At 43.6% G+C, this 72,089-nt stretch overlaps 1 pseudogene; it reads left to right on the forward strand.

Moving 5' to 3' along the window:
* Positions 1-3,002: 3,002 nt before the first annotated feature.
* Positions 3,003-11,512, forward strand: LOC122106108 (annotated as a pseudogene).
* The last annotated feature ends 60,577 nt before the right edge of the window (positions 11,513-72,089 follow it).

The raw sequence follows: 72,089 nt of genomic DNA on the forward strand, positions 1-72,089 counted from the left end.
TGCCATTTTATCCGCCTTCTTGGGGGCTGCCTCAACTTGGTTCTTCCTATGGTTTTTGGATTCTCAGTTTGGGTGCCATTTCTTTGTCTTTATTGTGATCTTGTCCGTTCTGTCTGTGTAGGACATCTTTAAGTATCTTTTGTAGGACCGGTTTGGTGGAGATATATTTTTTCTCAGTTTTTCTTTTCTATGGAAGATTTTTATTTCACCTTCGGTTATGAAGGAGAATTTAGTTGTTTACAGTATTCTTGGTTCATACTTTGTCTTTAGGTCATGGCATGCATCATTCCAGGCTCTTCTTGCTTTAATTTACTCTGATGAAAAAAATGAAGTTATTCTAATTGTTTTCCCTTCATAGATGATTGATCTTTTCTCATTGACAGCTTTAAGGATCTTTTCCTTGGTCTGAATTGATCTTGTGCATATTATAATGTGATGGTGGGATGTCCTGCTCTCGTCTGGTCTATTTGGGGCTCTAAACGTTTCTTGTATCTGAATAGGCCTATCCTTTTGCATGTTTGGGAATTTCTCTGCTAGGATCCTGTTAAACAAATTTCCCAGACCATTATCTTCTGTTTCTAGGTGCTACTCCACACCCATTATTCTCAGATTAGGCCTTCTGATGGTGTCTTCCAATTGCTGAATATATCTATCATATTTCTGGATTTGTCATGGATAGTTGTACATTGTTTCTGTATAATATCTAGACTGTCTTCATTTACCGAGATTCGATCTTCTGCATGGTCTAACCTACTGTCAAGACTTTCTTCTTTGTTTTTTATTCATTTTCCTTCTAATTGTTTGGTTTTGATTACTTCAAATTCTTTGTTGGAGCTTTGTTTTAGATCTTGAATGGACTTCTTTACTTCCTTAATTTGGTGTTCAGTTCTTATTCTCAAATCACTTAGTTGTTTGGTTATGGTTTCCTTATACTCCCATTCCTTCTGTTGGGTTCCATTCAGCATTCCCTTTGTGGTCTTCCTGAATTCTTTCAACTGTCTGTTTATGGATTCCATGAATGCCTCTATTGAACTTTGTTTATTCTTGTCCCTCCCTTGCAATTCCAGTGTTACTCTTTGATTAGCTTCCTCATTTTCATGCAATTCCTGTAGTTCTCTTTGACTGTTCTCAGCTTGTTCACGCAATTCCTGACATTCTCTTTGTCTGTTTTCAGCCTGCTCATGCAATTCCTATAATTCTATGATGGTTCTCAGCCTGCTCACACAATTCCTTTATTTCTCTTTGAGTGTTCTCAACCTATTCATGCATTTCTGTATCAATCTTTGAGTAGCTTCCTCATGCTCATGAGATTACTGTATTGATCTTTGGTTTGCTTCCTCTCTCTCCCTATCATGTTTACACTGAGTCCTTTGCAGGTTTTCTATCTGTTCATTCACCATGTTTCCAAGTAATATTTATTGAGCTTTTGGGGAACTCTCCTCTGGAATACTGGTTATCATGAGTGGGAGTTGAGATACCAGGACTTTCATTTTTCTTGTGTTTTTCTGACTTGTTCTGCCCATTTGATATGAAAGTTTTCTGCTAGAATACTTTTTGAAGGCATGCATCAACCAAAGTCCTGCAGTTGCACAGGCAAAAGGACACAGATATAATCTAGTTCAACAGATACAATCTATTCAACATCAAACAACTATGGATTAATGGGTTAACAACAGCAAGGACGAATTTGGCAAACCAGAAATTATTATATTTAGGGACAAATGTGAGGAAAAATAGGATTAGAAGAATGTAGAGAGGTAAAAGGAGAGTGAATTTAACCAAGTTCTAATCTCAAAGAGGGAAATGGATTGGACAGAATAGTAGGAGAGAGAAAAAAGGACAAGAAAAAATGGGAAAAACAAATATTTAAGTTTAATAAATGAATCTTAAAAATTATCTAAGTTTAAGGTGATATTGAGAGAAGAAAAAGATACGATGAGAAGAGGGGAGGGATAGAAAGGAGACATGAAAAACTAAAAAATAAAAATTCTCAAAAATTATATAGGCCTAAAGAGATAATACTGCTATTACAGAATTTAAGGCTAAGACGTTTTGCTTTGAGTAATAAAATTCTTGATTAATGTGTATACAATGGGGGTAAGGTCTAATATTTGACAATGGGCATATATCTGAAGATGAGCAGAACATCAAATAAGTCACACACAAAAACAAGGAAACAAGAAAAATGAAAAGAATGAAAAAGAAAAAAAAAGATAAAAGGACCAAAAGGTCAGTAGAGATTTAAACAAAGCACACTCACACACACATACACCTAAAATAAAAATTAGGAGGGGAAAAAAAATTAATAGAAAACAATTTTTTTAAAAAACTAAAAATTAAAAAAGGTACCAAAAAGAGTTCTTTTTTTTTGCGGGGGGGGGGGGGAGGGGAAAGTAGATGTGAAGATCCTGTATCTCCCTGTGTCTGTAACCAGTCTCTTGGTGGAGTCTTTAGTCTGCTTGTGGTGTTTGGTTTGCCTGGTGCTTGATTGGTTTCTTAAGTCAATTTGTTGGAGCAGGCAGAAAAATGATCAGGATTTTCTGATCCTCCTCCCAGTATAGTTCAATGAGAGGGAGATCTGCTTTGAGTTTCACAAAAGAGGAAGATGGCTGTTTCCTCTAATTTGAAGATGCTGTGATGAGGCTATGTTCTGGGTAGAATTGAGGCCTTTCAGCAAATTGCAGCTTTTTCCTGAGGGGTAACTTCTGAGACACTCACAGAGCCCAGCCTAGAGCCATTCTCAGGGTTTATGTTTACTGAATTTCACTTGATTGTCTAGGCTGCTGTAGGGAGGGGCAGCCTCTGGCTCTGTTTACCCAGTGAAGAAAGTCACTCCCCTCAGGGCAGAGCTTTGTCTACCTGGGCTGGGTGACTTTTCCCAGGGAGGAGCTGAGCCTGGCAGGTCAGGTCAGGTGCCTGAGACCTCCTAAATGACTCTTTTGATTTTTTTCCAAGGCCTGAGTTGGAGCTTGCTGCTCAGCTGGGCCTTTTCAATATCAAATATGGAGGTCTCCGGGGGTGAGGATGGTAAGGGTGGCCTTCCCTCCTCTGTTCCCTAAGAAGGAGTGAGTATGTCAGGATTCTACTCACGCTGGAGTCTTGGTTCCTGGGTTGTCTCTGGTCTGTGATAAGCAGGATGAAGTATCTGCTACTTATCAGTTCTTTCTGGTTTTAAGTAGAATCCGGTCACCTGCTGTGTCTGGCACCATTGTCCCAGACTCTGTGTTGTTCTTTTGGCGGCTAGGCTGCTGCCGTTGCCGCCACCACCACAGCTGCAGCTAATGGCAAGTGCTCAGATCTGTCTCCTTGCCTGGATTTTCCCTCTCTGGCCAAACTGTACTGTGATGGCACACTTGGTCATTCTCTGACCTAGGACTCTTCAGTGGAACACTACAACTATTTTCTATGTGAGAGCTTGTTTAGCCTCTAGCTTCTCCTCCTCCATCCTCCCCTAAAGTAATCTGTTGTTGCTTTTTAAAAAACTGGTGACAGTTTCTCATGCCTGTAATCATAACAACTCAGGTGGCTGAGATCTGATAATCGAGGATTAATAACAGCCTGGGTAAGAAGGTCTGTGAGACTATTATCTCATTAACTGGTTACCAAGAAACTAAAAGGGCCCTGTGGGCCAAACTAGTAGAGTGATAGCCTTGAGCACAAGAGAATAGGGATTTCAATCTGGCCCTCAGTTCAAGCTTCTCATATTAAAAATTGTTAAAAACAATTTGCCATCATTTGTAATTTCAGCATCCTCAACTAGTGGTTTATTTAAAGCCAATTTGCATCTCATTTTGCACGTATTTGGGTGGGGGAACTAAACTTATATAACATTTAAAAGAAAATAAATGAGCACAAGGGTACAGGTGGCTCACGCCTGTAATCCTACCTTCTCAGGAAGCTGAGAAATGAGGATGTTGGTTCAAAGCCAGTCTTGGGCAGAAAAGTTCCCATGAGACTCCTATTTCCAATTAACCACTAAAAAACAAGAAATGGCACTATGGTTTAATCTTGTATGGCAGAGTGCTAAACTTCAGCAAAGAAGCTCTGGGACAGCACCCATGCCCTGTATTCAAGCCTATGTCTGAAGGAAAAAATAAAGATTTCAGGGCTGGAAAGGTGGCTAAGTGGTAGAGTACTTGCCTTGCATGTATGAACCTTTGGGTTCGATTTCTCAGTACCACATAAGCAGAAAAGCCAGAAGTGGCACTGTGGTTCAAATGGTAAAGTGATATCCTTGAGGTGAAGAGCTGAGGGACAGTGCCCAGGCCCAGAGTTCAGGACTCATCATGGACAAAAAACAAACAAACAAAAGAGTTCAAACAAACGATGTGCACAATAGACTATACACTAAAGATGAAAGGTTAAATTAATACATTAATAATTAAAATGATGAACATTGTTCCAATTTTGTAGGTGGTGAATGTAGCAGAAAAAGTGATAAGATATAATGATTCATTTCTAACAACTCCTCCATTTTTCAAACTCATTTACTACTTTTAAACTAAAGAGGCACGTAAGTATCACTTTACAGAAAAACAAAACTGTACATGTATTTTAGCCTGAATTCCACATTTTATAATTTGCCTTTTAGTGAACAATCTATCTTTTCATATAAAATACTTGTGATACCTTTAATACTTCACATCCTTCCAGTATTTGGTAATATCAAAATTCCTCCCTTCCTTCTTTTCTTCCATCCATTCCTTCATATTCTTTCCTCCTTTCAATCTTAGCAATTAAACTCAGGGCTTCATGAATTTTAGGTAGGTGCTCTACAAAGTGAGCCATACACCTGCTCTTTTCGCTTTAGTCACTTTTGTTTTTGTTGGTCATGTGGTTTGAACTCTGCACCTGTACACTGTCCCTGCACTCTTGAGCTCAAGGCGAGTGCTCTACTGTTTCAGCCACAGTGCCACTTCTAGTTTTCTAGTGGATTATTGAGATAGGAGTCTCACACACTTTCCTGCCTAGAGTTGCTTTGAACTGGGATCTTCAGATCTCAGCCTCCTGAGTAGCTAAGATTACAGGCATGAGCCACCTGTGCTCAGCGCTGCTGTAGCCATTTTTATTACAGGGTTTTCTGTTTATGACCAGGCCAGCATGGATCAAAATCCCTCGATGACAGGGAGGGTTGTGTGTAGCAAGTCAGATACAGTGGGGAAACAACTTTCTCTGCCCATCACAGGGAGAATTTTGGAGGGTTGCATTAGAAATTTCCAGAAGTGGGTTGTGAGGAGAATTCTGCTTCCAGGAGTCTCTTCCCACTTCCCAGCATTCTAGTCCTGCCACAAAGGGTCTATGGCAGAAGGCTCAGGATGGAGAGGGCAGACTCTCATTTTCCTTGTCACCAATCTGCCCACAGCATCAATTGTTCCATCTTAACTATTTCGAAGGACTTCTACCTTGATGATTTTTATGAGCACAAGAAACTTGACATCCTGAAAAAACTTACACAGTATGACAAGCTCAACATGCCCTCTTCAGACTTGCTGTTCTGCTTACATATTCTTCTGGACCAGCTGGAGCAATGCATGACCCGTGAGACCAAGGAAAAGAGTAAATAGTCCTTGTTTAGATGCCTTAGAGCTTTTGAGTAGGGATGGAACCTTGGTCTCAAGGGATGGGCCTGCTTTGCCAAGAGCCCTTTGTACTACCTAGCTTGGCAAAATGTTCTTTTATGGATGTTCTATGCTGGGTAATGTCTGTTCCCTTTTTAAAAGAACTTGGACATAACCACTCATTAGAAACACCCTACCTTCTCATCAGTGTTCAGCCCAAACTCAAGTTCTACAGCTTCTCCTACTAAATCCTCATAGAAGTTTAGTCACACTTTAACTTCTAGAGTCTACTCTAAGACTCCTGTACCTATTTACATTCATATGTTTGTGTCACTGTAGAGAACTTCCTGCTGAACTCCAGATAAAGAACCCATCAGTGATGTCGCCTATGGTGACTGATGGAGATTGGAAGCCAAAACTGGACTCCAGAAAGCATGTGAACATAGAGGCTTTTTTCAATGTGTAGAAAGGCCCAACTAGGTTTTGAGTCCTGTGGATATCCCCCTGGTTCTGAACTCCACATGTGATATAGGTGTACCTGCACATACCACCAAGGAAGAAGATGATCCAGAATGTCTTCCATTGATGTTCACAATTCACCTAGATCACATCCAAACCAGTAAAAAATGTTTTGGTCCTGGAGTGCAGGGTAAATATGTGCTAATGGAAAATGACCCCAGTCTATGTTCAAGAAAACCAATAAGTTAGGTTCAAAGTCTAGATTCAGTTGAGGAAAGGGAATCTGTCCTCACAGAATATCCAGACCAATCTGTCCTTCTGCTGGGGATCCAATTTCCAATTGAGAAATAAGATCTGTCCCTCCCTAGACTCGGGAAGAAAATACTGCCTTTAATGAGGAAGTAGATCCTTTTGAGGACTCTGAGGCAGAATTTGTGTCTGAAGCCAACTTAGAAGACAATCCAGATTTAGAGATTGCTTTCCCCCTTCTTTAGAAAATCGTTATATTTCTTTTTGGTCCTGATTGTTGTAAAATGATCATGCTAGTTATTTTTCTAACGTTATTAAAATGTCAGTATTTATGTTATATTATACAATTCATGAGCCTTAAATGTGTTTTTTTTTCAACCTACAATGTAAAGCACCATGCACGTGTGTTCTGTGTGTGGGAAAACAGAGTGACAGTGGGATGATCAAGAGAGCCTACTGGATATAAAGGGAATGGTTAAATGCACAGGGAGTTGCAAGGAAGCCAGGCAATGCCTGCATGGGGTGATAAGGTGGCTACAAAAGATCTAGGACATACCAGATCAGATGACCTAGAAAGCTGTTCTGTCAATTGGGACAAATGCTACAATACTTATAATGGTATGTGGGACTTTCTTCCAACAGTGAGTTCAATTCTATATACATATTCATTGTGCTTTGGGAAATATTGAAGAAAAATTTGGCTCCATTAACATAAAAATTCTACTTAGGGCTGAATATATTTGACAAAATACATAAAAAATATCGACACTGGAAAGTATAAGCCATCATCAATAGAAGAAAGAAGGCTTATATAGATCGACAAACACAAAATCAAGAAGCAATTAAATCAGTTATATGGAAATACATGTTATATTCATTACATTTTATACAGTATATTATATGATATATAAGATCAAATATGATTTTTCATACTACAAGGGCTTTTAACTTTTTCAATCTTAAGTATTTTTTCACATAATATTAGTGCAAAATATTATTGGGGAAAGTGGTAATATAACTTTGATTATAATTATATGAATATATATTCTTGTGTTTCTAGATATAACACTGATTATAAATAGATGGATAAATATAAACATATATTTGTATATCTGTCTATGAGGTGAATATAATGAAACAGGCTACACGATGTATAAAAAGGCAGTTATGAGTTAGTATATGAGACTCAGGCCTGTAATCCTAGTGATGTGGGAAGCTGGGTTCTGAGTTTTAGTTTCTCTTACCCCCATGCCACTAGATTTTCAGAGAAGACCTGGTCCCTCGAGTGTAGCCAAGCGACACGTATGCAGTAGGATCACACTCTGTGACCCCAGAGGAAAGTCAGTAGAAATCAGGACAAGCCTCTTATGGTATGACAGTCTACTCAGTTCCTGTGACAAGATGGCCATCTGTAGAACATCAGATGGAAAGTTGGCATTCCCTCCCAAAATGTTTTTGACTATCCTGAATTAAACCTTATTTCCCTTCCCAAGCTGCAAACACATAGAAATATGCCAAGGGCTCAAGAGAGATGGACAAAGACTTACAAATACATAAAATTATATACTTTTTTTGGGGTCCGGTTGTCAGCTTGAACTCTGGGCCTGGGTGCTATCCATCAGCTCTTCAGCTCAAGGCTAGCGCTCTACCACTTGAGCCACAGGGCCACTTCCAGCTTATTTTCTTTTTGCTTATGTGGTTCTGAGGAATTGAACTCAGAGCCTCATGCATGCAAGGCAAGCACTCTACCACTAAGCCACCTTCCTAGCCCCAAAATTATATACTTTGTTTCAGTAATTCAATGACAAATCATCAAAGGCATATCTTGAATTTTCTTTTTTTAATGGAAATGGGAATATACACTGAGTGCATTAGGGAGTAGGTGATAGTTAGGATGCTGAGTTGTGGAATGGACTCCTGGGCATGGGAGACACTTGCCTTGGAGAACTTGTGTGGAGATGCGTCTCTGCACACAGTTTCACAAAACAATGCCCATAACTTGTATGATGTCATAGCCATCTTTCCATAGCAGCAAATAGGTGTCAGGCACTGATCTTGCTCTGAGGTGGACTCAGCAACACAGAAAGGCACAAAGAATGAGAGGGAATGACTGCTAGCCACCAGACATCAGCTTCAAGTGCTGTCTTGACCAGAAGCTAAGATAAATTGAGCTGGAGAAGGCTGATCCCTATGCAAGGCTCCTGAGCACTAAGGACCAGGCACTATTATAGGTGTTGGAGAAACAAGTGAATGTGGCTCTCTCCTCATCAATTTCATGCTGAAAAGAAAACCAGAAATCATAATGATAATTTTTATAAATCAGAGACATGACATTGGTAGTTTTGTGGCAACAACTTCACAGCGGTTATGTGAGGAGATATTCCTGAGGAGGAGATAGTTAACCTGAGAGCCATCATCCATGCAATTAACTAGAAGCAGGTACTCCAGGCAGTAAGAGCAGCAAGTACATCCCTCATTGATGGGAAAGGATGTAACTTGCTTCAGAAAAGGAAAACATCACTGATGTGCTTGCTTGTGAAGTAAGAATAAAAAGGTACAATGAAGAAAAGAAGATCAGACCTGAATATCTGAATAAATTATATAGATATTGGATGCTGCGAGTTACAAGAAGAAAAATTCTGATGTTATTCTAAATCTGACATAACCCACTGGAACCAAAATGCTCACATAGTACCTAGACACATCTGATTCACCTAGAGAACACTTTTAAAATGTGATTCTAGCCAGGTTCTGGTGGCTCACAACTGGAATGCGAGCTACTCGGGAGGCTGATACCTGAGGATCACGTTTGAAGCAAGCCCAAAGAGGAAATTTGGAAAGACTCATCTCCAATTAACCACCAAAATTATGGACTTGAAGCTGTGGTTCAACTGGTAGAGCACTAGCCTTGAGAAAAAATTAAAGGACAGCACCCAGGCTCTAGGTTCAAATCCCTGGACTTCACAAAACAAAAAGTCAACAAATAAAATTTGGTGCTCAGTCGATCATCACTTAGCATTCTACTTCAATGTATTTAGTATGAGCCTAGGAAGTTACATCTTTAGCAAATGCTCTCCCCTCATATTCTGCTTCATTACCAGTATTCAAACCCCTGGCATTACCAAAGTCTCCTCCCAGTTAGCATAGCAGTCTACCACTGGGAATTAATAGATATATTTTTATTAATCATAATCTATCCATACACATCAAATGAGTAGTAGCCACATTCCACTATTCTGAATGTTTTTTCTCCCCTTTTGAGTTAATAAACCTTACCATTAAAAACTATAGAATACTTATTAAATTAAGTCAACAGTCATCATTCTTCCACCCAATCTTGTAACCTAATTTATGTGTTTTTTTTTTTCTTTGATGTTGGTGCCCTGTATCTTGTATGTACATTTCTCTAGCTTTGGGAGGTGAAGGGAAAAAACCAAATGCTTAACTAGGGATACAGTTTGACCCATTTTAACAATGAGATCAAGACACTATGTTCAAAAACGAACTTTACAATTTAGGCAGGGAGTGGGAAGGAGGGATGGAAAGTAGTTGTGGAGGTGGAAGGGTAGGGATGGTAGGGGAAAAACAAAGGAGGAAGTATCAATGCTTGAGAGGAAATGAACTCATTACCTACCTTATGTAACTGCAATCCCTTTGTACATTATTTTTACAAAAAAAAACGTATTAAAAAAGATGAAAAGACCCAGAAATAAAACTACATACTTACAATCATCTGATATTCGACAAAAGAGTGAAAGATGTAATGTGGAAAAAACATAGCCTTGCCGGGTGACTGTGGCTCATGCCTTTAATCTAGCTAATCAGAAGGCTGAGATCTGAGAATGGTTGTTGAAAGCCAGCAGGGCCAGGGAAGTTGATGAGACTCTTAGCTCCAATAAACCACAAGGAAATGGGAAGTGGAACTGTGGTTCAAGTACTAGCCTGGAGATGAAATGCTGAAGGGTAGCTCCGAGGCCGAGAGTTCAAGCCCCACGACCGACACACACAGACACAGACACAGACACACAGACACACAGACACACACACACACACACACACACACACACACACACACCACACATACACAGACATCATAGCCTCTTCAACTATTGGTGTTGGGAAAACTGGACATCAATAGGCAGAAAACTGGAAGTGGATCTCTGCTTGCACTAATATCAACTCAAAATGGATTAACTACATTAAAATCAGCCAAACTACTATAAGACAGAAAAAGGATGACATTAGAACTTATAGGTACTGAGGTGGAAGCTGGGCAGCTGCACGCCGAGCACCGGTAGTTGCGCTCCAGATCCTGCAATCTCACACTGCGTGCCTTGACCCAGTATCTGCTTACTCCAGTTGGTCCCTGCAATGGGCGCCATGCTTCCGGCGGCGCCCGGCGCTCAGGGCAGCTCTACTCACCGCCCTGGCCCTGCTCCTCAGGCCACCGGTGACGAGGGTCCCATCTTGCAATGCGAGCACTGTGATGGGATCGCGCTGGCCCAGTGCGAGCCTCTGCCTGCAGTGCCTGCGTGTGCCGAGCTGGTGCGCGAGCCAGGCTGTGGCAGCTGCCTGACATGTGCTCTGCGGGAGGGCCAGCCGTGAGGTGTCTACACAGAACTCTGCAGCTAGGGGCTCAGCTGCCAGCTGCCACCAACCGAGCCACGCCCACTGCAGGCGCTGCTGGATGGCCGCGTGTTCTGCGCCAATGCCAGCATCCTGGCCGGCTGAGCGCCTACCTGCTGCTGGCGCCCTCTGCCTCAGGAAATGCTAGTGAGTCAGAGGAGGACCTAGGCACGGGGAGCTTGGAGAGCCATGCCCCTCCCAGCACACATAGGGTGCCTGACTCCAAGTTCCATTCCATTCACGCGAAGCTGAACACCATCACGAAAGGTCACGCAAAGGACAGCCAGCAATACAAAGTCGACTATGAGTCCCAGAGCACGGACACCCAGACCTTCTCCTCGGAGTCCAAACTGGAGATAGAATATGGTCCCTTCCTTAGAGAGATGCAAGACACCCTGAATCACCTGAAGTTCCCCAATGTGCTGAGTCCCAGGGGTGTGCACATCCCCAACTGCGACAAGAAAGGATTTTATAAGAAGAAGCAGTGTCGCCCCTCCAAAGGCAGAAAGCGGGGCTTCTGTTGGTGCGTGGACAAGTATGGTCAGCCCCTCCCAGGCTTCGACAGCAAGGGCACGGACGACTTGCACTGCCTCGGCATGCATAGCCAGTAAACCCCACTGCATCAGTAAAATTGGAGCTCCAATACGCCTTACTTTACACAAAAGACTGCCACGGACAGAACAGTACCTGCCTACAGCCTCCACTTACATTACTTTTTGTGATGACTTGGCTTTTTGTGTGTTTTTTTAAGAAAACCAAAGTTTAGACAGAGATTTTAGAAATGTCTATTGTTCCTTTAAATGGTAAACTTGAGCATCTTTCCACTTTTCAGTAGTCAGAAAAGAAAATTAATTTCTCTGTTGCTTTCTGTAAAAATAACTGATACTCCTGCCCAAAGCAGAGGACTTTATCCCCTTCTAGAAACCTCTCCACATCTGCCCATTGGAACAGCTGACCTTCTGCCTCCCTCACTTCAGTGGCTATTGTAGAAGACACCTCCTCGTTGCCCTCCGCACTGCTCAGGCCTCATGGAGAACAGGAAGGTCAGAAACTCAAATCACCTGGACATCTCTACCATACACGAGACCCCTGGGCCTCCTGATACTATCTTTGATTCCAAGCCATGGACCCCTGGGCCGCAAAGCTTCTTCATTATCTGCAAGTGACTTGATCTGCTTGGAAAATACTGGAGAGATTGAGGTGGAATATAACTGACCAAGAAAGTTCTATAAAACTGACCCAAAAAAGTTCTAGCACATTCTGGGAAACTTGTAAATGCAGATCTTCCTGACCTCCCTCCATTAGGCAGCTTTTTAAGGATGGAGCCCAGTGGAAGGCCCAGGGTGGCCTTGGCTGTGGTCCAGCAGGGCATGGGGGAGGCTGGGAGTGTACCCCACACCTCACAGGCCTCACCAGTAATGGAGTAATCGCTCTGGAGACAACAACAACAACAACAAAATGTTTTCTAATTTAACTCCTAGTTTGGGGTTGAGGATAATAAACTGTTTAAAGGCAAAAGTTTATTTTCACCCCTCATCTTTATTCTTGACCTAACAAAACAATGGTGTTTAATGTTATCTAAACAGGAAAGATGAACAGCTTGTTGAGAGAGCCTCATAGGGCACTGGGAACATGTAGAGAATACCTTGTGTTTGTTGAACTTGAAGTCCAACTCATACTTTATAATTCACACATATATGCAGAGAGAGAGAGATATGTTCTCAATGGTTAACATTGTATACAGCATAGCCCAACTATAATAGGATTCATACTAGATAATCCTAGATAGTGTTAATTACTAGAAGGTATAACTATGGCTGTGATCAGGAGAGGACACTCAGTCCAGGCTGGGCTTTTCTCTCCCCAAGGCCAAACCCATGGCAGTGTTGGGTGTGTGGCGATTGTCCTGCCCTACACAGCAGAGAGCTCTCCTTAAGAACAAAAAGAGGTCTCAAGACAGTCTGCCTACCTATTACGAGCTTTCCTTTATTTTTTAAATTTTTGGGGGGGGAAAGTATTTTTGAAAAATTTTGTCTTGCGATGTATTTATAAAAGTAAATAAAGTTTTACCATCAAAATAATAATTAAAAAAATACTTATAGGTACTGGCAGGAACTTCCTGAATAGAATCCCAGGGGCATAACAGATAGGAAAGAAACCCAACAAATGGGACTACATCAAAGGAAAAAACCTACACAGGCTAGAGACATAGCCACTAAACTAAAAAGACAGCCAACAAATTGGGAAAAGATATTTACCTGCAATACATCAGACAAAGGGCTAATTTTCAATGTATACATGGATCTCAAGAAACTACCCCTCCCAAAACTAATAAACGAATCACCAAATGGGCAGAGGAGCTAAGGAGAGACTTCTCATAAGAAGAGGTAAGAATGGCAAAGAAACATATCAGGAAAGGTTCATCATCCCTGGCCATAAAGAAAATATAAATCAAAGTAATTCTGAGATACCATCTTATCCAAATATCTTGAATTAGACAACAAATGTTGGTGGGGAAGTGGAGAAATTAGAAAATGGCAAGGACATTTGCACAACCATGTTCCTTGCTGCTCAATTCACAGTGACAAGAAATGTACACAACCCAGATGCCCCACAATAAATGAATGGAACCAATAATTATGCCATCTATATACAATGAAATTTTACAGAGCCATTAGAAAGGATAAAATAATGTCATTTGCAGGGAAATGGATGACACTAGAATAAATCATGTTAAGAAAGTTTAGCCAACATCAAATTGACAAATGGTACCTGTTCCCCTGATATATGGAAGAGAGGTTTAAAACACCATGGGATATGATATACTGTACAGGATTCTAGACATCATTTACAGTAAGAACAGAAGAGGAAGCATTTGGCGAAAATCACAAAGTTATAATACCCAAGCACCTTTTCTACATAATACTATATATATATATATATATATATATATATATATATATATATATATATATATTGAATTGCAATGATAAGGAAACAAAGGAACTTTTCTTAATTTGTCTTTTCATTTTCTAATGAGTCTGTATTCTTCACCTAATATACAGGGAAGATGGGGGAAGGGCACAAAATTAGTGGGAAGTGGGTGAAAAAATGCAGCAGCAGAGCCCTCTGGCTCTACTGGACATTGTTGAAAGTGAACCATGCAAGTTGAGGGTCAAGATGGGAGGGAGGGTATGGAAGAGAATGTGGGAACAGATGAGATTATGTAAAAGGAAGGAAATGTACTAGTTACCTGACATACAGAAAGGTAACCCAGGTCTATATAGCCGCTAAAACATTTTTTTTTGAAGAAGAAGAGTGTTCCCAAATGAGAACATATGAGAATAAGAAAATACAGAGCAGATAATTCTTTTTTATGTCCTTGGTACCTGATAGTTTCATTCAATAGCTATTGTCCTATCAACTGAGTCATACCTCTAAACCCAAAAGTCCTTACAATATTCAAATTTTTCATTGATTTCTTCATATTTTCTATTTACTTTTTCGTGTGTGTGTGTGTGTGTGTGTGTGTGTGTGTGTGTGTGTAAGAAATGGAGTGTGATCACAGGATCTAGGTGCTATCCCTGAGCTTCTTTTTTGCTCAAGAGTACACTCTACCACTTGAGACAAAGCTTCACTTCTGGATTTTCTTGAACAGTTTATGGGAGATAAAAGATTCACAGGGACGTTTTTGCACCACTAGATTCAAATCATCATCTTCAGGTCTCAGCCGCTGGAGTAGGTAGTATTATAGGCATGAGTCAAGGCTTCTGGCTTATGAATTGTTGTCCCTTTTTTAAAAAGATGGTGCCAGTGGCTCATGCCTGTAATCGTAGCACCACAGGAAGCTGAGATCTGATAATTGAGGTTTAAAGACAACCTGGGTAAGAAAGTCTATGAGACTATTATCTCATAAACTGGTTAGCAAGAAACCAGAAGGGGCACTGGCTCAAACTGGTAGAGTGATAGCCTTGAGCACAAAAAAACAAGGACTGCCCCCAGGCCCTGAGTTCAAGCCCCACATATAAAAATATGTAAAAAAAATTGCAATCACTTGTAATCTCAACATCTTCAATTGGTGGTGTATTTAAAGTTAATTTGCATCTCACTTCGTATGTATTTGAGGGGGAACTAAACATATAACATTTTTTTTTTAAAAAATGAGCAGCTGGGTTCAGGTGGCTCATGCCTGTAATCCTACCTTTTCAGGAGGCTGAGAAATGAATATGGTGGTTTAAAGACAACCTGGGCAGAAAAGTTCCCATGAGACTGCTATTTCCAATTAACCACTAAGTGGTTTAAACTGGTATGGTAGAGTACTAGCATTGAGCAAAGGAGTTCTGGGACAATATCCATGCCCTGTGTTCAAGTCCCATGTCTGAAGGACAAATAGAAATCAGGTCTGGGAAGTTGGCTCAGTGCTAGAGTGTTTGCCTTGCATGTGGAACCTTTGGGTTCAATTCCTCTGTACCACATAAGCAGAAAAATCCAGAAGTGGCACTGTTGCTCAAGTGGTAGAGTGCAAGCCTTGAGGTGAAGAGCTACGGGACAGTGTCCAGGCCAGAGTTTAAGATCCATGATGGATAAAAAGCAAACAAAAATAATTCAAACATTTAAATGATGTGCACAATAGACTATACACTAAAGATGAAAGATTAAATTAATGAATTAATAATTAAAGTGACCAACATTGTTTCGATTTTGTAAGTGGTGAATATAGCAGAAAAAGTGATAAGAAATAATGATTCATTTCTAACCACTCATATTGTTTTAAACTCATTTACTACTTTTAAACTAAAGGGGCACATAAGTATCATTTTACAAAAAAAAAACAAAAATTTGTACATGTATTTCAGCCTGAATTCCACATTTTATAATTTTCCTTTTAGTAAATAATCAGTATCTTTTCATATAAAATACCTGTAATCCCTTTATTTAATACTTATCATTCTAGTATTTGATTATATCATAATTCCTCCCTTACTTCTTTTCTTCACATCCTTTCCTCCTTTCTATACTAGCAGTTAAATTAAGGGCTTCATGCACTTAAGGTAGGTCCTCTAAAAGGTGAGTCACATGCCTGCTCTTTTTGCTTTAGTCACTTTTTTTTTTTTTTTTGGTCATGTGGCTTGAACTCTGGGCCTGGAGACCGTCCTTGCACTCTTCAGCTCAAGGCAAGTGCTCTACTGTTTGAGCCACAGTGCCACTTCTGATTTTCTGGTGGTTTAATGGAAATAATAGTCTCACAGATTTTCCTGCCTAGACTGGCTTTGAACTGTGATCTTCAGATCTCACGTCCTGAGCAGCTAAGATTACAGGCATGAGCCCCCGGCACCCAGCTCTGCTTTATACTTATTTTTTTGGGGGGGGAGCTGAACTCTGGGCCTGGCCACTGTCCCTCAGCTCTTCAGCTCAAGGCTAGCATTCTACCACTTGAGCCACAGTTCCACTTCCGGCTTTTTTTTATTCTGCTTATGTGGTGCTGAGGAATGGAACACAGGGCCTCATGCATGCAAGGCAAGCGCTCTACCACTGAGCCACCTTCCCAGCCCTGTTTTATCCATTTTTATGGCAGGGTTTTCTGTTTATGACCAGGCCAGCATGGTCCACAATCCTTCTTTCTACCTTTTCTGAGTAGATGAAATATAAAGCACAATGCATTGTGTTCAGATATTGATTGAGATCCAATATTGTGAATGTTTCCCTGGGCTAGCCTCAAATCATAATCCTCTCTGTATCAGTCAAGACTTAATAGCTGGCATTACAACTATGAGCTACCATGTGTGGCTCAAATTTCTGACAACTAGAACATATGAACAAAGTTTTAATAATTTTAAATGTTGAATTTGAGGAAAATGAGTGCTTTTATTTGCCTAGTTTCAAATTTCACCAAAAAACACAAATATTAACTTTTGATTTCCTAGATTAAATAAGCAGATAAACTTTAAAAAGCAATTAACTATTTAAAGAAAATAGCTAGGACTGGAAAGGTGGCTCAGTGGTAGAGCGCTTGCCTTGCATGCCTGAGGCCCTGGGTTCAATTCTTCAGCACCACATAAGCAAAAAGAAAAAAGCCAGAAGTGGCACTGTGGCTCAAGTGGCAGAGGGCTAGCCTTGAGCTGAAGGACTGAGGGACAGCGCCCAGGCCCAGAGTTCAGGCCTTACTATTGGACACACCCCCCCCCCCCCCCAAAAAAAAAAAAGCTAAATAGTAATCATCCTTACCACTGTAACTTTGGACTTAACACCTTGTCAAACATTGTTTACATCATAGTTGGTTTTTATGGGCAGTATATTCCATAAACAGATCATGCCACCCCCAATGTCGATGGTCAAACAGCCTATATGCACAGGAGTGAAAGCCAGTCTGTAGGCCATCACACGATCCATGCTCTTATATCTGACTTGCTTTGGAAACAGGATTATTCTTCTATTCTACTTTCTACAAAGTTGCATGATTAGCAAGCATGATTTAGAATGAGAATGGCCTCATACTCCATGTTCCACGTAGGAGTCTTGCTTTCTGTATATCACTCCCATAAATCTACATACTGGACTTGGCTTTATTGTTTCAATGTTGTCTTATTTGTAGTCTTCTATATTGTATTGAACCCTTATACTTAAACTCAGAACTTCTTTCTTCTATTATTGCTATTGTTTCCCTTACTGTTAGCAGATGTAAACTTGGGAAATAATGAACAGCACGTACACTCACAAAACGAATGTTCTGAGAACTTTATTCCCATTTAAAATTTGCCTTAATTTACAGAGAACTTACAAAGTTTGAACTCAATGTACTCATGTATAATGTATTTATAAGCAATATAAATTTCATATTTTCTCTTTAATAAGTTGTCTCTGAAACACGTGTTACCTCAGGTCCAAAGGTGTCCTAGTGTTATTTCAGTAAAGCCCGAAAACATTCATTATACCTCAAGCAGCACCATCGATTGTTACTGGAAGTAACTGTTACTGGATGAGGAAACTGACCCCAGGAGAGCAGTGGAACATAGAGGAATAACAAAGTTCAAATTACCTTGTGCTTTCCTTTTTACTGTACAAGAAAAGTATCCCAAGCCTTGAAGGAAACTCTATCCCTGGCTTTTCCGAGTGTGTTCTTTACTCATATAAAATTTTTCTGTAAACTTCTAGTTTTCAGAGTATTACAAAAGGAAATAATGTACCATTTGAAGGCCAGCATAGAACAAAATGAAATAACATTGTTTTAAAAGTGTTCTCCTGCAAAGGAACAAAGACATGAAGGTTTTAAAGTGTCTTATGGATGGATATTTCACCCTTGAGATGATTCTCTTGATGCAGGAGTCAGTTACCAATTCCTTTGGTCTGGTCCTGAGTTCTTCAGAGCATTAAGGATTCCAAAAAAGCAGGATCCAGTCAATATGACCAGCAAAAGAAGCCTCTTCTCTGATCAGTACAACTTTAAGGAGGGTCCCAAAGAAATATCTGGGCTTTTTGTTTGCTTGTTTGTTTAGTTTCTGCTGGTTCTGGGTCTTGAACCCAGAGGCTGGATCCTGTCCCTGAACAGTTGTCTTTCCTGCCCACCTGCCCCCAAAGCTAGTACTCTACTGCTTGAGCCAAAACTCCACTTCTGGTTTTTTGGTGTTCAATTTGTGATAAGAGTTTGACACACTCTCCTGCCTGGTTTGGTTTGAATTAAGATAGTAAGAAAGCTAAGTGACATCAACTGTGTGGACTTCTCTTTTGAAACAAAAAATATTAGATGAAGTTTATTGTAAAGCTAGTATTTGACAATTTATAAAGGAAGAGAATACGTCTAGCAAAGAAGCCATAATTTAAATAACTCAGCAAAAGGAGGTGCACTGAATCATTTTGAAATTATTTTTTCTGCTTGGGAAGATTATTGATCTTGTCTTTCCTTTTGGGGAAACTTAAGGTAATATTTACACTTTTTTTTGGTTGTGGGACTTGAACTCTGATCCTGGGCGCACTACCTCAGCTTTCCAGCTCAAGTCGAGAGCTCTACCGCTTAAGTTATATCACCACTTCTGGGTTTCTGGCAGTTAATTGAAGATAAGGGTCTCATGGACATTCCTGACCAGGCTGGCTTTCAACCACAATCCTCTGGTCTTCTGAATAGCTAGGATTCCAGGCGTGATCCACCAGCACCCAACACATATTTGCGTTTATGTGCACTGAATGACACTATATAATGGAACACAATATATATATGGACACAATATATATTGGACAATATATAATGGACACAAATAATGGAAATTTGAATCGAATGATGGCATTGCAGCTTTTCAGGAAATTTGAGGTAACAATAAATATGTCCTCCTTTCCATGTTGTTTCATTAATCATTAACGACTCATGAGCTATGGGACCCTTACATTAGCATTCTCTGCCATCTGTGTAGGTGTATTTAGTATCAGGAAATGTTTATAGAGAAATATAGAAAGACAATTTTTAGAAAGCAAAGAAGATAAGGTATGAAAGAACAGCACAGGAGGAGATACATCTTTTACACAGAAATTAAGAAGTAGCCTAAGAGATTTAGAATGCTAATGGTAATGAGAAATAAGACTAGTTGATAACTATTTGTTCAATAACCAAAAACGGTTCTCTAAAACAAATTCTGGTATATCTTAGTTACTGTCATTTATTCATTAACTCTGGAATTATACCTTCTCTTCTGTCACAACTGTTAATTTGCCTCTGCTGTTTTGGTGCCATAAATGACCCAAAATATTTCCAAATCTCATTTAGATTACCCTTCTCATTGTGATTAGCAGTGACCATTCACAAACCTGGAATCTTTGAATTTCGAGAATTAATCTTCACCTGACATCTAAGCACGTTCAAGCCATTAATTGCTGTGACCTAATGAACAAAACTTTTTTTTTTCAACACAATATACTAATATAAGTAACGTACATGAATTAGGGAATACTACTGTCAGGTGTCAGTATGGCAGGAGCAATTATATATTCCAAGTATGGGTTCCTTATTTTGTATTTACTAACTGATTTTTTTTTCCTAGTCATGGGGCTTAAACTCAGCGCTAGGGAATAATTCCTGAATTTATTTATTATTTTTGCTCAATTCAATCACTCTACCACTTGAGGCACAGCACCACTTCCAGTGTTTTTCTGTTTAAGTGGTACTGAGGAATTGAACTCAGGGTTTCATGCATGCTAGGCAATCACCGTATCACAAAGCCACATTCCCAGAGCCCTAAATGACTTTCTTAAGTTGATATTATATTTTTATTCCATAACTATGTACCATAATATTGGCCTGGTGTTAGAAAATGATGTAGAATAGAATACAATAAAATAAATCCAGTAAGGCTAGATGGACAATGAATAACCCTCACAGTGTAGCAAGGGCACAGAGGGCTTACCTCATGGAGATGTATCAACACGATGAGTGAGACCACTCCAGACCCCCAGCCCACTGAGACCACTCCAGACCCCCAGCCCACCTCCGGAACCAGAATGAGTAGGCCATCTTGTGTTCCAGCCACCTGGGGACATTGGGCCACCTCCTACAGCACCCATTCTACCAGTTCCAGTCCCAGAGAGAGAGAGAGAGAGAGAGAGAGAGAGAGAGAGAGAGAGAGAGAGAGAGAGAGAGAACCAGAATTACAGTTAAATCCAGTGCCAGTGGCTTAGAACTCTAAGCCTAACTAAACAGGAGGCTGAGATATGAGGATCATGGTTCATAGACAGCCCAGGCAGGAACATCTGTGAGAATCTTATCTCCAAAGAACCACCAGAAAAGTGGAAGGGGCACTGTGGGCTCAAGTGATAGAGTGCTAGCCTTGAGCTGAGGAGCTCGAGAACAGTGCCCAATCCTAGAGTTCAAGACCCACGACTGAAAAGAAGTGGACTTCCCACCACAAGAAGTGGACTGAATAACACCCATTGTCCTAGGAAGCATGGTAGAGAAGTCAGGCTGAGCTTCCTGTGAACTTGAGGTCATAAGTAGGTCACCTGGCTTCTCTGTGCCTCAGTTTCCCCAGCTGCAAAACTGAACAAAGTGAAGGATCTCCTTCCACATTGGGATAGGGTAATAATGAAAGAGAGCCATGTTTCAGTTCATAATTCCACACCTGTGGCACGATTAATAACAGGCCCCGCTGAGCCCTTACTGGTATCTTCCGGTCATATGCTCACAGAATTGCCAAAAACTTATCTGAAGGCTGCTCCCTCTCTGCCTAGCCATTCTTCAGAGATCTCTCTATATAAATACCTTGTTTCCTCACAACTGTCCTATGAGGAGACTGAGGTCCAATGGTTGAGGCCCTACCAAGAGCTTCACGTGTGGTCAAGAATCCTCTGCTGTGGACTGAGTTTGGGATAATCCATCTAAACCAATGACTGAGCATGGTGCCACATGTCCCACACATCCCAACTAGAGAGGACCAGGCCTGATGGAGCATATCTTTCACAGCAGGACCGCGATCCAGCCCAGCCTGAGCATATATTTAGTTTCTATCTCAGAAATGCTCAAGACAGAAATGTGGCTCATCAGAGCCGGGGAGAGGAAGCAAGCATGGGGGTCATGGTGCCCCCAGGGGGGATGTTTGACCCGGGTTGCATTGGTGTTGGGGTGGCCACTCACCTGTGCTGCTGAGAGAATCTATTGGCAGCTGCTCCAAATGGGGCAGCAGCTATGGCAGCAGCATTGTGGACACATGAGCCCAGAGCAGATGACTGGGGGCAGAGACCAGGTCGGGGATTTAGGCCTGCTGGCAGCACGCCATTGCCTGAGGTTTGAAACCTGGCACCACATGAAGGGAGGGAAGGGGCCGGGTGGGGGTGGGAGCATCAATTTCCTACTATACTCCAAAGTCACCTCGAGTCTCTTCCTCACCACTCAGTCACCTCTACCTTCCTCAACTACTGGTAGTGGTGTAAACTAACAGAGGGAATCCCAGTGCTACCTGGCAGCATGGAATGTGGGCGTGGCCAGCATTCTTGTATCCCATTGGTCAGAAAGAAACATGAAAGAATCGGGGTGTGGCCAGAATCCTGTGAAGCAAGCAGAATGGGTGAGTGTCAACAGGCCATCATGGGGCAATTTGAGCTGCCAGGATGTTCCCAGGACTTGAGAACGAGCCCAAGGAGTTAACAAAATAAAAACAGATTGACATGGAGATTGCAGTATGCTAATAAATATATATATTTATAGAGTGCCAGAGATATCTATACATAATTCAGTTATTTAGACTATATTCCTACCAATTCCTGAGTATTCATTATGCATCCATGTAAGTAATGTTATTGTTTAAATCCTTAAAATATTAATGAAAGCACAGTGTCCTGAAATTATTGGGTTCTTCTAAGTAATAATATTCTTTTAATGCTTCATCAAAATTAAATAAAATCAACCAGCCTTCTGAAATGATGCTGTTTAATTTTATGGGATCACCATGCACCATGAACTCATTCAACTGTGACATTGAGAAAATTCCAGTGTTATTCCTTTGGATGGGAACCAGTTTCTTAGTATCTCCTGCCATTGGCTGGTGTCAAGAAAGGGGATTCGAAACGAGGGCCTATGATGCCACGTGGGCCTATAGCTTCCCTGATAGTCTGTCAGCCTTCAGCAAAGCAAGGTGAAGTACCCTTTGCAACAGTGTCATTCAGACCCAGAAGGGTCACTGCAAAGGAAGAAAACATAAAAGGCCACATTTTTTCTGTGCATTGATTTCCCTGAAAGACCTGGGGTTCTTGGATCACAGGAGCACCTGTGTGTCCAATGGCTTCACCCCAACCTAGGGTGATCGAAGCTGAGGTGGACTTGCCACGACCTGAGATCAAGCCCCATGCTGAGAAAAAATTAGCTCCCTGGCTTGCAATTCACACAGTTTATTCTTACAGGCTTTGGATTTGAACTCAGGATCTGGGTAAATCTGCAGCAATGTGGATAAAGGAGAAGATCATCTTACATGAAGATAAAAAAGTCAGTCCTGTTCACTAGTCCTGAATTCAAGACCCAGCCCTGGAAAACATGTTATTTATATATATTTTAAAGATAGGATTTATACTTACCTATAGATGTTCAGTCCATATATGTTTGGTGTGGTTGTTCTTGGTATCTTTTGTTTTATTCATTTATTTATCATTGATTTTACTATGATGAAACCCATTGTGTTTACTATATTAATGACAACCTATCAGAGAACATCTAGATTTGAAAAAATGTTTTCCATGATGCCTGGCCCCCAAGATACTCAGAGAAAAGGAAAAAAAAAGTTTCACACGCTCCTTACTCCATGATTCACTTGTTGGTAGTGCTGGGATTTGAACTCAGGGCAGAGAAAAACCAATTGGTCTATCAGTCAAGGTGATCATATGAACCTGTGAGCAAATAAGGAGTGTGGCCAATCCCAGAATCTGACATTGATCCCCAGGGTGGTCGACTATAGTCAGAAATTCATAATTAAAACACAGGATCTATATTGACATACATGTGTGGTCAGCATCTTGTGTTCAGTGCAATTATTCTCCTTATTTTATCTCTAATTCATGCAGGTATTGTGTACTTTAATAAGCATGGTGACAGGTATAACTGTACTGACAGGGATGACAACCTGTTCCCATGTTTACAGAGTTGCCTATGCATTCTGCATCATATTTGAGACCCAGGAGAGGATAAAAGGTACAACAACTGGCTTCTGACATCAGGATGAATCAGTTGTCAGTGCTGGGATTTTAGCTCAGGTCTGGGTAACTCTGTTGCACTGTGGGAGAAGGGGAAGCTCACCATCTTTAAAGAGTAGAATGTCAGGCCTGGTGCAGGACCTGATTTGAAGCTCCAGCACTGGACAAATTAGCAAGCCCACCTTTTTTAAACATAGGATTTCTCTTTACCTGCAGGTGAGGTATGCATCTTGCATTCAGTGTAGTTATTCTTTCTATTTTGTGTCTTTTTCAAGGTTGTATTGTGTATATTATTGCGTATGAGGTGACAGACATAACTGCTGACATGAATGACAACCTATTCACATGGCTAAGAGTTGCCTATGTAGCATTCTCCATCCTCAATGAGACCCAGGACATTCACAGGACAGGAAAACCTGTGCCACCATAGGCTTCTCACATCAGAATGAATCTTTGGTAGTGCAGGAATTTGAACTCAAAGCCTAGCAGGCCCTATTGGGAAATGGGTAATGGTGAGCACATCAGGCTAAGATCCACTAAGGAACTAGGCCATTCCTGGCACCTGAGATGGAACCCTCATGGGGGCCAATATAGTCATAAATTCATAATTAAATAGAGGATCTATATTTCCAAACATGGGTGGGCGGCATCTTGTGTTTGGTGTAGTCATTCTCTTTGTTTTGTGTCTTATTCATTGAGGTATTGTGTATTTCCTTGAGTATAGGATAACAAATATAACTGTGGTGAACTGGATGATAACCTATTCCCTTGAGTATAGAGTAGCGTATACATTCTCTTCCTAGCTGAGCCCCAGAACTTTCCCAGTACAGGAAAACAGGTGCAACGACTGGCTTCTCACATCAGGGTGAAGTTTTGGCAGTGATGGGATTCGAACTTTGGGCCTAGGAGGCCCAACTGCCCAATGGGTCCACGTGATCACACCAGACTGTGAGCCACGAAGGAGCTGGGCCATTCCCAGGAACTGAGATCGAGCCCCAGGGAGGCCAAAATAGTCCTCAATGATCATTGAAACATGGGATGTATGTTCACATCCGTGTGTGGACTGCATCGTGCATTAAGTGTATTCTCTTTATTTTGTATGCTATTCATGGGTGTATTGTGTATTTTCTTGAGTATATGATGACAGGTATAACTGGGCTGACATGGATAACAACTTATTCCCATGGCCACAGGGTGGCCCATGCATTCTCTGACCTAGTTGAGATCCAGGACTTGCACAGGAAAGAAAACAGGTGCAACGATTGACTTCTGACATCAAGATGAATCTTTTGGCAGGGCGGGGAATCTGAACTGGGACCTAGCAGGACCAAGTGGGGAATGGGGTCATATGAGCACACCAGCCTTTGAGCCACGAAGGAGCTAGGCTGTTCCAAGGAACTGCGATTGAGCCCCGCCCCCGAGGGGACAGCGGGGTGCACAACAGTCATCCATTCATAAGGTGAAGGTAGTATGCAAATAAGTACACATTTGTATAGAGTAGGAGAGATGGTAACCTGTGGTGGAATCCAATCTGTGTGACTACCGATTCTTGGATCTTTCCTGATGCCTCCATTTCATACTGTGATGATTATTGTCATGCTTCATCAACTGTTCTTTACAAATAATCGATGAGTCTTGCCTATCATTTCCTACTTGCATCATGCACAAACTTCTCATTCAAGGTTGAGATCGATTACATTCCATGACTCATCCCAGGTCCAGAAATGAGTATCTCAGGATCTCCCGCCATTTCCTCTGCATAGGGGGACTGAATTCAAGCCTCAGGCCTGGAAAAGATATTCCTTATATACTTTTTTTTTTTTTGGTACACTCGTGCGACTGAACTCTGGGCCTGGGCGCTGTCCCTCAGCTCTTCACCTCAAGGCTAGCACTCTACCACTTGAGCCACGGCTCCACTGCCGGCTTTTTTTTCTGCTTATGTGGTGCTGAGGAATCGAGCCCAGGGCCTCATGCATGCAAGGCAAGCGCTTTACCATTGAGCCACCTTCCCAGCCCTCCTTATGTATATTTTAAAAATAGGATTGATACATGTGTACAGATGTTCAGTCCATATTGTGTTTGGTGTGGCTATTTATTTAATTTCTTATTTCATTCATTTATTTAGAATTTATTTTATTGACTCTGATGACACCTATACCATTTATTACATTGTTTACATCCTGTCACAAAACATCCAGATGTTAGATATGTTCTCCATCATGCCTGGCAGTGCCATGATCTGAACTTAGTGCCTAGCAGGCCCAATTCATGATTGGGTGAGTTTGATCATGGCAGCCTCCAGTCAATGAAGATGTCAGGTGGTTCCCAGGCTCTGGCCAAAACAGAGATAAATGGATAGGCAGACAGAGGTATACAAATAAAAATATATATTAGTAAAGTGTTCCATACCCGTCTATCTATGATGGAATGACACCTACTATGTTCCTTCCAACTCTTAGGTATTTATTATACTGCAATTGAAGGAATATTATTCTTTTCATAGTTAATAAACTATTAATTAAGCTCAATCAGCATTCTAGGATTATTGCATCCAATTTTAGCGTAGACCAACGTATAAATTACTCTTTCAATCAATATTCCTATGCATAGGAATGAGTCTCTTGTGATCTCCTGCAATTGATGTCAGGACTGCGATTTGAACGCAGGGCCTATGTTGACAGGTTGGACTATGGCTTCAATAATAGCCCACCAGCCACCAGCAATGGCAGGTCAGGTCCACATTGCAGCTTTGTCATTCAGACCGAGGATGGTCACTGTCCTAAGAAAAAAATCGTAATCCCCCAACTCTCTGCAGCTCACCACTTTTCATGCTTTCCAAATTGTTTGTCTTCCTGAAAGCCCTCTGGGCCCAGGATCACAGGATCGGCTATGAGACCAGAGACTGCACCCCAGCAAAGGGAGATCCAAGCTGAAGTAGAATTTCCACGACCTGTGTTCAAGCCCCATGCTTGGCCAAAAAAACTATATATATATATATGTATATATATATATATATATATATATATACATATATATATATATATATATATAAAAATTAATTATTTAAATAAATTTAAAAAATAAAGCTCCCTGGTTTGGAATTTCTGACAGTTTTCTTTTCTAGCCTGGGATTTGAACTCAGAGTCTTGGTAAATCTGTAGCAATGTGAGTGAAGAGTTGCCATTACTTGAGTTCAAACTCCATGCCAACCAAAAATGAAAAACTAAGTCATTTACCTCGGCAGGGGGAGGTAGTTGTGGAGATGGGAGGAAAGGGATGGTAGGGGAAAAACACAGGAGGAGTAAACAATGCTCAATAGGAAATGTACTCATTACCTTGCTCCTGGAACTGTAACCCCTCTGTAGAACATTTTTACAGTAAAAAATATACAAAAAAAGAGAAACAATGTAGTTCTCAGAGAAGCACTTTGAAGGTAAGGGAAGGATGTTTGAATAGCTGTACAAAACTCTATATTGCTTTTTTTAATATTCAGTATGGAACTGAATAAACATAACTGCTTCCATCAAAAAAATTAGGGAAACAAAGGAGGAGGCTACAATGCTTGATAAGAAATGTACTCATTATCTTGCCCATGTAATTGTTACTCCTCTGTACGGTATTTTCACAATAATAAAAAAAAAAAAGTACTCCTTTCCTGACATACGCAACTGTAACCCTTCTGTACATCATCTTTACAATAAGAATAGAAAAAAAGAGCTATTTATTGATGCTATTTGTTTCTTTGTGATTGAGCTCTGATAGACGTGACCATACTATAGCTGGCCTTGTGTTCTAATTGTGACAAGTCCTCTTCTTTTGGAATCAGTAATGCTGAAAACAAAGGCCGTCTTTCTTGCCTCCATGACACTGAATCTTCACCTTATTTATTAAAGGAGGATTAAGTAACATTTAAAAAAAAATAAGTCACTCTCTTAGAACTGGGGCCAGTATTTCTGCCATTGCTAGGTTTTGAGCTCACCGTCGAGGTAACTCTTTGCACCATGGGTGAATGCGAAGCTCATTGTCCTTGAGGAAAATAAATCCAGGATAGTGTTCCCAGGGCCTGAATGATGGCCCTGCAATGGAAGAAATATTTCTACACATATGTAATACATGATATATACATTTATATGGATGTTAATTTCATATTATGAATTTTCTAATTGATTTTGTATATTATTTTTCTTTGATTCATTTATTTATGGTATTTAGTATTATTATACACATAATATCATATTTTGCACATCTATTATAAAATTATACACAATAATTTAGGGCATTGACTCATTTTAATTAACATTTTATTAAGTGTTGAAACATGATACATAATTAAATGGAAGCATTTGTCTCAGTCTTCACATGTTTAGAGTCTCTCCTAAGTATAAGCTTTCAGTTCAAGCCCAAGTCTGGCAAAAAAAAAATTGAGCCTGGTAGGTATATTATTCTTGAACTCAGAGGAGGGCCAAGGTTATAGGTAACAGGTAGGATAGAGGGCAGGTGCTGGAGGCTCACCCCTGTAATCTACTCAGGAGGATAAGATCTGAAGATCCCAATTGCGAGCAGGAAAGTCAATATGAGACACTTTTCTCCACGTAAACACCCCAAAAGACAGAAGTTGAGCTGTGGATCAAGTAGTAGAGTGCTTTCCTGGAGCACAAAACCTCAGGGATAGGATAACATCCAGGCCCTGAACTCAAACCCCAGGACTGGCACACACACACATACACACACACACACACACACACACACACACACACACACACCAATATAGAGCATGTGCCAGTCAGCCTACACAAATTCCATTTCTAGCAACTCAATATTAAAAAAAAAATAAAGATGGAGAAGGGAAGGAAAGACTTTCTCCAGGAAGTTTTATACCCAGTGCCAAAATTCCACAGTAGTTCGCATATGTGGGTACAAGACAGAGAGCCTCTGGAAGAAAGTATAGCATGGGCAAAGGTCCTGAGGTGTGCTGTAGTGCAGGTGGTGTGAATGGTATGAAGGTTTTATGGCTTCAGAAAAGTCTGGCAGGATATTCAAGGCTGGGTCAGCGTTGACTTGAGTCACAGGGCAGAGGGTGGGGTCCCAGAATAGCGCCCAGGGGGAAGATTAGCTTTTCTTTTCGCCAGGGACCCAAAGCCATTTCCTGTGGCTTGAAACCTGTTTTCACAACTCCTGACCCTCAGGCCTCCTTTGCATGGAGGAGTCAGGGCAAACGCAGAGAAAAACTCTTGCTTTAGAAAAGCTTCTAGCCCAATGCCACCAGTGGCTCAACCCCTGTAAATCCTAGCTACTCAGGAGACTCAGATATAGATCAAGGGTCAAGACAGCTCAGGAGAGGAAAGTTAATGAGACTTTTCTTGCCAATTAACTACCAAAATCCAGAAATGGAGCTGTGGCTCAAGTGGTAAAGTGGTAACCTTGAAGGAAAAAGTTTAGAGACCAGAGCCCAGACCCTGAGTTCAAGCCCCAATACTAGCACAGGAAAATTAAAGAAAAGATTTCAGGAGCTCCTAGTCCACTGTGGTGTAAGGCCAGATCATCGAGGCACAGGTGGCTCAGCCTGTCCTCCTAGCTCCTCAGGAGGCTGAGATGTGAGGATTACTATTCAAAGCCAGCCAAGGCAGGAGAGTCTGGGAGACTCAGATCTCCAAGTAACCTACAGAAAACCGGAAGTAGCTCTGTGGCTCAAGTGGTAAGGTGAAGAGCTGGGGGACAGAGCCCAGGCCCAGAGTTCAAGCCCCATGACCAACACCTGGCCTGCTTAGACCTTACTCTGTAGCTCTAGGCAGAGTTCTTTGCAGTGGGCCCCTGAGGGTCCCCTAATGTCTAGGTGTCCTACAAGTCTTGATAGAAGCCTGTTTGGAGGCCATTGCCTACAGAGCAGGCCACAGATTCAGAGAAGTATCAAGCCGTGGGGCATGAAGTTCATCAGAATGGCATCTGTCATGGGTGCAATGTGGATCAGAGCAGTAAGTCACTGTCTCAGACCACAGTTCTGGGCCAGGAGGGGCAGGAGCTGTAAGATGTCATACCAGATAATGCCCAGTCACACGAGTATCACAAGAGTGCAAAATTTTCAGTCAGACCTTGGGCAGGTGTTGAGTTGGGCTCATGAAAATTTTGTAGGCTCAGGAATCCACAGCCAACTGGCTGCTGCTTGTAGCAGTCACTATCCCAGGAGTTCGAGGGCTCGGTGCCCTGCTTTCCTCACCAATTCTTGGGAAAGGGGGGCACATGAAGGTCTGCAATCATGGGCCGACAACCAAGGAGGAACCCTAGTGTCCTTCCCTTGATCCTGTAGCCCCATGTTGAGATCGAGGGGCAGGTTCCATGGAACTTACTGACATGGCCCAAACCCCTCAGCCCAAGAAAGACTTAGGGAGAAACCACTTGATCTGGCTTGAGAGCTTACTGTGACTATGACTCAGGACTGCCCCCCAGTTGTAGCTCAGCTCATCCAGGTCAAAACTAATGCCCCAGAACATTGAGGTACTATACCAGTCTCTCATCCCCCAGTTCCCTGGGCCTGGAATCTAAAGTATATGCCTCTGTATTCTGCGAATCCAGAATTGTCTAGAAGGACCTGAGAGGCCCAGCTGTTGCCAGAAGATAGATTTGCCTACGATAAGGTATGTTGACATTTCCTAGACATTGAACAATACATCCAAGCCACCTTGGCCTCACCTCTCATGTAGCCCCAGGTTATCCTTGTTTGGGAAGCCTTTAGTCAGCTATCAAGGTCGAGTTGGCCAGAGCCACTTGCAACCACCCTTCCCCCACACCACTACCAGCATGCTGGGAGTGGGAAATGCAGCCAGGGGCCCAGCTGAGAAAAAACAGGACAGAGCATGAGTCACCCTGGCCCCCAGAGGCAGGAAAGAACATATGCCAGCCTGCCCTGAGGACCTAGAATCCCCTGGATGAGGACAAAGATATGGACAGCCAGACTTGGGTCCCAAGGAAAAGCTGGAATATGCCGGTCTCTGGCAATTTGGGACTCATTGTAGACCATGATTGGGGACTAAAGACAAGGTTGCTATTGAGGAAGGGCACCATCCAAGGTCAGGAAGAGGCAGACAAGCAACCAGGAAGTGGGCAGAGAATGATGAGGGAAAAAGACACACACACAGAAACACACACACACACACACACACACACACACACACACACACACACACACACACACACACACACACACGGGTAGCCCAAGGTCTCAGCAGTCCCTGAGCAACTGAACATCCCAAACTCCAAGAATATGACACTATCATCCTAAGACCAAATGTTGACAAAACTCAGCGCCTCTCACACATCTGGAATGGCTCATAAAACAGCATGGCATTTCCTACTGTACATAGCACTATGAAGAAAACTCAGCCACAGCATTTTGGTTGTCAGTCATGGGGTTTGAACTTTGGGCCTGCCTGCTATCCCTCAGCTCTTCAGCTGAAGGTGTGCACTCTACCACTAGAGCCACAGCACCACTTCCAGTTTTCTGATGCTTCCCTTGAGTTAATGTCTCACAGTTTCCTACCCAAGCTGGCTTTGAACAGTGATCTTCAGATCTCAGCCTCCTGAGTAGCTAGGATGACAGTGGTGAGACACAGGCATTGCCCAGTTTCAGCCACCTTCTTACAACCAGGGGAAATCCAAATTGTCAGGCCATAAAGCACATGCAACCCTTCGCGTTCAGACTTTGACACCAGTATCCAAAGCCATTCTTCCTTGGTTGGAGAGAATATAATCGACAGTACCCTCCAACCCTACTCCCATTTGCCCACTTCCTGCCTAAGATAGGCAACAACCTCTGGAGTTCTTGGTAAGACAACGCCCAGCCTGATGTAAATTTACACTCGGGCAAATTTGGGGAGTTCTTAGAAATGGCTGTACACTGAGGCCAGAAACTGGTGTCCGAACCATAGCAACCCAACTCCTTCACCATTTCTGGCAATCAAGAGGTGTCTTTCTTTCTTGTTTTTTTGGGTGAGGGGCTTGAACTCAGGGCTTGGGTACTGTCTCTGATCATGAATTTGCTCAAGGCAGTGCTCTACCACTTGAGCCATGGCACCACTTCCAGTTGGAGTTTGGAGATGAGAATCTCAAAGGAATTTCCTCCTTGTGCTGGGAAACAAGACCTTCTGGATCTCAGCCTCCCGAGTAACCAGGATGACAGGCGTGAGCCATCAGCGCATGGCCTATGGTGTCTCATTCTTTACAATTCCCAACTAGTCTTCCTCTAGACACTATCACCTAGACCCTCCTCTACCTCCCTCAGGGACAGCAAAGGGAGGCTCAGAATCTGGGGAGGGCCATGGGCATTAAAGGGCCCCTTCACATCACTACCCCTTTCTAAGCTCCCATCCACTTCCTCTGGATGGACTGGTTGTCTGGGGCATATCAGACCCACTAGGACTTCTTAGGCCTGCCCTGTATCCCCCGCCACATCCAACTGGTACCTGAGAATTTCTGGGGCAAGCTGCTCCATGTCCCAGTGGAAGACGTTGGAAGGTTGCTGAGAACTGGGACCAGGGGTGCCTAAGGCAGAAGGAGTGTCCAGATCCTCTTTGTCAAAGAAGGAGACACAAAGCGTGGATGGATCTACTAAGAGCTACAGGGCACAGCCATCCACCTGTCACCCAGGTCCCTTGGAGTGCAGTTTTACATTGACAATGCTGGGGCTTGAACTTGGTGTCCAGGCGCTATCCCTGAGCTTCTTTTGCTTGATGTGAGCACTCTTCCACACAAGCCACAGTAACACTTCTGGCTTTTTCTGTGTATGTGGGACCTAGGACTCGAACCCAGGGTTTCCTGGTGTGCTGGGTGAGCCCACTACTGCTAAGACAAAATCCCAACATTGGATAGCTATTCTTCTGTGACCCCTGGGGCCTGTCTCGGACAGTCTTGCCCAGCTTTACTGAGTTTCTAACCAGCAGCCCTGGCCGGAAAAGAACATGCTCCGCTATGTTGTCCTTTATCTATGGCATCTTTTCTCTTTATGCTTCCTGTCATATCTTCCTTGTTAAGCAAGAACTCCTTTCAACTGCTGCCTCTAAGAAGCCCGCTCCAATCACCCTGGCAGAGACAGATCTTCTCCAATCTGCAGGCTGTTGGCCTTGTCATGCTCTGCCTTCCAGCCGGTGTGGGTTGAGAGTGCACAAAGGCGAAGGCCTAGCTTTCACCACCCAATTTCTGAAGGCTCTGATACACTACCCAGGAACCAGTGCGGTATCACACTCTGTGAGAGGGCACTTGAGGCCCTGGCAGTCTGGGGGCAACAAATGGTGCCATTTCAGGTGTGGGCTTGAACTGAGGATCTGGGAGCTGTCTTTCTGAGTTTTCATGCTCAATCAAGGCTGCTACTCTACCATATGAGCCACAGCTCCACATCTGGATTTTTGGTGGTTCCATGCAGAGAAGAGTCTTATCAGCCTTCCAGCTTATGGCTGGCTTCGATCTTTGATCCTCAGATCTCTGCCTATCAAGGAGCCAGGACGTCAAGTGTGAGCCTGAGCCAGACAGGCTCCAGAACCTTTCCTTTGAGCTTCTGTTTATCTCGTGTCAACTAGCAAGCCCTTTTTAAAATAGTCATTTATATTGGATCAAGTTCCTCTCCTAGGTCAGTTAATCCAAGGAGATAAAGTATCTTTGGAAATCGCCAGTCAGAGTTGGCCTAGGTGTGTGTGTGTGTGTGTGTGTGTGTGTGTGTGTGTGTGTGTGTGTGTGAGAGAGAGAGAGAGAGAGAGAGAGAGTATGAGTTTCAGGGATACCTACCTCCAACTCTCTGGTGCTTCTTTCACCCAGTGGTGAGTACATCCAGGATCCCCACCCCAAGAAAAGTGGGGAGGGGAGGGTACTTAAGGTTACATCAAGTGGGATGATCTGAATTCTATCCAGCAACTGAAGACAGGGTGTTAATAGAGAGAAGGAGAGCTTGAGAGAAACATCAAGGGACGCCCCTTACCTTTGGCTACAAGTACCAGAAAGAAGAATGCATCCATCCTTTTTGGTAGTAAGATAACAAGTGCCCACTATTCATTTATTTTATTTTTTGTGAGTCCCAGGTCTTGGATTCAGGGACTCGGTGTCATCCCTGGGCTTCTTTTACTCAAGGTTGAGGCTATATCACTTGAGCCACAGCACCAAAACTGGCATTTTTCCGGGGGGGAGGGAGTTTGTTTATGGCAGATATGAATCTCAGACTTGCTGCTGGGAAGGTAGCTCAGTGGCAGAGTGCTTGCCTTGCATGCCTGAGGCCCTGGATTCGATTCCTCAGCACCACATAAGGAAAAAGAAAAAAAGCCAGAAGTGGCGCTGTGGCTCAAGTGGCAGAGTGCTAGCCTTGAGCTGAAGAGCTGAAGGACAGTGCCTAGGCCCAGAGTTCAGGACCCATGACTGGACCAAAAAAAAAAAAAATCTCACAGACTCTCCCGCTTGGGCTGGCTCTGAGTTACGACCATCAGAACTCAGCCTCCCGAATAGCCAGGATGACAGGTGAGAGCCACTGGCACCTGACCACCACCATACATTGATAGCTCTCTAGGGCCAGTGCTGGGCTACCTGCATTGCACCCTCCTTGTTGTGAGTGGGAAGCAGACCTGGATGTGTTTGGTACTTCAACAGACTATCTACCTTTGAGCATTGTTCTGGCTCAGTCTGATGCTGGCTTCCTCCTTTTCCACAGCAATGACTTTGCGCTGTCACAGAACAAATGTCCCCCAAGAGGTGCTGGACCTGGGGTCTTTACTCTTCACACTGACTCTATTCCCCAAAACGACACACTGCAGCAACGTGAAGTAGACATAGAGTGAATTCAGTTTCTTCTAATCAGGGTCTGGACAGATAGGTGGCAGTGAGGATCAGAGGCTTGGGATAGTGCTGTGCAGTTGGACAATGAGATGCCTGTTCATCCACTTTCCTTTACCTGTCTTAGCAGAGGGTAGTGGGGAAGGACTCACTGGACAGACTGACAATGAGTAACCATCACGGTCTACCCCAGGCACAGAGGGGCTTACCAAAGGGAGCTAGTTCCATAGTCCAAGCGAGAATGACCCTGACACACAGCCTACCTCCAGAATGAGAGGGTCACATTGGGTCCCAGCCACATGGGGACACTGAGCCAACTCCTCCACGACAAATTCAACAAGTTACTGAGATAGAGACAGAGACAGAGAGAGAGAGAGAGACTTACACTTAAGCAGGCTGCCGGTGACACAGGCCTACAATGATAACTACACATTGAGATATGAGGATCATGGTTCAGAGCTGGCCCAGGCAGGAATGTCTGTAAGACGATTATCTCCAAAGAACCACCAGAAAACCAGAAGTCGTGTTATGGCTCAACTGGTTGAGCCCTAAACTTGATCTGAGCAGCTTGTAAACAGAGTTCAAGCCCCATGACTGACAATAAGTGGACTTCCCACCACAAGAAATGGACTGAATAGCACCCATTGTCCTAGGGAGCATGGCCAAGAAGTCAGGCCAAGCTTCCTGTCACCTGGGGATCATGAGTAGGTCACCCAGCTTTTCAGTGCCTCGTTTTCCCCAGCTGCAAAGCTGAACAGTGAAGGATCCCCTTCCTCATGGGGATAGGGTAAGGATGTGGAGAGCCATGTTTTGTTTCATAATCCCATACCTGTTGCATTATAAATAACAGGCCCCTTCTGAGTCCTTTCCAGGTATCTTCTTGTTATATGCTCACAGAATTGCCAAGAAACTTATCTGATGATCGTTGCCTCTATGCCTGGCTCTGCCCCAGAGTTCCCCTTGTATTGATCCCTTGTTTCCTCACAACTGTCCTGTGAGGAGACTGAGGACCAATGGTTCCAGGCCGAACCCCGAGCTTCAACTGTGGTCAAAAATCGGCTGCTGTGAACTAAGAGTTTTGGACAGTAATCTAAACCAATGACGGAGCATGGCCCTCCATATCTACCATCCCAACTACAGAGGACCAGGCATGGTTACACCTGCCTGTCACAGGAGGACCATGATCCAGCCAAACCTGAGCATATATGGAGTCTCTATCTCAGAGATGCCCAAGACAGAAAGGCTTGGCTCCCATGGAAGAAAACCTGATTGGAAAGCCTAAGCTCTTCATTTCAAACCCTCATATGCCAAAAAGAATCTGAGGCCCGGTGCCAGAGGCTCATGCCTATAACCCTACCTACTCAGGAGGCTGAGATCTGAAGATCACTGGTCAAGATTTAAAGTAGGGTTGGCCTTGCCCATCAGACGTCATGATGAGATGACCCAGAGTCCGACCCATGCCAATAAGGTCCATACTAACAGGGCTCACAACCTTAATAAGTGCTGACCACACTCTCTGTCCCCTGGGGAGCCAACCCCTACGGGCCCCACCCCCAGGTCCTCCCGTGCTCCCTCTGCCACCAACCAGGCCCAAGTTAGTAGACAGTTCTGGTTATACAAAGATCCCTTGCTCTTATAATTTAAAGGTGCTGAGTCCCCTTCAAACGTCTCACCCTTCCAAGCCCCCAGACCTCAGCCACAAAGTCCATGCACCCCCCAAGACAGTGGTTAGAAGTTACCAAAGGGTCCAGCACTCCTTGTGACAACCAACTTCTACACACACGCACACACACACACACAGAGCCATCATGGGTGGCTCCTGTCTGTCATCCTAGTTATTCAGGAGGCTGAGGTCTGAGGATCACTGTTCAAAGCCAGCCACTCAGGAAAGTTTGTAAGGCTGCTATCTACACTGAACCACCAAATAGCCACATGTGGAGCTATGGCTCAAGTGTTAGAGCTCTAGCTTTGAGCAAGATATCTCAGGGACAGCACCTAGGCCTTGAATTCAAGTCCCAGTTCTTCTACCTCCAAACACACACAGACACAGACACAGACAGTCTGAAAGTCACACACACACACACACACACACACACACACACACACACACACACACAAAGGATAGCCCAAGGATTCAGCAGTCCCTGAGAACAGAAACATGAACTCCCTCAATTAGGATCAGATTCCATGCCCTGGAAGGTGGCAGTCCCGACATCAGACCCACGGTAGACAAACCATTGAGCCTCACACATATCTGGAATATCTCATAGACCATCATGGCATTTCCTATCATACACACTGCTATGTGGAAAACTTAGTCACCTCTTTTTTTGTTATTGGTCAAGGGGTTTGAACTCTGGGCCAATGTGCTGTCCCTCAGCAATTCAGGTGAAATTGATCACTCTCCCACTTGAGCCAAAGCAACACTTCCTGTTCTCTAGTGGTCTATCATCAAGTCACACAAACTATTCTGCCCAAGCTGACTTGTAACCAAGGTTCTCACATCTCAGCCTTCTGAGTACCTAGGATGAGAGTTGTGAGACACGCGTGGCTTCCTGCTTCAGCCACCTTCATATACACAGAGGAAACCCATGTCGTCAGGCCACAAACTTTTTGCAAACCTTCACTTCAGATTTTGATACCCAGCATCCAAATCTATCCTTCAATGGAGAAAATAAAGACACAACAATCTCACACCTGCACCCCTTCACCCACTCCCTGCTTGTCACAGGACACGTCCTCTTGAAGCTGTGGCTTCAAATTGGAGCAAATTTGGGGAGTTCTTACAAATATCTGTACAGTGAGGCCACCACTTGGTCTCCCAAACACAGCACCCTCCCCACACCCCCACACCTCCCCCATCATTTGCAGGCAAAGATGTCTTACTTTCTTTCTTTTTTATGTTGTGGGGCTTGAACTCTGGGCCTGGGTGCTGTCGCTGAGCTTTTCAGCTTAAGGCAAGCACTCAATTGCTTGAGCCACAGCACAGCTTCTGGTTTTCTGGCAATTACTTTTAGGTAAGAGACACAGGGTCTTTCCTGACCAGGCTAGCTTTGACCCGTGATCCTCAGATCTCACCTCCTTAGTACCTAGGACAAATGCCATGAGTTACTGGCTCCCAGCCAAACAAACTTTTCAATTCCTGTCATCCTCTCCCCTCAGGAGACTGAAATCTGAGGACTGCAGTTGGATGCCCCTTAGCAGCAAAGCCTGTGAGAAGTCTTTATCTCCAATTAAACACCCCAAAAAGCTGGAAGTGGAGCTGTGATTCAAATGGTAGTGTGGTGTCTTGGAGCATAAAAGACAAGATCCACGCCCTAGTTTCAAGGTTTTTCTAGCATAGACCCACCCACAAAACGGAAGCAAGTGGGCACAAGGGAGCTCAAAGCTAACACATAATATTCAGGACTCCCAGAACAGACCCCATCCAGCTTTGATTCTCTAGATTCTATGTCCTACATCATGGCAGACTTAGATGGGACTGAACATGCACCAAGTTGTGACATTCAAGTACAATCTCATACTGAAGATCCCCTGACCTTATCAAAGACTAAGGATCTCTCGCTGTCCTGCCTGAACACTGGGCACTGAGGTAAGGTCTAGTTATCCAACCACATGATATGGGAACCAAAGGGATTCCTGGTCAAGGGACTGAGACTGGGGGGATCTAGGCCCCTCTTGGGGAGGTGAAAAGGGCTGCTCTATCCCAGAAATTTTCCTATGCTGTGAGTATTACCAAAGAAACAACCATTCTCAGACCACAGTGCCCCTGATTTTCCCACCAGCCTCTACCCAGCTCTGCCCCACCTTCATCCTGCCCTTTCTGAATCCCAGATCTGCCACGTATACTAAAGAGTGAGCCAGCCAAGAGACACACTTCCTGCCCTCATTCCCAGGCTGTCCTTTGGCAGTGACATGCGTACCTCAGTCTTTGGAGAAGGAATGAACACCAGGAGTGGTATTGTCAGACTGAGCCCTGGAAAGTCCTAGACCCCAAGGATGTACTGCACAGGATTCCTGCAGTGAACCTCAGCCAGGTTGTCAATTAGGAATCCAAGGCACCAGGACTTATATTTGCAGTGTGGCTGGATCAAAGGCTGTTAGTCTATGTTGTCAGGTGAGGTCATGTCTCCAATATCTTGACACACGTGACCTAGGATCATTCTCCCTCTTCAAATTCCTACTTATACTTTGACCCCCCCCCCGCCATGAAACTCTCTCACTCCAATACCTCCCTAGACCTTGGAAACTTTCTTCTTATCTGATCAGAAAATAAACTCGATGAGGCTGGGCATAATTGAAACCTGGTGACCCACTCTGAGCCCTAGGTTCTACCCGAGGCTGGTTCCCTCTGTAGTCGATGACCACACAGCTCCTGGATGGCATGACGTTTCTGAGGGGTCAGTGGCTTGGTCCTACACACTAGCTTTAGGCTCTGAAACTGTCCTCACAGAGATTGTGAATAATTGGCTCCCTTTATCCTTGGACTCCATACCAAGGCTTGCATGTTCTCCCTTTTTACTTCCTTCCTCTTTTTCTCCCTCTGTCCTTCTCTCCTCTCTCACTTTACTTTCTTTGCGTCAGTTCTGGGCCTTGTACTAGGCGCCTAGGTTCTGTCCCTAAGCCTTTTCACTCAAGGCTAGCAGTCTATGTCTTGAGCCACACATCCACTTCAGGTGGTTTTTTTTATTTTTTTTTTTGGTCGTTAATTGAAGGCAAGAGTCTTACAGGCTTTCCTGCCCGGGCCAAAAGCCTCAATTCTCTCATCTCAGCCTCCTAAGTAACTAGGATGACAGGCTTGAAGCACTGGCATCCAGATCAATCCAAGGTTTCTTCATGGGCTGTGGAACCAGTCCTGGAACTTTTCGTTGTCTAGGACCCCCAAGAGCCTGGTGCACACTGTATTGGTTTGTTGGTTAAATAAATGACCATCTGTCTATGACAATACTACAGAAAATTCCCATCTGATCCAGGTAAGAATCCTCTGTGGGGGAGTGGGGACAAAGCCTGATGTAGCTCTCCAACAGTTCTCCCTCCTCCCTCTTACCCACTCCTGGTGCCACAACACTTAACTGTTTTGGCTCTGAGGGTGTGAGCCACTATGTACTCGCTACATTCCAGGGCCTCTGGGATTCCTATCTTCTCAAAGATCTCTGTCCAGCAGCTGACCAGCTCTGTGGCACTCAATTCCCCATGGAGGTGTGAATGAGTTTGCTGTGAGCTGAATGCCTGGTTCAAGGAGACTCCTGTACTCCCCCTGGGGCCAGCTAGGATCATCCACCACATCTGGCCCCTAAATTTCATGTTGGAGAGGAAGGATTCTTGAGGCAGCCTGGGTTCTCTGAATCTCCCAGAGTCCAGTACAGGTGCTGGGAATCATCTCTGGTTTTTGCTGGCATGCTGGGGATGACAAGGTCACAATCTCCTCGCCACAATGTCCTCGAGTGGGGTCATCACCCTAGAGAGATTCAACAGCTGCCAGGGAAAGGCAGTCAAGGCACAACGTTCAAAGCAGGAGACAATCTGGCTTGGGAACTCTGCCTGTGCCGCTTTGAACATCATTGTTTGATGGCTGAAATCATCCATCTACTTTGATCCATAATCCCAGGCATTAGTAGAAATTGCCAGCTTAAATTTAAAAAAACCTGGAAAATGTGGTATTTAATTTGTCCCAATCAAACTTAAAGGTTTCCAAAGTCAGTGGTCCCCTTTTCCTTCCACACAGCCTATAGCAGGTTACGGAAACTGGCATTCAGCGAGCCCTAGGTAACTGCCACCTCTTGATACCGAGTGGGCTCCAGCAGAGGGAATGGACTTGCCTACCACTGCCCAGCTGGAAACAGCCCAGGCAGGAACACAGATTGGATTCTGCAGGACTCCAGGGAGAACTGACACTGGCACTACCCCAGGAGGGTATCCTCACCACCAGTGAGGGCCTGCATCCCTGTGCCAGGATGCCCACAGAGACCGTTAATGCCCTAGATATGGTTCCCCTCATCCACTGTCATGGTGAACCATCTGCCATGTCACACCATACGCCAGTCTCCAAAACCTCATTGCCTCACAGCCACTGCCTTATCATTTCCCTCATCTCGTTCCCTAATTATGTTGGGCAAACACATTCGCAACCCTTGAATTACCTCCAACTAAACACACAAGAGCAGAGTGTCTGGCTGGAAGAATGTGGCTGTGATCTCATTCGCCTCACCAAACTTCTGGCAGGGGATAGAAGGACAGGCTTCCCCTCAAGTCCAGGGTTCACACAGTTCTTCTAGGGGAGGCCCACTCAGGCTCAGCAGCTACTGTGGGCTACAGGAAAGGGCGAAGAGAGAGGTGAAACGGGGAGGAAAGTAATGTCTACTGAAATCTTCCATAAAGGAGCCATGGAACTGTGAAGGAGAAGACAAAAATTGTGGCTGGGCTTGTACTTGGTATTGATGAAGAAAAACAACAACAAATGCACACACACACACACAGAGAAATAAAATGCTTTTGCTGTTTTTAGACATGGTGACTTATATATATTTTCATTGTTCTCATCTCCCTGCTCTCCCAACACACACACACACACAGACACACACACAGACACACACACACACACACACCTCCAGAATGGTGACAGATGACTCTTCCATGTAGCACCTACAATTTGCCAACTCATCACTCACCTGAGGACAGTCAGACTGTACAAGGAGAAAGATTCTCTCTCTCTCTCTCTCTCTCTCTCTCTCTCTCTCTCACACACACACACACACACACACAAACACACACACACAGAGTCATCACGCGTGGCTCCTGTCTGTCATCCTAGTTATTCAGGAGGTTGAAATCTGAGGATCACTGTTCAAAGCCAGCCACTCAGGAAAGTTTGTGAGGCTCCTATCTACACTGAACCACCAAATAACCACAGGTGGAGCTGTGGCTCAAGTGTCAGAGCTCTAGCTTTGAGCAAGATATCTCAGGGACAGCATTTAGGCCTTGAGTTCAAGGCCCAGTTCTTCTACCTCCAAACACACACATATAAAGACACAGGCACACACACACACACACACACACACACACGGATAGCCCAAGGATTCAGCAGTCCCTGAGAACAGAAACATGAACTCCCTCAATTAGGATCACATCCCACCCCTGAGAAGGTGGCAGTGCCGACATCAAACCCATGGTAGACAAAACATTGAGCCTCTCACATATCTGGAATGACTCATAGACCAGTATGGCATTTCCTACCATACAAACTGCTATGCGGAAAACTTAATCACCTCTTTTTTTTGTTGTTGTTGGTTAAGGGGCTTGAACTCTGGGCTTTGGTGCTTGCCCTGCGCTCTTTAGCTTAATCAAGCACTCAATTGCTTGAGCCACAGAATTGCTTCTGGTTTTCTGGCAATTCCTCGGAGATAAGAGTCTCAAGGTCTTTCATAACCAGGCTGGCTTTGACCCATGATCCTCAGATCTCACCTCCTGAGTACCTAGGATAAAAGCCATGAGCTACTGGCTCCCAGCCAAACAAACTTTTCCATTCCAGTCATCCTCTCCCCTCAGGAGACTGAAATCTGAGGACTGCAGTTGGATGCCACTTAGCAGCAAAGCCCATGAGAACTCTTTATCTCCAATTAAACACCCCAAAACGCTGGAAGTGGAGCTGTGATTCAAATGGTAGAGTGCTATCTTGGAGCATAAAAGATAAGATCCATGCCCTAGTTTCAAGCTTTTTCTAGCATAGACCCAACCAAGAAAGGGAACAGGTTGTCATATGGGAGCTCAAAGTTAACACATAATACTCAGGACTCCCAGAACAGACCCCATCCAGCTCTGATTCTCTAGATTCTATGTCCTACATCATGGCAGACTTAGATGGGACTGACAATGCACCAAGTTGGGACATTCAAGTACAATCTCATACTGAAGATCCCCTGACCTTATCAAAGACTCAGGATCTCTCACTGTCCTGCCTGAACACTTGGCAGTGAGGTAAGGTCTAGTTATCCAACCACATGATATGGGAACTAAATGGATTCCTGGTCAAGGGATGGAGACTGGGGAGATCTAGGTCTCTCTTGGGGAGGTGAAAAGGGCTGCTCTCTCCCAGAAATGTTCCTATGTTGTGAGTATGATCAAAGAAACCGCCCTGCTCAGTGCCCAGTGCCTCTGGTTTACCCAGCTCTGCCCCACCTTCAGCCTGCCCTCTCTGAATCCCAGATCTGCCATCTAGACTAAAGACTGAGCCAGTCAAGAGATCCATTTCCTGCCCTCATTCCCAGGTTGTCCTGTGGCTGTGGCATGCTTACCTCAGTCTTTGGTGGAGGAATGAACACCGGGGGTGGTATCATCAGTTTGAGACCTGGACAGTCCTAGTCCCCAAGGATGTATTGCAGAGGCATCCTGCAGTGAACGACAGCCAGGTTGTCAATGATGAGACCAAGGTGCCAGGACATTTAATAGAAGCGTGTCTGGATCAAATGCTGGTAGTCTATGTTGTCAGGTGAGGTCATGGCTCCAATTTCCTGACACACCTGACCTGGGTCCATTCTCCCTCTTGAAATTCCTGCTTATCCTTGCCCACCCCCCCCCCACGTTGAAACTCTCACCACCCTAGCCCTTGGAAACTTTCTTCTTATCTGACTAGAAAATAAACTTGATGAGGCTGGGCATAATTGAAACCTGGTGACCCACTCTGAGCCCTAGGTTCTACCCGAGGCTGGTTCCCTCTGTAGTCGGTGACCACACAGATCCTGGATGGCATGAAGGTGCTGAGGGGTCAGTGGCTTGGTCCTACAGTTCTGAAACTGTCCCCACAGAGATTGTGAAGAGTTGGCTCCCTTGACCCAGCGACTCCAAACCAAGGCTTGCATGTTCTCCCTTCTTCCTTTCTTTCCTCTTTTTCTCCTTGTCCTTCCCTCCTCTCTCTCTCTACTTTCTTTGTGTTAGTCCTGGGCCTTGTACTGGGAGCATATGTGCTGTCCCTAAGCCTTTTTATTCAAGGCTAGCAGTGTACGGCTTGAGCCACACATCCACTTCTGACGTTTTGTTTTTGGTCATTAATTGAAGACAAGAGTCTTACAGGCTTTCCTGCCCGGGCCAAAAGCCTCAATCCTCTCATCTCAGCCTCCTAAATAGGATGACAGGCTTGAAGCGCTGGCATCCAGATCAATCCAAGGTTTCTTCATGGTCTGTGGAACCAGTCCTGGAACTTTTCATTGTCTGTGACCCCCCAGAGCCTGGTGCACACTGTAATGGTTTGTTGGATAAATAAATGAGCATCTGTCTATGACAATACTACAGAAAAGTCCCATCTGATCCAGGTAAGAATCCTCTGTGGGGGAGTGGGGGCAAAGCCTGATGTAGCTCTCCAACAGTTCTCCCTCCTCCCTCTTACCCCCTCCTGGTTCCACCACACTTAACTGTTTTGGCTCTGAAGATGTGAGCCACCATGTATGTACTCACTACATTCCAGGGCCTCTGGGATGCCTATCTTCTCAAAGATCTCTGTCCAACAGCTGACCAGCTCTGTGGCACTCAATTTCCCATGTAGGTGTGAATGAGGTTGCTGTTAGCTGAATGCCTGACCCAAGGGGCCTCCTCTCCTCCCCCTGGGGCCAGTCAGGATTACCACATCCGGCCCCCAAGTTTCATGTTGCAGAGAAAATCTCCTCGAGGTATCCCGGGTTTCTGAATCTCCCAGAGTCCAGTGCAGGTGCTGGGAATCGTCTCTGCTCACAGCTGGCAGGCTAAGGATGGTGAGGTCACAATCTCTGCTCCCCACGACATTTTTGGCTGTGGTGGTCACCCTAGAGAGAGCTGGAGGAGAATCAACAACTGCCGAAGAACGTCTGTCAAGGCATGACATTCATTACAGGAGACCATCTGGCTTGGGAACTCTTCCTGTGCTGCTTTGAACGTCATTTTTTGGAGGCTGAAATCGTCTGTCTAATTTGACCCATCATCCCAGGCGTTAGTGGAAATTGCCAGCTTCAAGAAAAAAAACCTGGAAAACATTGCATTTCAGTTGTCCCAATCAAACTTGAAGGGTTCTAAATTCAGTGGTCTGCTTTTTCTTCTAGACAGCCTACAGCAGGTTATAGAAAGTGGCATTCATCAAATACAAGATCATGTCATCTGCAAACAGGGAGAGTTTTATTTCTTCTTTCCCTATTTGGATCCCCTTTATGTCTGCATCTTGTCTTATTGCTGTAGCTAGGCATTCTAATACTAGGTTGAAGAGAAGTGGGGAGAGTGGACATCGCCATGGTTTCCCTTATTTGCAATATCTAGTATATATATGAGTCAACCAGAAAAGGTCAGATAAGGTGATGTTAGGAAAATGAACCCTAAGATATGTATTTAAATGTTTTTTTTTTCATTCATGCATTTGTTTCTAAAGCATTTATAAGATTATTTCTTTGTTGCTTTGTATGTCCCTCCCTCACAGTATAATCCCTGCTTTCACTATATTTGATGTCGGTATAATTTGTGGAGGGTAAGGGGAAAAACAAGTCGTTTAAATAAGGATATAGGTGGACCCGTTGCAACAATGAGAAGTACAAGTGGTCATGTTGAAAACGAACTTTACAACTTTGGTGGGGGGAGAGGATTAGGTGGGGGGGGCGGGGGAGGCTGGGAAGGGATGGGAAGGGTAAACAAAGGAGGAGGCTACAATGCTTGATAAGAAATGTACTCTCTATCTTGCCAATGTAATTGTAACCCCTCTGTACAGAATTTTCACAATAAAAAAAAAAGAAAGTGGCATTCAGAGAGCCCAAGCTAACTGCCAGAGCAGTTAGCAAGCAGGCTCCAGCAGGGGGAGCACACTTGCTTACCACTGCCTAGCTGGAAATGTCCCAAGCCAGACACAGACTGGAGTCTGCAGGACTCCAAGGAGGACTGCCCACCAGTACATTGCCCCTGGAGGGAATCCATGCCACCAGAGGGGGCCTAGAATACCCTGCCCAGATGCCAATGGACACAGTCAATGCCCTGGGTAAGTTTCCCTCTCAGTCTCAGTCGTGGTGAACCATCTAACATTTCACAACATTCACCACTTCCCATACCCTCCTAGCCTCACAGCCCCTGCCCTATTCTCCCCTCCCCCCAATCTGTTCCCTAATTACGTTTGGCAGACACATTTCCAACCCTTGAATTAGCTCCAACTATACACACTAGAGCAGACTGTCTGGCTGGAAGAGTACGGCTGTGGTCACAGTTGCCTCATGAGCCTTCTGGCTGAAGACAGAAGAACAGGTGTCCACTCTGGTCTGTAGTTCACACAGGCCTCCTAGGGAAGACCCATACAGGCCCAGCAGCTACTGTGGGCTACAGGAAAGGGAGAAGAAAGAAGTGAAAAAGAATGTGTACTGAAACCTTCCCCAAAGGAGCCATGAAACGGTGAAAGAGAAATCAAATTATCGCTGGACTCTTACTTGGCATTGATGAAAAAAGAACAACACACACACACACATACACACAAATAAAAGGCTTTTGCTCTTTGTAGACATGGTGCCTTAAATATATTTTCATTGTACTCATCTCCCTGTTCTCCCAACACACACACAGAAACACACACACACACACACACACACACACACACATACACACAAATAAAAGGCTTTTGCTCTTTGTAGACTTGGTGCCTTAAATATATTTTCATTGTTCTCATCTCCCTGTTCTCCCAACACACACACAGAAACACACACACACACACACACACGCACACACACACACACACACACACACACACACAAATCCAGAACTGTGACAGAAGATTAGTCCATGCAGCACCTGTAATTTGCAAACAGATCACTCACCTGAGCACAGTCAGGCTGTATAAGGAGAAAGATGATCTGTCTGTCTGTCTGTCTGTCTGTCTGACTGTCTCTCTACCTCCCCCATCTCTCTCTCTCTCATGCTCCTTCTCTCTCTGTCATGCACACACACACTCACACACACAGACTCAGAGCAGTGACTCTCCTGAGTTTGTTGGTTCCTCCTTTTGGACAAGGTACAAGCTTGAGCACGGGGGTTGCCTGGTCAGAACAGGGGATCCAACCAAAGGGAGCACCACTCTAATAATGCAGAACAACCCTGCCTATCCCTTTCTCCAGGGCCAGACACTTTCCCTTGGGAACAACCAGCCTTGACTCCCCATTCACAAAAACCCTAGGCCAGGACACTTGGTGAAGGTGTCCAGAGATAGGTGGCTTCTCAGAGCCTGGGGTGAAAACAAGCAGAGGGTCATGGTGCCCCAGATGGTTGTCTGACCTGTGTTTGGGACAGTGTTGGGGAAACGGATGGGGTCTTAAAGGATACATACATGGATGGACTCCCTACTTCCAGCCTAGATGCTTCTGGGTGACTTGGTGGATTCTTGGGGGGGACGAGGAGACCAGATGGAAAGGGAGCACCAGCAGATGCTGGGAGAGCTGGGAAATGTGATCACACTGTGAGTACTGTTGACAGCTGGGATGGGGGGTAGGGCAGACAGGCAGGGTGTATGTGAGTCGGAGTGGGTATATACCTCTCAGATATTCATCTTCTGTATGACTCCAAGTGTCCTCACATACCTAGTGGGCTCTTCTGGGACCCTCTTCAGGTGAAAGGGTGACCGAGCACAGAAGACAAGGGCTCACACAGCAAGGAGGGCCTATCTTCTGCATCCAACACCCACCACCCCCAGAAAAAAGAAAAAGACTCAAAAAGGCAGGTGTGGAGATGCTATTCCCCACCTCTGATTAAAGCCACCAGGTTCCCACCAGAGAGAGGAAGGATGTAGATGTGTGGCTGTGTGGCTCCCACTGCTCCAGGCCAGGTGCTCTGTGGCACCCCTCCTCACCCATTCCTGCATCTCCCTGTTTCCTGGGACATGGCCACTAGGGATGGGGGTGGGATCCCCAGGTCAACACACACCCCTACTCCTGACCCCTGGGGCACGTTTGTGAGAAGGCCATGGCAGACTGTGGGGTGGGGGAGGGTGGACTCGAGGAGGAGACAGGAAAGGGGAGTCAGGAGGTGCAGGTCCGGGTCAGTGGTTGGTTGGCCTGAGTGTTTCCAGGCTGTGGGCCCTCAGAGCCACCCACAAGTGTACTAATGGGAGAAGCTGTAAGCGGTTGCTCCGGGTGCACATGGGCCCAGAGTCTTAGGACCAGGGGTGGCGACCAATTCAGGGACGCAAGCCGGCCATGGGTATGTCATCTCCTCTGGGCGACTGTGAGAGGCAGCTGGTCGGAGTCGAAAGTGCCATGTTTAAAATGCAATGCTGCTGGGAGGGGGGAGGAGCATCTGTGGGCGCATGGCAGGACTGCATGTGGCCTCTGCTCCTCTTCTTCAGCCTACACCACCCCCACCTCAGCCGCTCCTGTGCCCCCCTTGCGGGGATCTCAGTCTCAGGGCCACCATGGCCACCGTGCCTCCGCATGGCTGCCCGTGGCGATATGCCTGCTGCGCCAGCTCCATGTGCTCTGTGCTCCCCACCAGAACCTGCAATATGATCAGCGAGGCTGCCAGCTGATGAAGCCACTTGCCCTTGTGTATACTCGCTCTTCTCTCTGCTCTCTCTCTGCTCCCACTCCTCTCCTGGGCTGTGTTGTCCCCGCCAGGCATGCCCACTGAAAGATTAAAAATTAGAGATACATTTTACAATTGCTCACTGCTGATTTTGCTTTTGTAAACTTGCTCGCCCTAGCACTAAACCCCCTCCCTTCTGGAAATAAGGAATTGAGTAAAGAGTCTTGGAGACCAGATGCCGGCCCCTGGACAAGATCTGTGGTCATAAATAAAGAACAAACAAGTAAATTCCCCAAGTGGTCAAATGGGACCTAAGAATGGGACCCAAGATAAGGACCCAAGATAAGGGCCCAAGATAAGGACCACCTGGCAAGTCCAGCAAACTAGGCCAAATGTTAATCAATCACAAGCCTGTAACTATGTAAACTCCCCCCCCCCAGGATGACCGCTCCCCCTAGACTTGCCCTGAGCCAACTGTTTTAAACTTCCCCGCATAGTAAAAATGATTGCTGGAGTACATAGTGACTTTTAAACGGGCCAATCCTGGGGACACCTGGTGTTATATGCTAATCTTGTGGATTTTGCCTTTAAGAATGCCTGTAACCGCTTCTCCGGGCTCTCTCCTGTGCCGAGGCAGAGAGACGTTTGCGCAAACACTGAATAAACTCATGCTTGTTGCATCTACTGGTTTGGAGTCTTGGTTTCTGGGGCGCCCTCCCATTGAAGAAAATATCCCAGGAGTCTGGGGTCTTTCATTTGGTGCATTGGCCAGGAAGCCGGTGCCCCCAGACCCCAAATTCCAGGACCGGTAGGAGGTAAGATAGAGCTTTTACGTTTTGCATCTTCTGTGTTTGTTATCTCTGTTCTGTATTCTGCACTCTGGGATCCAAAGAAAAGTGCCTGTACAGGGTCTGTATTGAGGTCAGTGGGGGAGACAGACGTGCCCTGAAACCCCTGGCCCGGCTCGGGCAAACATGCCCTTGAGGTTTGCTCGGGTAGACGTGCCCTTGAGGTTTGCTTGGGCCTACAGGCCCTTGAGGTTTGCTTGGGCCTACGGGCCCTTGAGGTTTGCTCGGGCCTACGTGCCCTTGAGGTTTGGGGGGGAAGAGGGAACGTGGAGTCTCTCTCCTTCCTGTGAACTGGAGGAAGGGGGGAACGTGGAATCTCTCTCCTTCCTGGGGAGTTTAGCCATGGTGGGCCACTCCCATCTGAAGTTGCTTTCTCTGTTTGCAGTCGTTCGACTGCCGCGCAGCACCTGTCTGGTTTCCTCTGTTTCTGTTTAGTGTTAATTGTCTCTGTTGTCTGTTTTGTTGTCCTTAAAGGGATGGGGCAGCAACTAACAATCCCCTTAAGTCTGACTTTAGGTCACTGGAAGGAAGTTACAGCCCAATCCCAGATTGTCAGGTTTTAGGAACTTGCTTGTTTGTCAATTATGAAATTGCCACTGACCACCTGCTAGTGGCCCCAGTTAGATCTCAGCCTCGGGCCTTGGCTTGGGGGGTCTGAGCATGGGGGAGAACCTGTCAGTCTGAGGGGACGGCCGCTGGGGACTTCTTTCCCTTGCCCCAAGATGACTGGCAATTCTCCTCCACCTTGGAAGGCCCCTGGGTCAACGCTTGCAGGAATCTAAAAAAAAAGAAAGAAAGAAAGAAAAGAAAAAAATCCTCCGGAGGTGAGTAGGGGTGTTGAGTCCCCTGCTAAGTGAATGGTGGTGAGATGTCATCCCATTCACTGAGACCTGATTTTGTCTTTGTGGCCACTTGTCTGTCTTGTTTACTTTGGTGTGTTTGTTTTATGTTTTCTGGGGTAGGGAAGTTCTGGGTGAGTGTGGCAGGCTCACTCAGCAGACTCTGGATTCAGCTTGCTGAGTGGGAGCAGCACAGAGTTCCGGTAGGGATAAACTGGGGCCCATTAGTCCCCAACTCAGCCTTCAGTTCTTGTCTAGTTCTGTTTTAGAATTGGTACCAGTTTAAATGTGGATCCTTGGTTTTTGTGTTTATCTGTGTTTTTGTTATTTATTTATTTTAACATGTCTGGGGGAATAAAAGTTCCAGCTGGGTTCAGTCACAGACCTGCTATGCCCACCCTCCCTGTGAGGCATGGAAGGTTACTGGGCTAGTTTGGTTCCCTTCAAGCCTCAGGCTGCATTTTCTCCTTGTGCAGGCTGCCAGCAGGGAGGGTGTAAAAGGCTGTGTGCCTGGTTTGGACTTTTTCAGCTAGTCCTGACAATGTAACAATTTGTAAAGTGCTCTTGTCTAAAATTGGATTAAAAAAATTCTGGCCAGTTTAGTTTTAGGTGACCCCCTCCCCCAGCCCTCCTTCAACAGAAAGGATTCAAAAGACTAAATAGTGACTTGCCTTGCTAGATAAGCAAGCTCTGGGAAAATAAAGCCCAACATAGGTACCTAGTTTAAAAAAAACACTATCTTAAATTTTTGTTTAAAAACTTTAGAAGGTGTACGTACGACTGATTTTGATTTTTGCGTGCTTTAAGATCTGTGTGAGTGTTTTGTGTGTGTCTGTGAACGTGTTCAAAGATAAGAATTGTCAGCATGCTGTAACAATTGGGTGAGTTTTAATTTAAAAATTCAAAAGGTTATGAGGTTTGGACATTACCAAAAATTTTAAAGAATCTTCACATTGTTTTAAATGGCTTTTTAAAGATTCTTTAACTTGCAAATTACAAAATCTGGTATTTTAAAATGCATAAGACTGTTTATACTGTAATCAAGTTATCTGGCTTAGCAAAAATGCATTGGCAGTTTGGGATTTAGTTCCCTTGGCTAAAATTTGGGGATAAATATTAGAAATTTAAATGTAAAGGTTAGTTTAACACTGTCAAAGACAGTACCTGTTTTGCTTAAAACTGTGTATTTCATTCAAGAACCAAGAGAAGAGATGGAGAAAAACTTAGAAGCCAAAAGAAGACCTATCTTTAGGGGTACGGGGTGAACAAGTCGAAGTGCAGTTCAGCTGGTCATGCATGGTGGGACAGGCCCTAGGAGGAATCCACGCATGGTGAAAGAGGGCAAGCTGGCACAAATGCAGTTCATCTAACCCTAGAGTCGGATTGGGTGTGTGCCCATTCCATAGAAGGGGCTGAGTGGCCCATCTTTGTTCTCTCTTTTCCCTGCAGACAGACACTGAAAACATGATGGTTAAAATGAGTGATGTGATGATCTGATTAGTATTGCTAAAACTTCCCCTTGGATGTGTTAACATTAAAATTAGAAAGGCCTTAAAAAGAGAGTTAAAAGGTTATTTGTATAATGTGACTTGTTTTTAATGTTTTACAATTAAGATGTTTTTAAAAGTCATAAAGATGCTAAGTCTAGCTTTTTGATTCAGTTATGATGATTGTTATTTGTGTGTCTGTTTTAAAACAAGCAGTCAAGAGGCAATGAGTGACACTTGGCCTCAAGATTTCAAGGGATCTTTTCAAAATGAAAATAAAAACTAAAGTATACAATATTAAAAAAAAAGATTAATAGGAGACTAAAAAAATAGGGAATGGATTTTTGGATATAAAATTTAAAAGTAAAGTTGTTTTTAACATTGGCTTCAATGTGCACAGAGGAAAAATTAGGATTACCAAAATAATTGCTATTCCAGTTTGCTCTTATAGCTTGTTTCTTAAGTTTCCAGCAAGCCCAGAGCAAAGCACAGAGGATTCTTACAAGTTTGTCAGATGTAACTTTAATAAGTTTCAGGTAAGAGCATGCTTAAAAGCTACTTCTATGTTGACCACCTTGTTGCTTTTAATTGGAGTAAAATGGCCTTTTATAAGATTCATTGATCTGGAACTGGTTCAAAGCCAGCCCGGGCACAAAAAGGTCCCTGTGAGATTGTCACCTCTATTCAGCCAGCAGGGTACTAGCCCTGGACTAAAGAGTCAGGGGACAGTACTCAAGCCCCAAGCTCGAGACTCACAGAGGCAGAGTACTAGCCCTGGACTGAAGAGTTAGGGGACAGCATTCAAGCCCCGAGTCTGGGACTCAAAGTGGCAGAGTGCTAGCCTTGAGCTATAGAGCTGAGGGAGAGTGCTCAGGCCCCGAGTTCAAGTCCAGAAACCAGCTAAAGGGAAATGCCAATGAGGCATTTATTCCAATGTGAAGAAGACACTCCTGGGACAAAAGCAATGGAGGAGCATCCAGAGGCAGTAAGCCACTGCTTGGATGGCAGAAATGTCAGATCCTAGAGTCATTTGTGTATGGCCCTTCAAAACTGGTCAGAGCCGGGAGGTCATAAAAAGAGTTTGTAAGCATGCCTAATGTCCATGACTATCTACCTTGTGAGGGACAGGAACTTGCCAGTCCTCTGTGATAGTAAAAAGCTAATGTTATAAATCATGGGGGATAGTTTAAATCTCAACCCCTTTATGTGCCAAAAGCTCTAATTGGCAGCTCTAATTGAGCTGACACTAGTTACATGAATTTCACCTGCTCAGGAAAAATACAGAGAATGTGTTTCTATTGATATCTGTCTCAGGCATTGTTGGGATCATTAGAGATCACATTCCTAAGCCATCTAGGAAGATGCTTTTGCAAACCAGAGTGAAAAACAAGCTATACTGCTGTAGCCGGAGAAAAGGTCTGTGCAGTTCTCAAAAGTTAAATATTGTTCTTAATGACATCTAACCCTGATGGCCTCTTTGTAAAATAGGCTAAGGTTATAGGTTCCTGGCTAGGTAGGATTAACGTCCCTGAAGTCAGCTTGAAAAAGTTACAGAAGATGGACTTTCGCCCTTCTACCCCCAATTTAAGATCAAGGGTCCAGAGTCAGTTTTGGAGAAATGAGGCAAAATAGATAAAATAATTTTTAAAAAAGGCATAAAGAATAGTGTTAACTGTTGTAGGTGTTCAAGGTGTGGAGACTACATCTGTCAGAGATGGCTACAAGACTAAGCCTTCTGAGCCTTCTGTGTCTATTTACAAAATATCTGGTTAGTAAAAAGTTGTGATTTTGGTAAATTGTCCTGGGCTATTGTTTAAAGATCTTAAAAACCAGCAGGATCAAAGCCTGCCAAGCCTATGCAATGTATCCTTAACCAGTCTGTGTAGGAATTTACAGCCCAGCATGAGGTGTGACAGTCCCTTGGAGCCACTGAGAAACCCTGCTGCTGCTGCTGCTGCTGCTGCATTCAACTATGGCCTGAAAGCCACCTGGAGGAACTCCTGTCTGATTCCATCACCTGAGTCTGCTTCCTGGTTGACTGCTGCTAAATCTAAGATCTTGTGGGACATTCTTTTGGGTGATATCCAGAAACCCTCTCTTCCCACAGTGGATGTTGGGGACAAGGATATCGCTGGCTTGCTTGCCTTAGGTACTTCAGTGCATAGTGACTAGAAATCCTCTCCATGGTCACAGCCTAGTTTGGCTCTGGTATGGTAATAACCTGAGTGTGTTATCAATGGAGGTAATACTCTTAGCCTTAAAATCTAGCAAGCTTCTGCATCACAGTGGTGCCTTAAGGCTGTTCTAAGATAAAGGTTCCACAAGCCAAAGGAAAATTGGGCAGTTTTAAACTCCAGCCACAAAGATGCTCAAGGAATTTTAAAAAAAGAGGGTAGTAAACAAAGCCTTGGAAAAGGAATTGGGGAAATTTGAAAAGTAAGAATTGTCTTTAAGACAAACCTCAGAAAGTTTAAGTACATAGCAGATGGTATGAGTATGTCTTAAAATTGGAGATTACAAGTAAAGCTAGTATAAAATTAAGTTAACTGATACACGGAGTCAGGACTGGTGGGAAAAAAAATGTAAGTGGCCCTGGTACTGTTAATTTTGTTACAATCGGACCTTGTATACTCAACAGACTGGTGTCTTTTGTAAAAGAAAAAGATCAGCGCAGTCCATTTATTAGTTCTGAGATCCAAATATCAAGCATTGAGAACAACTGACACCCCACAAGATAATATAGAGACACCCTAAATTTTAAGATTAAAGTTAGCCCAAAGAAAAAGGAGGGAATGAAAGATTAAAAATTAGAGATACATTTTACAATTGCTCACTGCTGATTTTGCTTTTGTAAACTTGCTCGCCCTAGCACAAACCCCCCTCTCTTCTGGAAATAAGGAATTGAGTAAAGAGTCTTGGAGCCCAGATGCCTGTAACTGCTCCTCCGGGCTCTCTCCTGTGCCGAGGCAGAGAGACCGTTTGCGCAAATGCTGAATAAACTCTTTTTGCTTATTGCATCTACTGGTTTGGAGTCTTGGTTTCTGGGGCGCCCTCCCGTTGAAGAAAATATCCCAGGAGTCTGGGGTCTTTCACCACCCTGTTGCCCTACCCTGAGCCATGCCCTTGGCCACTGCTGCCATGGGAGTGTGCCTTGGGCCCGGCTCCCTCCTCCTCGTGCCCCCTCCCCCTCTTCCCCTCAGGCCTGGCCCTCACCCCTGGCTGCAAGCCAAGCCCTGACTGGGACCAAAGGCTTCCAGGCCATGGAAATTATAGCCTCACCTCAGCTCATCACTCCCTCTCAACCCCAGTACCTGCCCAGGGTATCAAATCTCCCCTTAGCCCCACGGCTGGAGGAGACTCTCTTCCATGCCCCTCCAATCCACACACCAAAAAGGTGGTGCACGGTGACCCTTGTGTGTATGTTTGTGTATGTATGTTTGTTAGTGGTTATGTTTGTGTGTGTATGTTTGTTCGCGTGTGTTTGCATGTGTGTGATTATTGGGGATAACTACCTCTCAATGACTCAGAACATAGTACCCTTTTAGATGAGTCAGCACACAGTACACTTCAAAAAACAGCACAAAGCACCCTGTGTAAAGGACTCAGCACACAGCTCCCTTTGAAGGACTTAGCATATAGTAAGTACCCTGTGTAGAATACTCAGCAAACAGCATCCTTTGAAGGAGGGAGTCCATAGCCCACAAGGTAATGGATTAAGTGCATGGCATGCTTTGAAAAACTCAACGCTACCATTCTTTCCCAGGGACTCAGTGCATAGCACCCTGTGTTGAGATCACACACAGCCCCCTTTGAAGGGCTGAGTATGTAGCACACTGTGTAAAATAGTACACAGCACCCTTCAAAAAACTCAGCACATAGCACAATTTTGAAGGACTCAGCACATACTACACTGTGGAAGGACTCAGCACATAGCACCATTTGAAGGACAGTACAGAGCACCCTGTGTAAAGGACTCGGCACAGAGCACTTGAAAAATTCACCTTATCCATCTCTTCTCAAGGGCTCAGCACACAGCAGTACCCTTTGGGATGAATTAGTACACTGCATCTTTTGAAGGACTCCGCATACAGTAGCTGTGTAATGGACACAGCGCACAGCACCCTTTGAAAAAACCACCAGGGCCCACTCTTCTCAGGGATTCAGCACATAGCACACTTTGGGATGACTCAGCAAACAGGACTTTTTGAGGACTCACACAAAACCCCCATGTCGGAAGGACCCAGCAAACAGACCTTGTGAAGGACTCAGCACATAGCTGTATGTCACAAGTTCAGCTTTCATTAGAATTAGGATGCTTTCTTCAGTATCACCATTCTTCAGAAACACTTGACAAATCCTACTAGTTCATATTTAGCTAAACTGGGGGAGGGTCAGCTGAGGGTCTTGAACTAAAAGCTTGGGGGTCCTGTCCCTGAGCTCTTTGGTTCAATGCTAGAGCTCTAGCACTTGTAGGCACAGCTACAATTTTTTTTGTTTATTCTTTGACAGTTCTTACGGTGATTAGGAAGGCCAACTTGGGGTATCCGTGAGAAAAGGCTCTTAGCTCAGCCTGGAGCTGACCTCTCCCTTCCTTGTGCCTCTGGGAGCCGGGCCTCCTGGAGCTCTCTTGGCCTAGGGTGGAACATACCTGCTCTGGCATCAGCACTCAGGGTGAGCAAAAGTCAGCTTGGCCCTGGTCACTTCCCCCAATTGAATTCTAGAGGACGATGACACGGGGCTGCATGTCCCGCGTCTGGCCACGAGGAGGCAGGAGTCACCCACCATAGGGATTGTACCTGTGAGTTATGTTTACTCTTACTGCCCTGGGGCCCCCGTCGTGCTATGAAGCCATCCTGGACAGGAAAATCCTTGAGACTCTTATATAAAATTAACCATCAAAAATCAAGTGGGGTTGTGGCTCAAGTGGCAGAACACTAGATTGAGCAAGAAAACTCAGGGATAGAGCCTAGGCCCTGAGTTCACACACACACACACACACACACACACACACACACACACACTCACACACACACACCACATGCATGCAAAATCAGAGATTTCTACAGTGCAATCTTTGGGTATTCTCCACGTTTTCCCCACTAAGCCTCACGGGGGTTGACCTAGGTGTTGGATGCATACAAAACCACCTGGCATCTTTAATTTTGGGAAACAGTATGGCTAGAAGGTCAGCCTTCCCCATCCCAGCTACTTGATTGGGTTGTGGTCTATCCAGGCCCTTTGGGGCTCCTTATACAGACTCGCCAAGATTCCTTCAAAAGGCATCACATGCTGGGCACTCGTGGCTCATACCTGTCATCCTAGATACTCAGGAAGCTGAGATCTGGAGGATTATGGTGCCAAGCGAGCCTGGACAGGAAGGTGTGTGAGACTCTTATCCTCGATGAATTATCAGAAAAAAAGAAGTGTCGCTGTGGCTCAATTGGCAGAGTTCCAGCCTTGAGACAAATAGCTCAGGGACAGTGCTCACAACCAACAACAACAAGGAGAGGCATTGCATGTTGGCTTTGGGATTGATATGGGTCAAATATAATTGGAATTTTCAAGTGCTCCAAGACAAAGCAGTACCTCCTTTAGTCCTGTGTTACTCTATCTCATCTCACACTCTGGCCTTGGCCATGCTTTGGTTAGCATGACTCTGGCTTGACAGGAGGGCTCCAAGGAGGAAGATCTCAGAGCAATCATCCCCACCACATCCTTAGGTCCTGCTCGCTCTGTTGCTTCTGCTCTTTGCTACAGAGCATCTTCTTGGAATCCATACATGAGGTCATGGCCACCAACATTATGGTGAGTGTGAGTCTGGCCTAACTCAGAGCAGTCAGAGATGGAAGTTGGTCTGGGACTAGGAGCTTCTACCCTGTGTGTGGGCTGAGGCCAGGGCCTACATTTATTCATCCTGAGCATTGAAGAGGTGATGAGAAAGTGTAGAATCCACATTGAGTCAGTTAAGTTTGGAATCTAGAGGATCACTTGTGTGAGGTAGACTGTGGTGTCAGGGGGCCACTGTTCTTGGTACTCCTCTCTCGAGACTCCCCCGTCCCTCTCTCATCCCTCAATGGTAGAAGAGAAACTTCAACTAAGTGTGTCCAAGAGGGGGCAGGGGAGTATTTCTGTGTGAACCAGACTGTGCTTCATATTCATCCTAGCCCCTACTTCCTATTTATCTGAGGAATGGCCATATGGGTTTGGGAGGGGGGGGGAGGAATTATCCTAACTGAGAATGTGGCTCACTGCTAGATGGTCGCCTAGCATGACTGACACCCTGAGTTCAATTCCATATAGAAAAAGCTGGAAGGGGAGGTGGGGTTCAACTGGTAGAGTGCCAGCCTTGACCAAAAGAGATCAGGGACAGTGGCTAGGCCCTGAGCTCAAGCCCCAGGACTGGAACAACAAATCTTTGTTGGAGGCTTTTCTTCCCTTTGAAAACAATTTATTCTTTGTGATAAGCATAACATGGGCCTCTTCTCTGGCCACCAATGGGCCATTAGATGTCCCTTGAATTTGGACCGCTTCCTGGCAGCCTCTGCCCTACCTGGCCCATAGTTTACCCCCATCTTGTGGCAGATGGAGGCCTGAGAGAAGGCCACCTGCCACCTAATTCTGGTGGCTGCCGAGGCTTTTGAGAGTCAGCATGTCACATAGAGAGTTATCATCCACATCAGTCTACAGAAGAAAGGGAAGGAGTGCTCCTTGCCTGAGACCTCAAGCTGTAGGCGGCTCTGGATGTGAGGCATCTGCCACAGGATGTGCTCCATGGGGGAGTCATCTATGGGGTTGGAACCCCGACCTCTCCTCTGGCAGTTTCCAAGCTGACTTGAAGTTGCAATTCTTCAAAACCTTTCTGCTCCTCCCTCATTTCGCCCACCCCAGAGCCTGAGGCATCTGAAGCAGTGGTGGTAGGGGCAGGAGCTCAGCCTGTGCTTGCTCCTGGAGCCGCTGTCCGTGCCTTCCCCTGCGAGGACCCACAGCAGTTCCTGCAGCTCTCTCTTCTTCTCCATCTTCTCCTGGGAGAGCCAGCACACATACTCGGCTTTCTCCTGACACAGCTCATCCAGGACAAACATCTGCTCTTTACATGCCATGAAGGACTCCTCGATGGTGCGGATGTGTGCCGACAGCTGGCTACATTGATGGTGGAGCTCATCCACTGGACTCTGGAAGTCCACCTCATCAGACAGGTCCTGGATGAAGCAGATTTTCTTCTCAGATGCACGTGTCCCACTTGCCATCCCCACGCCAGCTGTGATGGCAGCTCACAGTGCAGGGGGCCTGTGGCTCCAGCTCTGTCTGGCACTGAGCTGCAGGTGGGCTGGACACCTGCAGTAAGGCCGCTGCCCCTGCAGCAGAAGATTTCCCCTGTGGATCTCAGCCTCTGAGAGGGCTCGCAGATCCATGTCCCTCTAGGTCTGGGCATGTCTCAATCCTCTGGGATGGTCATGTCGGGGGGAGTAACCTCCTCTCCTTTTCTTCCCCAGGACTCACACTTTCCACTTCCCCAGGGAAAGCCAGGAAGCTCAGCTGGACTTGGAGGCGCTCCTCCTATGGTCTGGTCACTTCCAGGCACTTGAGAGTGTACCGCCACTTTGGGGGCACCACCTGGCCCCTCCAGTTGTTCGGGCCCTACACTTGCTTCAGCAGCTCCAGCAGCTGGGTCTGCCTCTGCAGGTGCTGCTTCAGGGCCTCCTTCTCAGAGTTCAGCCGCTCATTGGAGGCAATGTGCTGTTCACAGGTGTCTCTGAGCACCTGCAGCTGGGCCAGGGACTGCTCCTGCTGCTCCTGCAGCTCCCATGATGCTTGGCCCTCTCTCTCTCTCTCTCTCTCTCTCTCTCTCTCTCTCTCTCTCTCTCTCTCTCTCCCTCTTTCTCCCTCTCTCTCTCTCTCTCTCTCTCTCTCTTTCTCTCTCCCTCTCTCAGCCACCTCTTTCCATTCCTCTATCTTCTCCTCTGAATGGTCTAGGTTTCCCACAGTTCTTTCTTCACCTGTTGCTCTGAGTCCAGGATGCTGGTGAGCGCCTCCTTCTCACCGCTCGCCTTGTGGAGTGTGTTCCACAGCAGGGCCAGCTCTTCCTCTGTCTATGGGTCACACACAAACACATGCACCTTGTGGGGTCTAGGGTATCTCCTGCAGATCCTTGGCCTTATCCTCCAGTCTCTGCAGTTGCTCCTGCTGCTCTGTGTTCTGGAGACAGAGCTTCTGGTTTTCCTGGACTTGGATGTGAAGTTGTTGCTCCAGTTTTTTCAACTCCATCTGTGTGCCGTAGGCCTAGGCCTGGAACTGCAGCTCCACCTGAGATGGTCCTGCGGGGGGCCATGGCTCTGTCATCTTCGTTCTCAGTTACCCCAGCTCATTATCCAGCACCTGCCTCGTCCTTCTCTCCTCCTCTATCATTTGGTTCACCTGCTCGTTCAGCCACTGAATCGCCTCTTTCCATGCGGACCTCTCAATGCTCAGGTCCTCTGTGAACGTGTCTCTCACCAGAATTGCTGAGGTCACCATCCAGCTCAGGTTGTCCAGTAGTCTCTTCAGTAACTCATGCGCCACCAGCACTAGTTGGAACTTGCAGATTCTGTTCTTCTGGTGCTGTTCTCTGTCCAGAGCACTTCCAGCTTCTCCTGCAACTCTGTGTTCACTTGCTGCAGGTCATCGAAACTTCTGGTCTTTTCCTCAAGCTGAAGGGTCACATCATTCAGCTGTTCAAAGAACATTTCAGTCTCCTTCTGTGCAGCAGTGTCCGTAGAAGCCACCATATGCAGCTCTGCTACACACCACTCTGCAGCCTGCAGGTGGCTGGTAAGAGCTTCGTGCTCCCATTATCTATCATTGGCCACCTGCTTCACTTGGGCTGGTGCAGATTGTAAATCTCTTTCTGGTGAAACCAACCTCTGTATGGGTGACTTGTGGATCTCTAGCTCTGTTTGTGGTGCTTTATGTAACTGGGCTATCTTCTCCCTTTCTTTCTCTAGTCGATCCTGCAGGTCTGTCTTCTCCTGCTTCAGTGGTGGAATCTTGGCACTGAGTGCCTGGTTTCTTCTTTTGCTGCAGTCCAGGGTGAGCACCACGTGTCACTATCACATCTGCAGATCCTTGATGGTATCAGGACCCTTGAAACTATGGCCCCTGGTGGCTGTGCCTGTGTCCAAAGGCAGGGGAGGCCCACGGTCTGCATCACCTTTGGCAAGACCCTCTGTTGAATCACGCTCCCCAGTGGTGTTTGTCTTGGGGATCCCTCCCTTTTCTGTGTTCTTTTTTTCTCGAATGTTGCAGGTCTGATGGGAGGATTCCTTTGCTGCTGCTCTGGAAGTAGTTTCTTGCCTGTAGCTCTTTCATGGAGTCCTGTTGTTTCAGACATCTGACCACTGGGATGGGAAAGATGGGCTGGCCATGTTCCCAGGCTCTGGGAAATCCTCTATTCTCCCACTCACTGATTAGGATGTCAATTTTCTATTCTCCTCCAAAGTCTCCTCGAGTCTCCTGCTCACCACTCAGCCACCTCTACCTTCCTCAACTGCTGGTGGTAGTGTCAAACACCAAAGGGAATCCTGGTGGTGAGCATCATGGAATGTGGGTGTGGCTACCATTCTTGTATCCCATTGGACAGAAAGAAACGTGAAAGAATGGGGGTGTGGCCAGAATCCTGTGATGCAGGCAGCATGGATGGATTCAAGATGACAGCGGCTCCCCCAGCCCCTTTCCAAGGGAACTTTGTCCAATCCAATTGGGGACAAGAGGGTGACCTGTTTTAGCTGGATGGCTGCACATATTGTTTTGTATGTCTGTTTGTTGCCAGTCCTGAACCTGAATTCAGGATCTGGGCACAGTCCATGAGCTGCTTTTGCTTAAGGCTAGCCCTCTACCACTGTAGCCATATGGCTCTACTTCTGGCTTTGCTGGCACTGAAGGTGGAAAGGAGTCTCAAGGACTTTCCTGCCTAGGGTGACTTTGACTATGATCCTCCTATCACAGCCTTGTAAGTATCAAGGAGGACTGCTGAGAGACACTGGTGACTGCCTAATCACTGGTCTTGCTGATGTTCTTGGACAGACAGGTGAGTTCCCTATCCTCAGGTTTAAGTGGTGGGAGATGGAGCCTATAGTTCGAATCCTGGTCCTGCCATCTCCAAATGGGAGAAGATCCTAAATAACTCATTCGTATCCATATGAATACCAGTGGAATGTGATGTATGTCATGATTGAATGGGCCGTTCTTGAATGATTCTAGGATATAATTATACACAATTATATTATAAGACACTGATCAATTTTAATTAATACTTCATGAATCATTTAAACAATCACATTCATTAAATGGAGGCATAATGAAATACCTAAGAATTGGGCATCACATAGTATAGAAATGCCATTTTTCTGCCAAGACATTCTTTAGTTAATTGGTATATACCATTTTCTGAATGTAGTTTGGTATATAAAACTAGGATATATTATACCTGACCTGATAATCAATTATTCAGTTTTTATCAGAAATGCTTATATCCAAATGTAGAGGGTAATCCAAATTATTTATATTTGAAGACAATGCTTGGTTAGTCCTCTTCTCACATTACCCATTCCCTTCTTGAGAAAAATACACATTGTAAGGAAATGCTTAGAATGATTGGGAGAAATTGGTTGACTTCAAACCAGTGAGTTACTCTATGCTGAATTTTGTTTACTTTATATCCAGAAAAGCTGAATTCTTGCTTTATCATCTTCCTTAGGCTTTATACTCAGATTTAATCTCTGATAGGTGACAAATAAAGATATAAATATTTTTTAACAGTAGCAAAATTCAAGCTGAGGAATCTAGGTACAATGATACTCATGCAGATAGGCCTCATCAGTCATGAGACCATGATATCAAAATGTTAAACAATGCTTACTGGTGTCATGCTTATGAGATTTTGTGTATTATAAACAGTGGTTATTAGAATTTTTTGTAATCAACATCATTTCATGGGATAGGAACTGAAGTGAGACAATATACTCAGAACAAAATTTAACGAGGCATCCAAAATTAGTTACTAAGATATACATCATGTAACACAATGTTTTAAAAATGCAAGCTAAAGGAAATAATTAATGAAAAAAATAAACATTTACAATAAATACAGAATCAGTAAGACTGATTTTACTTTTACCCCAGTTGCAATACGGCTTACATGATGATTTTTCTGGTTATATGTTTAGTTAGGTCTTGATATTTAGTTGGAGAAGTTCTTTCATATATTCATATGTCAGATCGAAGAGGAAATGAATTCCTTGCCAGAGTTAAAACCCATAATAATTTTACAGATGTAAACTGATACTTTGCCAAAGTTTCAAATCCGCACGAGTAACTTGGGATCTTTTTTGGATCTGAATAAATAGATATGCTATTTTGTCAGTACTAGAAAGATTTTGACCAACATTTATTAAACTACTATTTTCCAGAAACTACTTCTCTCTTTTCATGAGATTTTTAATTTCATTCATATCATGAGTTGATGTTTTCCTTTAGATAAGCTACATTCAGTCTTCTACAAAGTGTAATTTGGAGTAGTTTAAAATTATGTACACTCATGTAAAATACTCAGATTCTACTATTTGCATATTTTTTCTTGTTAAATTAGTAGAAATTAGTTCTCAATACGGATACTTTTGGAGTTATTCATTACATTTCTGAATTTTTTAAGTATGTCATGATTTTGTTATTTTATTCTTTTAAATATGTGCAGATCTCACTCCGCATACAGTCACAATTGTTTTATACAATTTGATCCATTCAAGGGATTTGCTATATTAAGTTCATCTAGATGAATTCAATTACAAATTAACACAACCGTATTTCTGAGACACAGTTATCTTTATGGCTCTACGCCATGTTAACATGTGTTTGAAGTTTTTGTGCTTAAAAAAAAAAAAAACTGGGCACAACATGCTTTTGTTCCTGGGGGAGTTCTACTTTGTTAGTTGTTTTTCCAGTTGTGACTTCAACATATGTGTGCATTTTATTTCAATTGTTTTGTGTCTATATTTTGTTTCGTATGGCAGAAAGTACAAAAAGAATCAATGATTTAGAACTTTTCCAAATAGAATTCTAAGATAGACACTTGAAATTTTGTGACAACTGAGAATAGGCAGGTCTTCATACAGAGACATTGTTTGACATGATTTGAATTCTTCGTCCTTGCCGGGCACTGGTGGCTCACGCCTGTAATCCTAGCTACTCAGGAAGATCAAGGAGACCTGAGGATCACGGTTCAAAGCCAGCTCAGGCAGCAAAATCTGTGAGGCGCTTATCTCCAAAAAACCACTAGAAAACCAAAAGTAGAGCTGGGGCTCAAGCGGTAGAGCACTCACCTTGAGCTGAAAAGCACAGGGACAGGGCTCTAGCTCAGATTTCAAGCCTCATGACTGACAAAAAAAATGATTGAATTCTTCCTCTTCTTGCCTCACTATTTCCAATAGTATTACTACAAAGTCATAAGTGGAAAGAAAATAATTTTCTCTGTATGAATTCAGAATTTTTGTTTCAATTGGGACACACTACACATTCATACTTCATTTTAACTTGAAAATCTTTCCTTCGTTTAAAATCACAGATGTGAATTTATAATGCTAAAATAGCACCTACTAATTTATCTGAAATGATCCAAGCTATTTTAACTTCATATTATATGTAATATAGAGTGTAATAATAATAGTAAGTAATGTAGTATGTAATAATTGACGTTGGGGAAAGTCAATAACTGTGGATTTTTGTGAGATACTGAGTAATAGTAAAATTATGTATGATTTGATTAAAAAATTCACAGTTTCATCTAAAAATAAATCATACTTATAAACTAATGCTGAAAAAGTAAGATTGTTTATTGGAAAAAGAGAGAAGTTTCAATAAGCTTACTTTTTAAAAATTTTCTTAGATCTGGACTTTGTTGGCTCATGCCTGTAATCTTAGCTACCCAAAAGTCTGAGATCTGGGGATAGTGGTTCAAATTCAGCCTGGGCAGAAAAGTCTGTGAGACTCTTATCTCCAATATATCTCTTGAAAACTAGAAACGGCACTGTAGCTGAAGAGATACAGTGGTATCTTTCAGCCGAAGAGAGGAGGGACAGTGCCCAGGCCCAGAGTTAGAGTCCTACGACTGACAAAACAAGATTGACATGAATTTTACTTTATTAGTTTATGATTTTTTATTGTGAAAATACAAACAGGGGGTTTACAATTACATGAACAAGGTAATGAGTACATTTCTTTTCAAGCATTTTTGCCTCCTTGTTTCTCCTTCCCATTCCTTCATATCTCCCCTTCTACCACCCCACCAACCCCTCCGCACCAAAATTGTAAAGTTCATTTTCTACATAATATCTTGTACATGTCATTGTGGTAATTAGTCCACCGGTATAACAATTCGTTTTCCCCTTGCCATCCCCAAATTATACCAACATCAAAAACAGTGAAAACAGGGATTATACCGTGGGGGAGGGACATAAAAATCAACAAATAAATCATGTCATAAATATGGCAGAAACAATAGCAAGAACAGAAAACAATTTGAGTCCTTGTCTTAGGGTTCATTTCTCCTAACATCAACTTCTCTGACAGTTTCTGTTTGTCTCAGACATATACTAGTTATTGCAAATAAGGGAAACCATGGCACTTATGTTTCTTTGGGCCTGGATTACTTCACTTAATATAATTTTTTCCAAGACTTTCCATTTCCTAACAAATGGGGCAATGTCATTCTTTCCGATGGACTCATAGAATTCCATTGTGTATATAAACCACATTTTCTTGGTCCATTCATCTACTGAGGAGCATCTGGGTAGGGACTGTATCTGAGCTATGGTAAATAATGCTGCAATAAACATAGTTTTGTTGGTAGCTTTAGTATGGTATTGTTTGTAATCATTTGGTTAAATGCCCAAAAGTGTGAGTGCTGGGTCATCGGGGAGCTCTATGTAGTCTTTTGAGGAAGCTCCATATTGCTTTCCAAAGTGGTTGAACAAGTATACAGTCCCACCAATATCCCCACCAGCTTCTGTTGTTATTAGAGTTCTTGATTATAGCCATTCTAACTAGGGTGAGGTGGTATCTCAATGCTGTTTTGATCTGCATTTCTTTTATGGCTAGGGAGTTTGAGCATTTCTTCGTGTGTCTATTCCTTATCCTTATTTCCTCTTCATGGAAGTTTCCCTGTAAGTCATTAGCCCACTTATTTATTGGGGAGTTCTTTCTTTGAGGATTTGTTGTTGGGGGATATAATTTTTTGAGTTCCAGGTATATTTTAGATATAAGACCCTTGTCTGTTGTATGGCTAGTGAAGATCCTCTCCGAATCTGTGGGGTTTCTATCGATCTTGCTAGCTTTATCCTTTGCCAGGCAGAAGCTCTGCAATTTCATGAAATCCCATTTGTCCAACCTTTCTTTGATTTTTGGTGTTTCTGGGTCTCTATTAAGAAAATTTCAGTCTGTGCCAAGGAGACCTAGGGTTTCTCATATTCCATCCTGTAATGTTTTCAGGGTGTCTGCTTTGACTCGAGGTCTTTGATCCATTTGGAGTTGATTCTGGTGCAGGGTGATATATAAGGATCTAGCTTTAGTATTCTACAAGTGATTAACCAATTTTGCCAGCACCATTTACTGAACAGGCTGTCTTTCTTCCATGCTGTTTGTTTTTTAGTTACCTTATCGAAGATTAGGTGGCTATAGGTCTGTAGGTTCATTTCTGTGTTTTCAATTCTATTTCATTGGTTCTGAGGTCTGTTCTTGTGCCAATACCAAGCTGTTTTGATTACTATGGCTTTGTAGTAGAGTTTGGAATTTGGTAGTGATATTCCTCCAGCACTGTTCTTTCTGTTAAGGATCATTTTTGCTATTCAGGGTCTTCTATTGTTCTGTATGAATTTTTGGATTGCCTCTTCTGTTTTCTTGAAGAATGAGTTTGGAATATTGATAGGTATCACATTGAATTGGTAGATAGCATTGGGAAGTATTGCAATTAGCACGATGTTGATGCTTCCAATCCAGGAGCATGGGAGGTTTTTCCACTTTTTAAGTTCCGTTTTGACTTCCTTTTTCAGGTTTTTAAAGTTTTCATCATAAAGGTCCTTCACTCCTTTGATTAAGTTAATTCCTAGGTATTTCATTTTTTGTGGGGCTATTATGAATGGAGTTGCTTTCCTGATTTCATCCACACTTCTCACTGTTGGCCTGCAGAAAAGCCATTGATTTTTGAGAGTTAATTTTATACTATGCTTCTTTGCCAAAGTTTTGAATCAGCATGAGTAATTTGGGAGTGGAGTCTCTGGGATTTTTTAAATACAAGACCATGTCTTCTGCAAAGAGGGAGTCTTTTACATCATCTTTCTGTATTTGGATCCCTTTTATGTTTGTATCGTGTCTTATTACTGTAGGTAGGCATTCTAATACTAAAGTGAAGAGAAGTGGGGAGAGTGGACATCCTTGTCTCGTTCCTGAGTTAAGAGGAAATAGCTTTCGTTTTTCACCATTATAATGCTGGAAGTAGGTTTGTCATATACAGCCTTTATTGTATTGAGGTGTGTTCTCTGGGTTCATAGTTTTTCCAGAGTCTTCATCATAAAGGGGTGTTGGATCTTGTGAAATTCTTTTTCTGTATCTATTGATATATCCATGGGGTTCTCATCATTGCTCTTGATGATGTGATGAATTATATTAACTGATTTGCATATATTGAACCAGCTTTGCAACCTGTTTGATCATGGTGTGTGATTTTTTGGATGAATTGTTGAAGGCCAAAATTTTGTTGAGAAGATTTGCATCAATGTTAATCAAAGAAATGGGTCTATAGTTCTCTTTCTTTGATGAGTCCCTGCCTGGTTTGGGATAACGGTTATGTTGGCATCATAGAATGAATTTGGTAGTGAACTTACTCTTTCAATTTTTTTGAATAGTTGGAGGAGGATTGGTGTGAGCCCTGCTTTGAATGCCTTGTACAATACCACTGTAAATCCACCTGGTCCTGGGCTTTTCTTAGATATGAGGTCTCTAGTTGCTGTTTCCATTTCTATGCTTGATATGGACATGTTAAGTTGATTTAAATCATTTTGGTTGAGTTTCAGCATGTCCATTTCTGCCAGGTCTCAAACTTATTAGCATAAAGTTTTGAGAAGTATTCCATTATAATGTTCTGATGGTGATGTTCCCATTCTCATCTCTGAGTTTGTTAATGTGGGTGTGTTCAATTCTTTTTCTGATAAGATTTGCTAAGGGTCTGTCAATTTTGCTAATTTTTTCGAAGAACCAACTCTTTGTTTTGTTGATTATTTTTATGGTGTTTTTGGATGATAATTTAGTTAATTTTAATTTAATTTTAATTATTTATTTCTGTCTACTGGATTGGGGTTTATTTTGCTGATCTTTCTGAAGGAGGTTCAGATGTCTTATTAAATTGTTGGTTTCAGATCTCTCTAACTTGTTGATGTAAGAATTCAGAGCTATAAACTTGCCTCGGAGTACTGCCTTTGCTGTGTCCCAGAGGAGCTGGTAATTTGTGTGTTCATTTTTGTTGAATATCATTAACATTTGCATTTCCTTTCTAATCTCTTCCATGACCCACTGGTGATTCAGCAGTGTGTTGTTCAGCTTCCATGTGTTACAGGACTGTCTTTGGGCGCTTCATGTTGAGTTCTAATTTTATTCGCTTAGATGTCATTTCTTGGCCATTGTCTTGTTAGTTTTCTATGTGTAGGATATCTTTAAGTACCTTTGTAGGTCTGGTTTTGTGGAGATATATTGTTCAATTTTTCTTTGCTATGAACAATTTTTATTTGATCTTCAGTTATGAAGGAGAGTTTAGCTGGGTACACTGTTCTTTGTTGTGGTTTTTCTTTAGGGCATGCCATACATCATTCCAGGCTCTTCTTGCTTTCATCATATCTGCTGAGAAATCTGAGGATATTCTAATTGGTTTCCCTGTATAGGTGATTGGTCTTTTCTCCTTGACAGCTTTAAGGATCCTTTCCTTGGTCTGAATTGATCTTGTGTGGATTATAATATGATGGTGACATGTCCTATTCTGTTCTGGTCTATTTGGGCTTCTGAAAGCATCTTTTATCTGAATAGGCCATAGGCCTATCTTTTTGCATGTTTGGGAAGTTCTCTGCTAGGATTCTCTTAAATAAATTTTCTAGACCATTAACTTCTGTCTCTAGGTGCTCCTCTATATCCATTATCCTCAGATTAGGCCTTCTGATGGTGTCTTCCAAATATAGAATAGATCTATCATATTTCTTGGATTTATCTTGGATATTTGTATGTTATTTCTCTATAATATCTAGGCTGTCTTCAGTCCCTGAGATTTGATCTTCTGCCTGGTCTAACCTGTCAAGAATTTCTATTTGTTTTTAATTTCTTTTCCTTTTATCTGGTCGGCTTTGATAGCTTCAAATTCTTTGTTGGAGCTTTGGTTTAGATCTTGTATGAGCTTTACTTCCTTAATTTGGTGTTCAGTGTTTATTCTCAGATCACTTAGCTGATTGGTTATGGTTTCCTTGGACTCCCATTCCTTCTGGCAGGCTCTATTCTGCATTCCCTTTGTGGTCTCCCTGAATTGTTCCGGCTGTCTCTTTATAGATTTTTTGAATGCCTCTATTTCTCTCTGTCTATTCTGATCACTCTCTCACAATTCCTGTATTACTCTTTGATTAGTTTCCTCAAATTAAAGCAATTCCTGTAATTCTCTATGACGGTTCTGAGCCTGCTTATGCAATTCCTTTATTAATCTTTAAGTAGCTTCCTAATGCTCACAAGATTCCTGTAATACTATTTGGATTGCCTCCTCTTGGTCCCTATCACGCTCACACTGAGACCTTTGCAAATTTTCAATCATTTCATTCACCATGTTTACCAGTAGTGTTTGTAGAGCTGTTGGCGGAACTATTAATTATTATTACTATCATTAACTATTATTATTATTATCATTAACTATTCTCTCACATGATTATCATTAGTGGAAGTTCAGATACCTGGACTTGCCATTTTTCTTGTGTTTTTCCAGCTTGTTCTGCCCATTTGGTATGAAAGTAACAGCAATTTTGTGCTTGAACACTATTTTAAGGTAAGCATCAGCTAGAGTCCTTCAGTTGCACAACCAAAATGGCTGCAGATACAATCTAGTTCAACAGATACAATCTATTCTAAATCAAACAACCATGGATTAATGAGTTAAGAACAACGAGGAAGGATTTGGCAAACCAGAAATTATTAGCTTCAGGGAGAAATGTGGGGAAAAATAGGACTAGAGGGATGTGAATAGGTAAAATGAGACTAAATGTAACCAATTCCTAATCTCTGAGAGGGAAATGGATTGGACAGAATCATAGGAGAGAAATTTTTTAAAAAAAGAAAAAAATGGAAAAATTAAATTTAAATTTAGGAAATGAAACACTTAAAAATTATGTAAGTTTAAAGAAATGATATTGAGAGAAGAAAAGGATAGAATGAGAGGAGGGGAGGGATAGAAAGGAAACGTGAAAACTATAAAATAAAAATTTTAAAATTAGTTACTTGAAAATTATGTAGGTATAAAGAGATAATACTGCTATTATAGAAGTTACGCCTAACAGGTTGTGAACTGAGTAATAAATTTCTGGCTTAAGTATGTACATAATGGGGGAGAAGGTCTACCAATTGATGACAGGTATGTATCTGGAGTTGAGCAGAACAGCAATTAAGTCATGCAAAAAATAAAGAAAGAGAAAAAATGAAAATAATAAAAAAGGACCAAAAGGTCAAAGAGATTAAACACACACACACACACACACACACACACACATACACACACACACACACACACACACACACACACACATACACCAAAAATAAAAATTATGAGAAAATAAAGATCAACAGAAAACACTTAAAAAATAAAAATTAAAAAAATGTTTAAAAAAGAGTTCTTTGGTTTTGGGTGTTTTTTTTGGAGGGGGAATGGGAAGAGCCTGTATCTCCCCTGTATCTATAACCAGTGTCTTGGTGGAGTCTCTGGTCTGCTTTTGGTGTTTGGTTTTCCTATGGCTTGATTGGCTTCTTAAGTCAGTTTGGTCAGGCAGAAAATGCCCTGTGTTAGGCAGGATTTTGTGATCCTCCTCCCAGGCTAGTTCAGTGAGAGGGAGATCTTTGAGTATCACAAAAGTGGGAGATAGCTGTTTCGTCTAGTTTGGAGATGCAGTGATGAGGCTAGGTTCTGGGTAGGGTTGAAGCCTTTCATCAAACAGTAGCTTTTCCCTAAGGGGCTAGCTCCTGAGACACTCACAGAACCCAGCTTGGAGCCATTCAGGGTTTATGTTTACTTAATTTCAATTGTTGTCTAGGCATCTGTATGGTGGGGCAGCCTCTGGCTCTGTCTACCCAGTGAAGAAAGTCTCTTCTCCGAGGACAAATTTCACTCTGCCTGGGCAGAGTGACTTTCCCCTGGTGGAACTGAGCCTGGCAGGACACTTCTAGTTCCTGTGACCTGCAAAATGACTCTCTTGTTTTTCTCCAAGGCCTGAGTCGGAGTTATCTGCTCAACCGGGCCTTTGTCACTATTAAAGATGGAGACCTCCGGTGGTGGTGAGGGGAGGGGCGGCCTTCCCACATCTGCTCCTTGAGAAGGAGTGAGGAAGTCAGGGTTCTACTCACACCAGATTCTTGGTTCCTGGACCCTCTCTGGTCTGAAAACTGCAGGACGAAGATATCTGTTCCTTCTCAGTTCTTGCTGGTGTTGAGTAGAATCTGCTAGTCTACTGTGTCTGGCTCCTTTGTCCTGGACTCTCTGTTGTAGGTATGGTGACTATGGCCACCGCCACTGCCACCCCAGCCCTTGCAGCCATGGCTACTGGCAAGTGCTCAGATCTCTGTCCTTGCCTGGATTTTCCCTCTCTGGCCATCCTCTTTGTACGGTGATGGCACACTTTTGTGTGATTCTCTAGCCTAGGACTGTTCACAGGAACACTAAAACTGCTTTCTATGCGAGCACTTATTTTGAATCCAACCTCTCCTCAGCAATCTTCTTCTGAAATCCCTTAACACATTATTATGACATGATATTGTGACATAACATTGACATTGTGATATCACTGAGCCATTCTGTTTTCACAAACCTATTATGACATCAACATGTTAGAAAAGTCATGGGTTTTAGGACTTCTAGCTCCTTCCTTGAATTCTTGTCCTCATTGTAAACTAGTAGCAATTGAAATCAGACATGTGATTGTAATATTACAAACTAGTAGTGACATCACTATTCCATGGGTGACCTCATTACCAACGTGATATCACAAAGCTATTGCAGCATCACATTGCCATTGTGACATCACAATCACATTGTGACATTTCAATCGGTTATGACCTCTTAGCACCTTTGAAAAAGCATATGGCCTTTGTGACATCAAAGTTAAGTTGTTTACCCATATAATCATTGTGGTCTAACAATTAAGATCAATTATGCCATTATATTACAAACCCTTGGAGGCAGGATCACCAGTGTGACATCATTAACCAGTCCTTTCCTCATAACTTTGACACGATGCCCTTGTGATACATAGGCCTTTGTGATCTCATAATGTTTTTGACTTCATATTTCAGGTATGATGTGTGATATTAGAAATGCACTCTACCATGAAAATTATGTCATCACTGTCAGATATCATGAGCATTGTGTTACATTGTGATATCACATACCTGTTGGGAGTTCATCACATTTGGGCCAATGCATGACTTTGTAGATCTCACATTCCCATTCTGAATTCATATTCTCATTGGGAGTTAATGAAAATTGAAGTCCAGCATGCCATTGTGACATCAACAACCCAATTGTGACATCATAAACCTATTATGACCTCATCACCATTATGGAATCACCAACTAATTATTACATCAAAATATTATTATGACTTGATATTGTGACATCATATTGCCATCACTGTCCCATTCAGATTTGCAAACTGATTATTTTACAAATAATTTTACAAATTTCATGGCCTTTGAGACTACTAACGTGAACTAGTATACGTATGATGCATAAAACACAAGACAATCCAATGA

This window comes from Dipodomys spectabilis, unplaced genomic scaffold (assembly GCF_019054845.1).
Source record: "Dipodomys spectabilis isolate Male_0828 unplaced genomic scaffold, ASM1905484v1 ptg000037l, whole genome shotgun sequence".
NCBI classification, from domain to species: domain Eukaryota; kingdom Metazoa; phylum Chordata; class Mammalia; order Rodentia; family Heteromyidae; genus Dipodomys; species Dipodomys spectabilis.